At 41.6% G+C, this 66,676-nt stretch overlaps 2 protein-coding genes across 6 annotated transcripts; both read left to right on the top strand.

The window, feature by feature from the left end:
• Positions 1-408: 408 nt before the first annotated feature.
• POPDC3 (popeye domain cAMP effector 3) lies at positions 409-16,450 on the top strand. Of its 5 annotated transcripts, none has more exons than XM_088052547.1 (4): positions 409-490; positions 11,776-12,517; positions 14,250-14,358; positions 15,171-16,450. In XM_088052547.1, exons 2-4 carry the CDS (start codon positions 12,027-12,029, stop codon positions 15,501-15,503), a joined length of 933 nt encoding a protein of 310 aa, XP_087908673.1. In that variant the 5' UTR covers positions 409-490; positions 11,776-12,026; the 3' UTR covers positions 15,504-16,450. The 5 variants fall into 5 exon arrangements, with proteins under 5 accessions (XP_087908673.1, XP_087908672.1, XP_014119023.2 ...); XM_088052546.1 differs by lacking the exon at positions 409-490 and adding an exon at positions 2,852-2,933; XM_014263548.2 differs by lacking the exon at positions 409-490 and adding an exon at positions 3,559-3,703.
• A 10,231-nt stretch (positions 16,451-26,681) lies between these two features.
• POPDC1 (popeye domain cAMP effector 1) lies at positions 26,682-53,217 on the top strand. The gene is made up of 8 exons (XM_005518237.3): positions 26,682-26,809; positions 31,380-31,613; positions 33,796-33,920; positions 39,621-39,808; positions 40,756-40,864; positions 42,854-43,021; positions 45,104-45,245; positions 52,922-53,217. Exons 2-8 carry the CDS (start codon positions 31,391-31,393, stop codon positions 53,044-53,046), a joined length of 1,080 nt encoding a protein of 359 aa, XP_005518294.1. The 5' UTR covers positions 26,682-26,809; positions 31,380-31,390; the 3' UTR covers positions 53,047-53,217.
• The last annotated feature ends 13,459 nt before the right edge of the window (positions 53,218-66,676 follow it).

A 66,676-nucleotide genomic window follows, 5' to 3' on the forward strand; every position in this document is an offset into this window, starting at 1 on the left:
TTAAAAACTTAAATGTACTATTTAGCATTTTATTTTACAGATGTGTAAAAAAAAAAAAAAGTAAAAAAAAAAAGTGCCTTTTCCCTAAATTTAAACTATAAATTAAAACTTTTTTATCTTTACCTGGCAGGGAATGATGTTTTAAAAAAGGTTTCTAGATTTAATTTTGCTCAGTTCTGCAGGTTGGATATGGCCTGAATATGTTATGACACAACTTGATGATGACTTGCTTGCAAGTATTAGCAACAAAAATCAGTTCACTACAGAAATGCAAACCTGATTCTATTTACTTCATTATTCACTTCAATAAAGGGAGGAGGAGTTTCATTAGAACTCAACTATACATAAGTCTGCTAAAATCTTTTCCAAGTACACAGAGAGTTTAATTCTCTTTCCAAAATGACTAAGAGCTCCTACAGAAGAGCCCTCTTACAACTACCTGGGAAGAACATTAAATCCATAGTGGAAAAGAACATCGTTTCTTAAAGAGGTAATTCATCATGCCATGTGCTACCATGTCCCCATGCTTCATAACTTATTTTTATTGACCAAGGACAATGCAGGGAAAGAAAAATGCAGTAGAGATGTATTAAACATTTAAAAAGTCTAAGAAAATAGGAAAAATCTTCCCATTAAAGAGTTATTGATAACTTCTCCTCTTAGAGGACAGCATGATGTAGGGAACACCATTACTCTACTTCAGAGATAATACAGAAGGCAGCCATCTGATGCTGTAAGTCAGTCCCTCCTTAAGCACTTGCTGAGGAAATAGAAGGGCCTGATTTCTAGACAGTGAAATCATAGACTGAACTTCCTTTTTCCTCTCTCTGGGGGAAGTTGCCAGCACACCCAAGAAAAGGTCTGGCACCAGCTCTAAGGGGGAACTTCTGGATGCCTGCTTGGGTAATCCTGCCTTGGCTGCAGCAAGGGTACAAGAGGCATCTGGAGACAGGGCGGTGGAGAAGCCAACAGCAAAGCTTTCTGCATGTTTTAAAGAGCTGCCAGGCTTCTCATAGGATGAATCATGTTCAGGTAGAGGTGTGTCTAAGGTCCAAAAATCCAATAGCAGGTGTAAGAAGAGGGAGCTATTTACAAACAGTCAGAAACTCATGATGCCCAGTTTCATGGCCAAGCAGTGGGACTGGCCCAAAGATGCCTGTTCAAGTGTTCAGGTTCCTGTCAAGCCCAACTGGAACTAATCTTGCCCTTTCTGCTATGTGTTCCCAGCTGGCCCTTGAGGCCCCTTGGCTAGCTGCCTTCCCACCCTCTGTGCAGAGCATTTGCCACAGCTGAGCCTCTCTCTTGATCCAGGGCCACAACATCTCCTACAGCTTCTCGAGTCTGATACTGGATTTCTGATTCTTACCACAGGCTCCCTCATAAGTCTACCTTTAAGTATGACCTTTATATCTTGCCATACTGCTGCAAAGAATAATACTGATTATAATTTGGCTTTATATTTGCTAGATTATCTGACCTTTTAGAAACAGATTTTTTATGTAAGTACAACCAGCAGTTTAAAAAGTATCAGCATTGTCTGGTGACTCAAGTGGTTGGTTCAAAGTACACTGGGCAGAGCTAGTCTCTTTGTACCACATGGCAGCTTTGTCATCTTATTGTTGCTTCCCTTGGGTCTCTCATCCAGGCTTGATTTCTAAGGCTAGATTGAGAAGGTCATTTGTAGTCTCAGTCTTACAGTACTAGATAATATTGTGGAGTTGACTGATTTAAAATCAAAAATATTATAGTGGTTCTTGTTCCTTGGTGATCTATATATCTGTGGAGGATTAAGATTTAAATTGCTTCCAACTAAGTATAACTAAAAAACTCTTACAAATAAGCCATCAGTATTTTCTTGCTTCTTTTATGGTGATTAGAGGAAACATATTTTAATTGATGTAACAGTGGTTTATTGGAATAATGTAATCTCAGTAGACACATAGATCAAATAAAACACTTTAGGATCCTTCTTTTATTATGTATTTCCTCATCCCTTTGTTACCAATCCAGTGAAGAGTAAATATAATGGGCAAATTTATGCCTAATGCATACTTCTAAAATTAAACTAGTTGTGAAACAGCATAAACTAATTGTGAAAAAGAATGTCTTGAAGGTAAGTACTGGAGCTACACTGCAAACCCCTTTAAATGTTTAATTAACTACAAGAACCTTAATACATACTCTAATAGATATATAAAAATATTTTCCCCCTCAAAAATAATAAATATAAGTATTGTAATCAGATAATGAAGATTTTAATATATGTAACTCAGGATAGCTTTAAGTGCACTGGCTCATTGCATTCTCAATTTTAAGAGAATAAATTATTCCAAAAAATGTATGCATCTTTTCCCCTGGCAAACATGGAGCTAAAAAAAAACTTTGAAAATAAAGGACCCCCGCGGGGAAGCAAGCTCCCAGAAGTGTTGATCCCTTTACCATGAGCAGGACAGGATGCTCCGTCCTTTAACTTGTGTAGAAGGTGCCGTCAGTGCCGTGTCCTGTATCGCCCTGTATGCCAGCCTGCCGTGGGACCTCAGAGCTGCCCACCGGCACACACACAGGCTTCTCCACTCTTACTGCTTCAAACGTATTACTGCTTATGCTCCAGTTACTGACAAATGGCTTCTGTAGTAACAGGAGTTGCACATTTAATAGGCTGTGGTTTTTTCTATCTTAACAACTTGTAAATCTGCCTCCTCCTCCTCCCCCGTCAATAAACTCTCCCTGCCCGAGACACAAAGTGGTGACCAGAACAAGTGCGCAGCTAGCACACTGAAAGGCTCATGCACTGACACCTCCGTGTTCGTGGGGAGGCATTTGCTTCTTCTGAAACGAAGTAATTGAAAACCGGCTATGAATGGTGTGCCAGCCTTGTGATGAAGGCGACACTGAAGGCGTGCATCTACCTTCTGAAGAAACACCTTGCTGGGGTGAGTAGGTGAAAGAGAAGAGGATTGCAATTTCATTTATTCCAAACCAGCAGCCGCAGACAGTTTAACCCCGGACAGCTGTGCCAGGAGGGGCAGGTTTTTGCGTGCCCGTCCAGCCCGACACCTGGGTTGCAGCGGGTTCTAGCGTGACCGAGTTCAGGGCTCTGCCGTTCCCGAGGGCTCGCCGGCGGCCCGGCCTCCCCCTCCGACGGCTTCGGCGTTCACCTGGGATACGGGAGCCCCGAGGCAGCCCCGAGGAGAGGGGCCGGGCCAGGGCAGCCCCGGGGGAGCTCTGAGACATCCTCGGGGAGCGGGCCCGGGTCGGGACAACACGGCGCCGCCGCAGGAGGGGCTCTGAGGGACGGGAGGCTGCTCCCGCCACTGCGGCTGCCCCGGCCCGGTCCCGCTCCCCCGGGGCTGCCTCAGAGCTCTCCCGGGGCTGCCCCAGCCCGGTCCCGCTCTCCCGGGGCTGCCTCAGAGCTCTCCCGGGGCTGCCCCAGCCCGGGCCCGCTCTCCCGGGGCTGCCTCAGAGCTCCCCCAGGGCTGCCCCGCGCCCGCAGCCCCGGGGCCGGCGGAGGCGCCTGCGCGCTGCGGCCGCTCGGTGCCGGCCCCGCTGGCGCCGCCCGCAGCTCCCGCGGCTCCTCTGCCTATTTTAGTCACAGCCGCGGCTCCGGGACCGCCGCGGGACGCGGGGCCGCCGGCGGCCACGAGCGGTATCCCGAGTCCGTCCCGTCCGGGCGGCCGGGAAACTTTCCCGCGGCGCGGAGCAGGTAAGGGGCGCGGGCAGGGCGGGGGCCGAGCCGTACCGAGCCGGGGCGGGCAGAAGCCCCGGCACTGCCCCCGCCCGCCCCCCGCCGGCGCTGTCCAGCCAGGCAGCGCTGGGAGCGCCGTCTGCTCTGCCCGGGCCGGGGGCGAGCGGAGTCGGGGACACCTCCGGTACCGCCGCGCTTCGGGACAGCCGCGCCGGGGCTGGAGCGGCGGTCCAGGGAGGGCTGCCCGCCCCGAGGATTCGGCGGCGCCCTGAGAGGAGGTTACAAGGGGTCACTGTCCCGGGAGGGAAGCCCTCCCTCCCTGCGTGCCCGGCGGGGGTAACCGGAGCTCCCGAGTCAGCCCTGCCTGGAAGTTGGAGAGCTTTGCCGTGTCCCCTCTAGAGAGGAGCGCGACACGCTGCCCAGCGCTTCTCCTCGCCAGGGCTCTGTCTGAAGTGGAACCCTTGGTTGTGTGTCTCGGGTTAGGATTTGTCCCTTAGGATAGCGGGGTTTCTGGTTCTGCCCGGGTGCTGCCGGATCATTGACAGAAGAGCTGGCTCGAGGAGTATCTATCTCTACTGTGACAAAACCACCTCGGTATCCGGGGATTTGGCTGGGGGTTTGCCTCCTAGGCTGGCATTATTTGATTCTTCTCCCTCTCCATCAACTAACGGTAAGAGACACAAACTCTGAAATTGCATTTGCAGTTGCTCCTTCTCCAAAGATAGAACAAGTGAAACAAAGCACTTCTCCAAACTACAATTTTTCTTATTTTTTTTTTGCCAAACACATTCTTCCAAACTGTAATATTTTATCACATTTTCTTCATCTTTTCTATAAATCTTTGTGTGCATTTAGTCTGTCAATCACTTTATGGGCAAATATTTTATGTAGCAGATCTCTTGTAATACTGAATCACAGACCACCTGATAGTGTTACAGAGATTTCATAGATGAAACCTGTGTTCCAGAACTAGGGCTTCTTGCTGACTGTTGGTTAATGGGAATATGATTGCATACATACAAGTTAACATGTCTTCATTGACCACAGCAAAACAAGAAATAGTTTCCACTTCTGCAGAACTGGTCCTGTTTGGGCTTTCCACAGAGTTCCATGTGGTGCCAAACAATAAAGTACCTTAAAATGTCAAGTTTTAAAGAAATGCCTTGCCTTCAGAATAGTAAGTACACTGCAAGTCCTCTAGTGAAACAGAAGAAAACAGTAATTGTGGTCAGTTGTGGTGGTCTGTGTGGTCTGACACAAACTTTGCCTTCACAGATATCTTAAAGCTTTTATGACAGAAGTTGAAAACAGACAGTTCATTAAGGATTCAAGAAAACCATTGTTAACTGAAGCTATGTTTGATCTTTTTATTCAGTGTGTGGGTTCTTCAGAAAGGAGATTTTGTCATCTTAGTGTGTTCCCCTACTTTGCAAAGAGCTCTGGCCAGTGTCTCCAGATGATGATAGGCAACCTGTTTGTATGTGTTTGGACTCATGGCACATCTCTGTAAGCCAGTTGTACCTGCAGGTATGGTGTGGTGAACCAAGCCTCTTTTTTTGGGAAACAAAGTTCATGTCAGGTGGTTGGTTTCATGGGAATACATTCCCATTGAAAGGCACTACTGCACCATACAAACTCATTTAAGCAGAATTCTGCAGAGTTCAGCTGTAGTTCATTAACCCGCTTTTAAAGCACTTGTGAAATGTGCCTTGTGGCTTCTTTCTCCACTATTAATTTAAAAGTTGAACTGGAGAGAAGCTTGAATTTGTGCTTCCTTTCAAGTTTTATTCTAAAACACAATAAAACAGACCCCCTGAATTTTTTTTTTGGCAATGCCATTCAGTATACAAGAGCCTTGCTCAAATTTACCCAAGTGCTGGTGATCTTTAAAAAAAATGACTGACTGCCATTCCATATTCATGTTTCTAGGAGCAAAAGAACTAAAAAAAAATGTGAGAGAGGATTATACTTCTTAATTTGGTGGGAATACCACATCTACTTATGGTTCATTAATTCTGATTAAAATTGAAAGAAATATGTAATTTTTTTCATTTCAGACACTGTCTAGATGATAAAATAGGCAGCATCTTCAACACTGGCTTTGCAACCACAGGGAGTTTCATTGTATATTTTACAGTGATAAATGAGGTATTGTTGAAGTACTGGAAGTTGAGTATAGTTAGCTAGTCTTTAAATAATTAAAGACTAGATACCAGCTTCACTGCATGCAGTGCTCCTACTGAGCCTTAAACTGTTCTTTCTGTATTATTGTGGGGTTTCTTTTTCTCTCAAGGCCTCCCCCTGCCCAGCTTTTTTCCACTTCCTAAACAGATTAGTAGGAATTTAAGCAAATTGTAGGCAGAATCAGGCTTTCCCCGCTGCACCCAAACAAGCTCAATGAGTGGAAAGTCTCCTGTTGAAGATCTGCGCTTTGGAGACAGCAGCTCTGCATCTGCTGCAACAGGGAGATGGAAGACAGGCCCAGCTTGACGAGGAGGACAAGCAGTCACTGGCCTCGTGCCATTTGGTTGTGGGTTCTTCATGTGGAGACTTTAGTGTAGAGGTGGCATTGGGGTATCTCCAGGGTTGGGCAGCAACTGGCTGAAGGGGCTGCTTGGTTGAGCAAACTTAAGCATGGTAGCCTAAATTGTGCCTGACCAGAGGAGGGCTTTGGCCCTGGAAAGTCCTGCTTGGCTGGTGGTTGTGTCTCAGAGCTGCCCTGAAGGCAGTGAAGCACCACTGGTGGCTGGACATGCCCCAGCTGCCTGTTTTGCAGCTCTGAGCATTTCCAGAAGGATTACTGTCTGGGAAGGTATCACATCACATGGGTGATCTTGGTGTGGCAGGTCCAGTTTGGGAATTGCAGCCCAGGCGCGTACTGGAAGGACTAGGAAGAGTGTGGTCTGACTGCTTTTCTAAGAGCTGAGACACTTTGCCTTCCATGTGCCAGCCCCTGCTCAGAGCACTGATCCAGTGGGTGAGACAGCGATGAGACATGAGTGGGGCATGGGATGCCTGCCTCAACTGAGGGAGGGCTGATCCATCTTCTCTCTTCCCATGAGTGTGCTCCCAGTGACTCATTTGGACTCATGGGGATGGGTCACCTGCTGCCCTTGTTGTTGCAGCTGTGATGTTGTGCAGAAGGGACACAGAGCTGCACTGTAGTCCCTCTTCATTCTGCCATGAGGATGCTCACCCAGGGAGTGGGAACCTGAGGCTTGGTTGCTCAGGTTGCACGATAAAGCATTCACATCCCTTTCTTTGAACACATCCCTTTATCTGAAAATCATTCACAGGAAGGGAGGGATGCTGGCTCCACACAGATGAAGATTTCATGTATAACATCTACAGGAGGAATAAGTTCAGATATACCTGTCTTAAATTTTTTCTGCTGTCTAAAGTAGCTCTTAGTTGGCATCTGAGATAGGCTTCTGGATTTCTCTGGGAAGACCAGCTCTCAAAACTTTCTAGTTATATACAACCTTTTTATATCAAGTAACTTAAGAAAAGTCTGGGAGATGTTCCCATCATCTAGCGTGATTTCCTGTAGCATAAAAAATAGAATTGTAATAAATAATTTTTTTTTAATAATGGTACACCCAGATTTATTTTAGGGACCAGACAGCATCTTAACTTCTTTATTTCCTAGAAAAGGAAATCTTTAAAGCCATCCTACTAATTATTACCCTTTGCTATGTGTGCTTGTGTGTCTTTGAAATCTGAATATATCTACTTTTGTAGTGACTGATGTCTTGATACCATTGTGTTTTAGTTTGGGTAGTCCTTTTCTTCCTCATCTTCATTCCACCTTCCTGCAGGCTGCATTTTGTTGGTGAAACCTTGTGTTTTCCAGTATTGTAAATATCCAGCTTTCTCTAGGATATAGTCTCAAGAAGTTTAGAGGAATGTAGCTTGTGTTGTTAATTACTGTCCTTATTTGCTGCATGCATGTTCTCAGCCAGGAGTGAGTCCAGGGACAGTTTATCACCAAACCCAGCTGGTTTCTGTGCCCTGAGTTAGACACTGCATTACAATTAAGAGTTGGGTTTTCTCGCTGCCTGTGGGTATCTAGCCCCACTGCAGAAGGAAAAAGTATCTTGGGGAAAGTACTCAACAAAAACAGGGGTTGGGAGTGACAGGTGTCACTGTGGTTTTGGCCACAGAGGGGATGCCAGAGATGTCGGGGCAGTGGAAGGAAAGGGTATCTCAATTGACATATGCCTTTACATTGCATGTGAAACTACTCCATGAAATTAAGGAGCAGTTTCTTTTTATAATCTAAATGATGTCAGACAACATTTAATTTGTAAACCTGGAGGGGGTGCTTGGAGCTCATCCCTCTGGAATGGGGGGTGTTTAGGCCAGGAGGACCACCCTGGCTGGAGGGGCTGCCTTGCCCCTGGTGGAGTTGCTGGGGTGTCAAGCCAGGCTATGATTCCTAGCTCATGTATAAACATACACACTGTAGTGTGCTAAATCCATCATAATCTCTTTTTGTGCAAAGAAGTGTTTATGCTGTAAAGGAAAATCTTTCCTTTTGCTTCCAAACCTGTAGCAAACAATTCACCCAGGCTGATTACATGATTAGCACGAGCAGCTCTATAGCCTGTCAACATGTACAGTGTGAAAGTGCTGAGGGCTTTCTTTCACAGTACTTGGGATAAGGCAACTGAAGAATGGACTATTCAAACTCTTAACAGCTTTACTTTTGATTTAATTAAAAAATACCAAAGAGAGAACTTCTGGTGTCCTCAAGGCTTTTAGGGTTTCTTTTTTGCAGGAACCATTGTGATCCAGACACAGTAACTAACACTCAGAGCTTCTCAGAGTTGAATTAAATCATCAGTGACAAAAATGGGGTAAAGTGCATGGTTCTTGAGCAAATTAAAAATGTACATAATAGGTAATTCTTCGTGAACACGGAAATGTAGGGGGGAAACACCCATTTGAGGAGGGGGAAGATTGTAATGTGCACTTGTACAATACAAATTCTTTCTGTTTTGACTGGTTTAGTGTACTGTTTGTATGAGAAGCAGAAGGCCAAAGCACCTCAGTGACAGGATGGTGTCCCCTCCAGGTGCTTACAAATGGTAATGTTGTACTGCTGTGGAGGATGACTCTGTTGGTATCACAGCTGTTTGGTTTCTTGGTTTGGGAGATTTTTTTCTCCCCCACAACCTCACTTGCAGTAGATGAATGGCCTAATTAGAGTGACTCTTCCAAAGCCCTCAAGAGTTTAAATTTTGGCCTTGTAGGAACTATCAAGAAAAACATGAAAGGCCTTTTCTAGCACTAAATACCTCTCAAAATTGGAACTTTTCCTATACTTAGGCCCATACCTGTTATTATCTCTGCTCTATTTACAATTGCCAACAATTTTAAGCTTTCAAATATTAGAATAATTTCTTATTTGAGAAGAGCTGCATCCTCTCTTTCGGCCTGCAGTTCCCTGGCAGCAAGCATGCCTACTCTTCACCATACTCTGAGAAGTCAGTCCCGTTCAGGCATAGGTTTTGTCATTATTTCTAGGTTTGGTTTTGCCTGCATATCTTGTGTAGCTCAGGAGATTGCTGTGTTAGTAAGGCAGTGCTCTGGGCTAGCACTGGCCTCCCTCCTTTGCCCTTCCTCTTGCCTGGAAGGAGAGAGGCCCTCTCCAGTCTGGGAGATGCTGCAGCACAGTAAAAGTTCTCATTGTGTAGAACTAATGGAATAAGTGGGAATTTTCCACACAGTGGTTTTGGAAGACAGGTCCTATTCTGAAAAAGGAGTTACAAATGCAGAACAGTTTTCTCAGGACTTTGTTTTTGCGTATGATGACCCTGTATCTGTGTCCTAGTGGTGTGCTGTTCTTTCCAAATTATTTTGGCCCATCTTGTCATGTATAGATGCTTTACAGAAACGTTGTGGGCTGTAGTGAATTAAAAGTTGTACATACATTCTGTGAAATTACTATTATGCCACATCACAAATTATTGCAATGTGTGACATTACATGATGAAAAGATGTTGGTAATGTGAATTACTGATCCACTGTGGTTTTGTTTATGGCATGCATACAGTTTCCAGTGTAACCCCTCAGTCATGGCTCCCTTCAAAACACTGATTTTTATTATGTTCATTTAGAAATTAGGGTCTTTTATTTTTATTATGTTCATTTAGAAATTAGGTAACACTGCTTAGAGCAAAATGTTGGCAGGAGAGTAGAATTATTAACAATAATCCAAAATCACTGTTTTCAGTGATTCTGTTTTAAACAAATAGTCAGTCAAACAAAAAACTTCTGCCACTGATTTCTGACCGTGTAATGGAAATACTGGCTGGATTCAGAACACAAAGTCTGGGAACTGCATGTTCCAGTTTTATTTTATTTTGATTCAAAAATCTTAAACCCCTTGATCACAGAAGTACCATCTAAAACTCCTCATATTACCATACCTAGGTAACTTCCTTATAGCTGATGCAGTTTCCATCTCCTAGTCTCCAAGGGATAAATCCTACATCTGAGGGGAATCCTGTACCAGAGGAGAGTATTTGGATAAAGAAACAAACTGAAAAAGTTATAGTTGTAAACTACCTTATTCTTGTAATGCTGGTACAAGCATTACACTTAGACTCTTACACTGCTGGAGGATTTTGAGCTTTGTAACTTGGAGAGATGCTGTTCTCTTTAGCTGTGGTATTTTTATGGGCCAGTGACTTTTCTATCACCACTCTGAGAGGGAGAGTCTTCTCCTAACTTGTTCTTCTGAGCTCTGCTGCTCAGTTGTTTGGGATTTGATGTCTTTATTTAGCACCAGTGTTATTCAATCATAGAATTAATGTTGAGGTTTGAGTAAACTTTAAAGAAGTAATGCTGTGGTGGTTAGGAAATATGATACAAATTTTCTTTATTAATTTCTTAGACTGTAAAAGAAGCACTGCTGAAAGCCTTGATGAATGATGTTGGATGCTTCACTGCGACAGCAGTGCTTTTAAAGTATTGACTTCTGTGGCTGTTGTGAGGGGAAAAAAAACCAAACTACTTTGATATTCTAGAGAATCTGATCATTTTGATAACAAGATAGTTCTTAGTTTCCTTGCTGTTCCACCAGGAAAAGAACCAGACAGTAAGGCTTTGGAAGGTTTCAATTCTGATTACACCACTAATATATTCTGGCCTTGCAATTTGTACTGTAATAATCTCACATTGAAGTACATATTTTTATTTTAAAGAACAGATATGGAAAACTGGTTTTGATTTTTTTGTTTTCAGATTTATTTTGGGGTCTCTTTCATGTTCTGTGTTTTTCTTTTAAAACTCTTAGGAATACATCACCATATGAGAGTGAATAGCATGTTTCACATTTTAGAGTATTGAATGATAAAGTTATGTGGTCCATGGCATGAAATTCTATGATGTAGAACTTTGAATGTTGTAAAATTGCTTTGTAAATGTCCCTTGAGTCATATTTTTCAGGACTACTTACTTCATGTTCTAATAACATAACCTGTATCAACATGCCTTTAAGCTTTGTAGTCTTCCTTATATATGACAAGGGGTTTTGCCTGTTATCCTTGGAGTAGAAAAGACCATCCCCTGTGACACTTGGGTTTCCCTTGTTGTGGTGTTTTGGATGGAGTGTGTGGTCTCCAGGAACAGAGAGCAGCTTTTCTCAACCCATTAATGAGAATGATTTGACCAAAATCCAGAGAGAGATGGAGGAGGTGAACAAGGAATAAGAGCTCATTATCTCTTCTTGTTGAAGAGCTGGGTAGGACATTTAAAAAGGCTCTCAGGGAGCAAGGTCTGGAACAACAAATCAAATTACCTTCTCAGCAGTGATGCTGTGCAAAGGCTTGTCATAGGGTGTTGTGAATGCAACACACAGCTTTACATGGATTCAGTGGCAGTTCAGTGGTTGCTACAGGGATCACTGATACAGAAAACATGATCTTCAGCTGGATGAATATTGAAGTTTGATCCTGGAATCACAGAGCTACAAGGGTAATTGGATCATAATGCAGTCTGTGGTTTTAGGCAATAAAACTTTGATAAAATGTAATTGATTAAAATAATTTTATTAGTAATTCATCTTTTCTTCACTTGTCCAGATCAGATGAAGCTACAGATGACATGACCAAAGTCAAAACAATGCATGAACTGATGAGAAACAGCACTGAGAACATTAGCTGCTTAGTTGCTGGAAATCCTAAGTGCAACTTCACTACCAAAAGGGACCCTGATGTTATGTGGTCATTGAGCAGAGTTTGCAAGAATGGAAAACCAAAGGAAAACCAAAACTAGCTGCATCTCCTAAATAAAAATTTTCAAGACTCAGCTAAATCAAGAAACTATTCCAGCCATGGGAGAAAATGCAAGTTTTTGGGAAAGTTTGATATATGCACATCCTACATGTACCACCTGGAAGCAAGAGGCAGAGGGATCTATCTACCACCTAGCCAGTATTTTCTTTGTTGTGGGCTTCATGGGTGGAAGTGGATTCTTTGGCCTCCTCTACGTCTTCAGCTTGCTTGGACTGGGTTTTCTCTGCTCTTCTGTTTGGGCTTGGCTGGATGTGTGTGCTGCTGATATATTCTCCTGGAATTTTGTACTGTTCGCTATATGCTTCGTCCAGTTCGTTTATGTTACCTACCAAGTCCGGAGTGTTGCCTTTGACAGAGAATTCCAGGAACTCTACAGTGCTCTCTTCCAGCCTCTGGGAATTTCCTTGACTGTGTACAGGAAGATTGTCTTGTGCTGCGATGCAGAAGTGATTACCCTGGAGAAGGAACATTGTTACGCCATGCAGGGCAAAACACCTATTGACAAACTGTCCTTGCTTGTGTCAGGCAGGTTCGTATTGCTTTGTTCAGGTTTTCTGCAAATATCTTTATTTTCCTCTCCTTTCTGAAAATGAATGAAAAAAAACCAAAAAGCCTGATTTTGTGTATTGTTTATTTTCCAGTACAATAGATTAAATATTAATACAAGTAATATTAATAGGTTAAATACACTTGTCTAGGATAGCACTAGCATAAAAACACTAAGCACAGAATCTGTAATAGCATAAAGAAAAGAATTTGAAGTCATTTTTTTCCAGGCAGCTGTACCATAGCGTTCAGCAGGTTAGGCAGATAAAGGGAATAAATGTGGGTTTTCAGTGTTCAGGTTATGGCTTGCTGTCTTTCTGCTGCCTAGCTGATGAGCACAGCGTTTGTCCTATTTTTCTTTACTAGTGTCATCTGAAATGGGACAAAAAATTAGTTGCAAAACTGAATATACTGAGATAAGCTCTGTTAAACAGAGATCTTGGCTTTGATTGAGATTGTATTCAGTTGCTTTCAAGGGAGTGGAAGAAAAGTATCTAAGAAAGGGCAAAAGACTTAAAAGCCTCCTTTCATTACAAGAGGATGTAGTTGAGCCTTATCAAGACTTGCAGACCTGGGTCTATGGGTACTGTATACTGTGACCCTGTGTTAGACCCTGAGGCAGTAAATCCACCTGCTTGTACTCCCTGCTTCTAGGAGATCCTTCTGGCAGCCTTGCTGATGCTTTCCTGGGTGAAAACACTAGTTTTTGTACTGTATGCAAAGCAGGGTGCAATACCAGACTGCCACAAGAGTAGGTCAGACACCACGAGGTGATCGACATGGACTGTCCTTGACGGGACACTTGGGAGCATTTTGATCTCCTGCTGCATGGATAGATGGAACTTGTAGGCAGCTTGACATTCAGCTGATTCAGGACTACTTGCCATGAGCAATATGGATTGTGGGCAGTTCTCCTTAGTGACACCTTGGTTCAGAGCGTTCTTGGGAGTTCTCCAGGAAGTACTTCATGGAAGTTGCTTTTGGTCTCACCAAAGGAGAGGTATCCATCCTTCTACATGCCCAGACAGTTAGTAATCAACCAGAGCTCCTGCTGCCCTTCACCATGTGGTACAGGGCTGCTTGTGTGCCTTCAAATTTATATGTTATTTAAAAAGAAGCAAGGAAAGAAGGTTTTTCTTTGGCATCTTCAGAAGGCCACAGCACTCACACAGAGATCCCATGCCTCCAGGCTGATCTCCTGGCTCCAGACATAGTCCTGTGACCATGTAATTCCTGTCAGATGTGGAGAAGGCCTACCTAACACATGCCATGGCGCACTCCTGCTTCCCACTCCCAGTTTTTTGCCACTTTGTTCTCTCTAAAATGCGTATTTGCCGAAACTAGAAATAAATCCCATGGTTTTCAGGGGAAGCAAGTAAATGCTGTTATGGGCATTGGTCTTTCACCTCTCCAGTGCATGGTGACCTTTTAATGGCAAAGCTTGTGCATCACTGCACAGACCCACCACAGAGAGAATAATGTGGTTTGAATAAGGCCTAGAAAGATTTCCCTTTCAGTTGCATGATTGTCTTGTATTCTATTTCAACTGGCCTGTGCAAGTTGGGTTCAAAGATATAATTAGGATAATGTTGGCCATTGATTGCTTTTTTGTGCTTTCAAAGCTATGTTTAAATTCCTCAGATAGTAGAAATAGCACAATAGTCATTGCTGGTGTACAGGTAGCGCTAACAAATTAACACATCTTATCTTGGTAGGATCAGAGTGACAGTTGATGGGGAGTTTCTGCATTATATTTTTCCTCTTCAATTTCTGGACTCTCCTGAATGGGATTCACTGAGGCCCACAGAAGAGGGAATTTTTCAGGTAAAAGTTAAGGGGTTTCTTTCTTGATTTAGAAATAAATTTATTCAGTTGTGGGTTTTGTTTGTGATACTATACAAACAAGTAGCATCTCATTAGTTTGGAAAATCCTCGTTATCTGTTGGACTGGTTTTGCTGTTTGTGTATACTACAAGAAAACAGGGTTTTCGTAAAGCTAATCTGGGAGGTAGGCTCTGTTTGCATTCTTGGGCTGCGCTGATATTCAGCCCTGAGAAGCCAGGTTTCCTCGGGGTGGGAAGAAGCTGGTGCTGAGGAGGTTTCCCACTGGGAGGTGAGCCAGGGGAAGCCGTGCCTGTGACACAGCTTGGCACGGGTTACAGCGTGGGACACGGTGTCAGCTGGGGCTGCCCCTGCGCTCTGTGAGCCCCCCCCCCCACCACTGCTGTCACTTGACTGACACGCTGGCTCCTGTCCGTGTTGGATCTGAGGTCTGCTGTCACGAGGACAAATGGCATTTGTTGAGAGCTTTCTTTAGGCCTGCCTTTTCAGCTGAGGCTGCCAAGAGTGGAGCAGGGAGTACCTGTGGCACTGAACCAGACATGCCATATGGGCACAGGCATATTGTCATTGAGGCTGACTAGATGTGATCGCTTAGTCCATATCCAGTCACCTTTCTCATTTGTCTTTTGCATACAGCAACCTCCCAGAGTTCCCTGGCTCGGTTAACAGGCTCTAATTGCAGTAGACAGGTTCTGCTGGGAGAGGGATTTGCCTTCTGAGCAAGGGCAGCAGCAGCAGCAGCAGCAGCAGCAGCAGCACCTTGTCACCTGGCTGTTCAATTCTCTCTTCTCTAGGTAACACTTACAGCAGAGACAGATTGTCGGTACGTGGCCTGGAGGAGAAAGAAGCTCTACCTGCTGTTCGCTAAACACCGCTTCATCTCCCGCCTCTTCTCAATTTTAATTGGGAGCGACATTGCTGAAAAACTGTATGCCCTGAACGACAGGGTGCACGTGGGGCAAGGCTTTAGGTACGACATCCGCCTGCCCAACTTCTACCACGTGGCACTGCCAGAGACCCCTCCCGTGCAGCCCTCCCACCGCTCCCACCATCTCCAGCGAGGGTCCCCCCTGCGCAAGCCCACGGTGGGCCTTACAAACTGCGGCTCCTTCCTTGCACCCTCCTAGGAAGGAAAGTTCTGCTGCAGCCATTCCTCGAAGTGATGAAGGGAAATGGAAGGTGGCAAAGCAGAAGAGCAGTGAGACAAAAGCAGATGAAGCCAAATTTGACTGACAAGTGCCATTTATGCTAATTGGAGTAGGCTGAATTCTCTATCTCAGAGCCAGCGGGTTAGCTTCTGCATTTTGACCGTCCGCACAATATGTTTACTTATCATTGATACTCCTGTTGATCTTCATCTCTTTTGTTTTGGAGGAGAACAAATCCTAACGGTCTGAGGTCTTGCAATTGTGGTGGCCTCTGTGGTGATCTGTTGTTTTATTGTTTGTTTGGTTTTCTTAAAGCAAGCCCATGGTATTTGTAGTTATATTTTCCCCCAACAATTTTGTCACAGTGAAGCATAGTCAGAATAGTCAATGAAAACAAGTAAGTTGTATTCAAAACATAGCAACTGGCTTATAATGTTCTTTTTTATGCCATGTGAACATTCTCTCAATTTACATGAATAATGTTGCAGAAAAAAAGACTAAGGAACGATCGCATTTGGCTTGTTTCTTAAAGAAATGAAAGATTTTGAAATGCACAGCAAGATTGTTAAAAACCCAAACAAAACAAAACAACAAATTCTGTCCCATGAGTAATTGGTTTCTCTCTGACTGTCCTTAAGTGGTATTACGTGAAAATGTAAGTGTTATTGCTGGCATTAGAAAAATAAAAGAGCTGTAACTGCTGCAAATACAGCTTAGGAAAATGGTTGTGTAGCATTTCTGATAGAATGTGATGCTATAGCACCTGGGCTTCTGCACTGTCAGTTCCCTTCATGACATGTACAATAAATAATGTTAGTCAAGCTACTGCCAAACCATTGGAGTTTGTTGTATAATATTCTTCTTAGCTATGTTTGTTGGGAAGAGGCTAAAACAGCTGCAGCAATAAATACAATTTTTAACTGACACATTCTTGTTTAGCTTCCAGAGTCACTTTTCTGTGCCTATGAAATTCTTGATTGAAGATATTCTCTCCCTAGTTCTGTGGTGTTTTAATGACTGAAGGGAGCCTCAGATCACACTTGAATAGTAGAGAGTTGGTTTCAACCCTCGGGGTCACTGTGCCTTTGAATGTCTTTGCTAACTCACCTTCCTGCTGCTCTGCTTGATGCCTGCCAGTAATCAAAAAGTAAGAAGCATTACTATTTTATGAGAATGGATTGTTGCTTGATATGTCTGGAAGTAGATAATATTTTTAATATTTTAAAATTGCTGGCTTGTTTGGTAGGATGACCCTTGTGTGCTTCTCTATGTGTGGGTATACCTGTAAGTTTAGATCATTTGAGTTGTTTCTGGAGGACTGAAAATGATGATACAATCTTACACTTGAAGAATAATAATGCAGTATGTATAAAAAAGCTATTAGGAGTGATGTGAAACACTGCCTGTTTGGAGGAAATTTCGAGTAAAGTAGATAAGATTGTACAGGTTTTGCTTTTAGCTTTATGTTGCTTCCTCAGAGAGGAAAACCAGCCAAACATAAATACCCCAGCATACAATGTGATAATCCCCAAATCATTCTCATAACCCTTCCATGCAATGTGTTCTGTATGTGCTGCTTAATGCATGAAGTCCCTGAGTCAAAAGAGTCAAAAGAGAACTGGAAAAAAATGCAAGAAGTTCACTGATGACTTTTAAAGATCTGTTCAGATGGTAACTATGGCACGAAGTGCCAGAGGCTGGCAGCATGTAGTAAGGGGGTACATTCTGTGTAACAGTCTATAAACATAAAAATATTTCAAATGCATAAAAGAGATCTTATTCTAGACTTAGGTGTAATATAAATAATTGATTATTGTTCTCCATGGTTTTCTTGAATATTTGGGTTTGGCCTATTTATTCAAGAAAACTTGTCTTTACTACATTCTGACCCTACTAAAGTTAATTAGATTGTTCATCTTCACCTTAAAATAAGACCAAGGAGTCTTACTCACCCAATTTCTGTATCAAGCTTATATATGCTATTTAAGCAGTAGCATACCACTTAGAAAGATACTGGGGAATGATGGGTGCTTTGATAATTTTTTCTTCTATGTGACCGTTTTCAAACCAGCCTTGGTTTCTGTCACACACTTTCCAAACACAAGCCTCTCTGATGCTTTTCTCTGCTGGAATTGGTTACTGTCAGAAATCTCTACCAGGACATGTCTGAGTCAATATCTGAACATACTCTTAGCTAATCTTGTTTAGGTGTTGCTACTGTGCTTTCTGGGCTTTGAGTCATTTTTTAAAAATTGTTTCTAGTTTTCCAGCATCTGTTTGAGACATGACTAGCAGAACATTTCAGCTGTAAAATTCAGCTGAATACAATAATACAAGTACACACAAAAGGCCCAGAAGCAAGAGAGAAGTTCTCTCTGCCTCTGTTTTTATTTTAATCTGGACAGTACTTCTAAAACATACAGTGAAATACCCTCTGGTATGGGATTCATAAACCAGTGTTTTGGGAGGGCTGTATAATCTAACTAAGTGAAGTCATACTCGGAATAATGTCAGAGAAATTAGGCAAGTTTTGTGTGCTCATAAACACCCAGTCATTAGAGAGTTTGGGTTGCTCAGCCTAGAGAAGATAAGGCTCCAGGGGACATTAAATTGCAGCCTTTCAATACCTAAAGGGGCCTGCAAGAAAGATGAGGACAGACTTTTTCTAGCAGGGCCTCTTGTGATAGGACAAAGGGTAATAACTTTAAATTCAAGGATATATTTAGATATAAGGAGGAATTTTGTTATTATGAGTGTGATGAAACACTGAAACAGGCTGTCCAGAGAGATGGCAGATGCCTGGTCCTTGGGAACATTCAAATTGGATGGAGCTCTGGACAACTTGGTCTGTTTGAAGATATTCCCACTTATTCAAGGGGCTTGGGCTAGATGTCCTTTAAACGTCCTTTCCAACCCAACCATTTTATTTTACAAATGATTATTTGTAGGTTAATGAACATTTGGAGCTAGATGAAGTTCTGACTTGAGCTTTTTCCAATTTATGCCTGTGTTACTACTCAGAAATAGCTGTTAGTGAGGGAACAGATTCCTTCATAACTGGTTTAAACTAGAGGATACTTGAGTCCATGCAGCTATCAATGAGTCCTTTTCTTGATCCTGCAGTGGTCCCCCTTTACTCACATTTTACATTTTTACCAGTTCTATAACCTTCTGTGGAGTTATGTCTACATTTATATGGTGCTGTAGGTAAGAGTGGCAGAATCTGTGCACGTGATGATGTGGTCGTTCATCAGCTGATTTTCCTAAGTTTTTATAGTTATATGGACATCATATTGGAATTGCCCTTACAGCCTGCAGAAGGGTTCAAATTTGCAGCACAACGTAAGAAACTGTATGGCCTAGGACAGTCCAAAACAGAGGGGGAGGAAGAGTAGAGGAAGAGAGAACTAAATTTCATACAATTTTTATCCAAGACACATTTATTTCAAATTTGATTTCTGGCAAATGAATTGCTTAAGTGCAGCAATATGTAGTTAGAGCTTCAAAACAAGTCTTGCCTACTTAGGGCCATGGGACTGACCTTGCAATTCTTTCATTATGTGGTATTTTCTTAGCTACTAATAGTGTAAGTAGAGGTAACAGGTTCTATCATGCAACTGCACTCAAAACTACAGAAACTGTGGGACAACCAAAGAGGATGCATCCCAATGAGCTGTTGTAGCTAATACACCATGCAAGGCAAATTTTAAGTGCTTAAAGGAAAAGGTTATTTTATTAGTTACCTGTGATAACAGAGGCTGGGCTTTGTGGCTGAGGAGGGCCATCCAGGATCTATGTTTTCAAGAATTATTTTCCTTGCAACAAAGCAAATTACACATACAGAGATATGACCTCCCCTAGGATTAAACTAGGGAAGCTGAATACATGCTTGGATGATATTGCACAGATTTGCCATACCACAAAAAAGACATATGCTTGTAGTAATTAAATAATATGTTGATGCTACATTTTCAGAAAAAAAAAGTGCTCTACAGATTTGCTTCTTGCGAATGATAAATATAAGGCATATTTGGTCTCAATGTACATGAAAAATTAAAACACAATATTGTGTTAAATGTTAACACATGCAAGCCATGTGTTAAAAGTGAAACAAATCTACAGCTCTTTTATATAAAAGAAAACTATTTAAATAGGAAAGGAAAGAATTAATATCTATTTGTTGAATTCAGACATGACCAGATTAATATTTCTCTTTCTATTCCTGTAATAATTGAATGCATATTTTTCCTCCCTAGCTGTTACTGCATAACAGATTTTTTTACTATACAACAAAATAAATGCCATATTAAACTGATTTGTTTATCCCTCTTGAAAATGCTTACTTTATTTACATCAATATGCATTAACATGTAATAGGTTCAGGGTTTCTAAGGAACAACATCTTTTCTTTCTGTTTGTCTAATTCATATTAACTTTCCTTTCTTTTAGATTTTTATCCCGTCAGTTTCTACTTGCTGTAATTCTGCTTCTGTGGGAATCAAAAGATATGTTGAACTTGACATGTAAATGAAGCCACCTCATGCTGATGAATCAAACCATGTAGGTGGAGCTTCATCAGCAGGAGTGTGTAGGAGAAAGGCAGCACAAGCATGTCATCACTTAGCTCTAGATTTGGGGTCGTGTCCCAAACCATGGCTAGCAATGCCCTCCTAGAGAGTCACTAGAGAGTTCTGCCAGCAGAGGGTTTGGACCCAAACCATCTTTCTTCAAGCTACAAATGTTGTTAAATCTTGCTCTGGAGTGGAAAAAAAATAAGGTGGGACTTTCCCAAAACCTTGTGAGAGCAGAAGGATTTTATAGCAATTATTCTTCTGATGTGGATTCACAGGCAGTATTTTTTAAGTTGTCAGTTGAACTGCAACTCCTAATTTGAGGGATTGGTGGTGTATTGTAGGGAAAGGACTGTTTCGCTACCTGAGCAGGAAATGGTGATAAAAGATGGATACCAAGAACTAAGACATCAAAGTCATATAAATAAACAGCTGCAATAAAATAATGGTGATAAATAACTATTTCAGCAGCAAATCCTATAGTTATCATTGTATCCACTAGTAACTCTCCACCTAAACTTGTCTAAATCTGGGAGATATAATGCTTTTCTGTGAGTAAAAAGGACATTAGGCCAAGAAAGACTCTGAGGCAAAAATCCTGTTTAATGGATAAATTATGTACCTAACCGTGTAATTATATAGAAGTGGGCAGCACCATCCCTTTCTATAGAAACTGCACATCATAGGCAAGCATCAAAGCATCTCAGATCTGTGAAAGGAGGAGAGCAGGTTCCTGTCCCCAGGCAGCAATTCTGTGGGATGATCCCAAGCAGCCTGCAGGAGTCTGGGCTCAGTGGGGATGAAGCATACATATCTCTTTAATATTTCCCATGTATGGGTTTTAGGAAGAGTACAGGACAAGCTAGATACCTAACGCTGGGCTTAGACTTCCTATGCCCAACTGTAGGACATGGCTACAAGGGTGAGATACTGGCAGGTAAAATTTGGGATGAGTTTAAAATACATTAGGTATGACCCTGTATCTTCCCACATGCGTTCTCTTACACTGGGTAAATGATAAACAAATTAATCCATAACAGAAGTGAGGCAAGCCAGTTCACATCTGCCAGGATACCCAAGGATGGGTATCAGCAGTTCCTATAAAACAGCTGTTGTGCTGGAATTCCTTGCTGTGCTTTGGTCATCTAACTATCTCACACTGAAATCTTTAAAGCTTTCATGGAATCCAGCTAAGAGATAAAATATTTTGAATACTTACTTTGAATATGAAGTAAAACTGTCCTGTTTTCATTTACAGAAATGTTGAGTATCAAATGATACTTTCAAGCAGATCTCACTAGTGAGGGGAATGAAGTGCTTCTTAAAAACAGTCAGATATCCAGCACTCTGCTCTATTTATCACTGGGTCTCTATTTTATTGTTTGATTACATCTTTTCAAAAATACAGTGTTCTTACAGGAAATATGTTCATTATTTGAAGAGTTAATGAGTAAGTATTCATAGAAAAAAATACAAGAAATACTGATACATGAAACATTTTTACATTGGTTTTGATTTTACAAACTATTAGTATCTTTTTGTTAACTATATTGGTTGCTATTTTAGTTCTGAAAGTGCTTTTTATAGTGATCCATGTACTTCAACTACATACAAAAGCAATAATTACATATATATGTATGTTTATTGCAGTCTGTATCCCTGCTTTTAATCTTATATAATAGGGTTTTATTGTTTTTTTCTTTACAGAACAAAGAAGTATAATAAAAATCATTCAGAAGACTGGTCTTACTTATTCATTGAAATTAGAAGAAAATATATATTGTTTTTTAGTTCTGTGTTTGCCTTTGCTCTTAAAGATCAGGGTAGCAAGGAAGAGTTGTGGCATGCTCTAACACAGCACACATGTTGACAGTCCTTTACAATATGCACAGTTTATTAAATTAAAAAAAGCTATCTCTTTCCATTTCAAAACTCTTCTGAGCTAATATATTTACCTTTTCTTTCCCCTCACTGTGGAGTATTTTCACCATCAAATTATGTGTGCCTTCTCTGTCACTTGTTAAAGTAATTCCTTAGACTCATGTTCAGCCTCCCCCTACTTCTGTTTTGTCCTCGTTCCTCAAGTTTTTAAGTTAGGTTTTTTTATTTTATTTTTCCTGCCCTGTCTGTCTGGAGATGTTAAACACTTGTAACCTAGTTCCTTTTCGTATCTTTACATAAAATTCTAAATTCTTAACAATAATTTTTAAAATTCCTAGAAAATGGTTGATAACGATGCAAATATGCAACATCCTGAAGGTTCAACCCTAGCCTTTGCTTATCAAAAATAGCCACAGTAAATATTAAAATGTGCAGCTAAAAGAGGATTAATACTGTAGCAAAACATTGATTGTCAGTGTACCAACACCCAAAAGCAAGCATACATTTGTACTCTGACTATATCTGTGATTCCTTTGGTCTATATAGACAGTCACACAGACTCACACAAATTCCTAAGGATCTCTGCAGAGGGAAGGTTGAGAGCTGCAGCATTTCCTTCAGGATTAGTGCAGACATCTCTCCATGATTGTTTTGAACTTTATTTGTGCCTGGAAGTTGTCCAAAAAGGGAACAGAAAAATCACAGCCAGTTCACCCAGTGCTGCCAAATCTTCTGTAGTGGAGACCCCTAAAAAGGGCTGTCACCCAGGGAGGGGACCTGCTCCACATTATCAGAGAGCAATGTGTCCATAACTATTTGAGTTCCAGGCAAGCAATGTGGTTAGACTCCATATCTGGTATTCTTCTATTTGCAGAAAGAAGCAAACCCCTGGGACAGGATCCCATTATTCCCCAATGCTGTTAGCAAGCTGCCCTGGCAGGGCAGTGACAAGCGTGCCATGGCTCTGCTTTAGGAAATCCGACCTGTTTTATATCAGCTCTCCTGTTTTTTTGGGGGAATCATGTGATTTAGGTAGAGCTAGAGCAAGCATAGCAGGCCCTTCTATCAAGTCCCAGAAAAATCACTTGCAAGCAGTTCATAGAAATTGTTCACTGAGCAATTTCAAATAATGAATGTACAAAATAAAGTGTCAGCAGGAAACTGCTCATGCATAATTTGGGAACAGGGATAATTGTTTGGTGTGATTGAATAAATTGTTTACTGCACACAGTTTAGATAACGTTAATGGCAAGCAATTTTACTCTGTCCTTATACCTCAGGATCATGTACCCTTTAGATAAACATCTACATCAACTATCTGTTAAACTTTGAATACTTTGACTGATCATTTTAGAAAAAAATTGTCTCCTGGCTCTAAGCTGCCAACAATCAGTTACTATACTATTAGTCAGACACCTGGAAGCCCTGGGATGTGGTGTTTTAGATCTTGGATTCAAACAAAAAGATAGCCCTTCCTGCAGGTTTTGCATTGGAAGAATTGCCTGACTATACATCAGAAGGTGTTTATCAGAGGGCCTGAGGTTTACATGTACTGGAATGCACATATTCCTGTTACACAAATCTCCAGCATCCTAAAGAGCCGAGAGAGTATTTGTCGTTCACAATCTCTTCCATACAAACTTCCTTCCAGTAAAACATAATTCTTGACAATGCTTTCAGGCAAAACCCATATAAATAAATTTTCTGTGGAAAATGTGTGTAGTTTTTCAGTTATAGGGCACAAAATTTCAGCCAGTGGGATGGGATTTGTTAGTGTATTTTGTCGCATTCCAGACAGTTGTCAAATACACACAGGATGAATTACTCTCTAAAGGAGCCCACTTACAGAGCCTATGGAGGGAATTTTAAAAAGATTAGTTTAGAGTAGATCTGAGTACACTTTTTGAAACTATAAATGGAAACATTTCATAGATCTTGCCATTGTCTGAAAATAGCAGTCAGCCTGGCACATCTGGGATCCTGAATACAAAGCATTTGTTCTCTTCAGTGAAAACTTTGCCTAAAAAAGGCTGTGACATTGGGCTCTCATTTGAAAGAGGCGGAGTGCCTGCAATTTCACAAAAAGTTTCTTCCTCATCTGCTTAATAAAGTTTTCCAGTGCCTGGCTAGGCTAAACTGAGAGACAGGAGATGGATATTCAGGTCTCAGCTGTGTCTCTGAACTCCTGCCTGTCCTTCTGAGGTCCAACACCTTCCTGCATTATCAGCAGGATGATATTTTCCCTGGAATCCAGAAGAACAGGCAGGCACCAAGAGGTTAGGTACACTGTTGAGGATCACAAACCTGGTTGCTGGAGATAAGGAGCAAGACTGAGCAATATGCAACATCCATGTGTCATTTTCTACTGTGTACTATTACTGTGAAAAATAACTATATAATTGGAGAAAGTACTTAAGCTATCAAGAATATAACAGTAGAAGAAAGAGAAGAAGCCTGCATCAATGAACAGCTGTAAAACCATTAGACCTGACTCTGCTAATGAAATGTATCAGTTCAACACAAATCTCAAAAAACTGATCTGTCTGTCCAAAGCCAATTCCTCATTCTGTGTAAATGCAAACAGTTTTTATTTCTTGCCTCTGTCAGATTAATTTACATTAGTAGACTTCAAAGAACCTGCAGCTTGTTGACAAAGATAGGTTAAAGCAGTCTTTATGGTGATTTAACAATAAGACATTAATTTAATTAAACCAATTCGTTCTCCTATAGTACATGAGACCTTATTTTAAGGTGATAAATTCTATTTAGTACTTTTTACTTAGAGAATGTTTGTTATCTGTATAAATATAGGTAATGTTGTCTAGTATTATCTGTAAAACTAAAGGCCAATAATCTGTCATATAAAATGAATGTCAGAGAAAGTTTTTCTTCTGTGCCCAGGTGCACACCACAGCACAAGACTAGAGTCTGTCAGAGCCATGTCTATGTGCTCCCCCTGCTTATGGTCCTCCTGGAGGGACAGGATATAGGGGCATCTCTCAGATCGTCTCCCGTTTCCCTCTTCCTGCTGACTGGTAGATACCACCACCTACCTCCATGTAGTCTTGGTTTTTACTGCCCTGCTGCAGAGGGGAAATGGCATTTAATCACAAATATACTGAAATACGAATATCCCAAGAGACTAGCTGCAATCAGGACAAAGCTGTACACTGTCCCATGGCTGCAAATATTATTAGTTTGTTGCCACGCTTTCCTAACAAACTTTTTTTTTTTTTCTGCATTAGGGCTAAGCACACCCTGTTTACCACCACAGCTTCCCCCAAAATTAGAGAAGACCTAGAGGGTACTAAGAGAGGTACAAAGACTTTATAAAGACACAACCAGTAGAACAAACTGCAGTTACTGAACGCATAATGTTCAGTAACATGCTAGAAAATGCTTACCCGTCAGTTTGGATTGGGATGGGAACTCTCTGATGAGCTGCTTTGTGCAGCTTTTGGAAGCTGCTTGGCTTAGCTCCAGCAAGCGTGGCTGAATGCTGTCAACCTCAAACACATGGTAGATGCTATCGCTCGTGACCATTCCTGTAGCCATGCTATCCCCACTCAATCTTCCTACCCTTTTTCCAGCTCACTTATTCTGCATATCTCAGGAAAGAGAAGGTGTATCCATAAAAATGGCTGGCCAGTCGGAGGAAACAGTGCCAAATCGAGTCCTTCATAATTATTTCATAATATATTTGTGAAAATCAGATCTTATATGAGGCAGTGGGATTCATAAAACCGCTGTTCACTTGGCACACATTCCTGAAGAGATCCTGATCTCTTGTCCAAGGTGCAAAACCAAGAATATCTGTGGCAAAGGCAGGGCTTTCTCAGGCACATGTTGATGTGTACATGTATAAACTGTTACTTGAAAAACAAGTTGGGATTCTGTATGCTCCCCAAAAATATTTAAAAATAATGCTGACCATATGCTCTTGGCTGCTGAAAGCCCCACTTTGTAGCTAGCTCATCAGAATGTATTGAAAGGGTTTTTCTGCCTTGGCAGTCCTCATTTATCATTGCTAGTCACGTTTTGAGATGGGCTGGAATGCCTTTCCTCACTGAATGCTACTCGTCAGCCTCCTGGGGATGAAGGCACGCTCGGTGACTGCTCTGCGTGTCCTGCAAGACGGGTAGTGCCGGCGGGGGCTGGCCGGGACACGGGCAGAGCCGATGCCGGGATGCGGGGACAGAAACGTCCCGCTTTGGAAGCACGAAGTTTCTGGGAGCTGTCACACTGCCACACGAGCAAACTTGGTGGCATTTCTTAAACATCACGCTCGTGACCAAGCAACCGCAGCAGGTGCCGGCTTGAGAAGAGCAGTTTTATGAAGGCTGTTGAGGCTCCTCGACACACCATGTAGGGGCAATACCACTTGTCACAGGTTTAGGGGAGAATTCAGCCCTTCTAATTTTAACCACCCGACAGCTGGGCGGGCTGCCCGGGCGCGGGGCTCTGGCTGCGGGGCTCTGGCTGCGGGGCACGGCCGCACCTCAGCGCCGTGGCTCTCCCCAGCTGTTTGAGGCGCCTCTCTCGAGCGCTGCCGGGCAGCGGCCGGTCCCGGCCCGGGCGGGCTGTCCGTGCCGATGCCGGCAGGGGGTGCGGGGCCGCTCCCGCCCCTCCCGCAGCCCCGGGGCCGGCGGAGGCGCCTGCGCGCTGCGGCCGCTCGGTGCCGGCCCCGCTGGCGCCGCCCGCCGCCCCCGCGGCTCCCCTGCCTATTTTAGTCACAGCCGCGGCTCCGGGGCCGCCGGCGGCCACGCGCGGCAGCCCCGGGCCATCGCCGTCCCGCCGGGGCGGCGGGGAAACTTTTCCGCGGGCGCGGGGCAGGTGAGGGGCGCTCCTCCCGCGGGTGGGGGGCGGCGGCAGGAGCCGGCGGGGCCGGGGTGCCGCTCCACCGGCGGCGGCAGGAGGGCCGGGAGCCAGGCTCCGCTGTGGGGCTGCCCGGCCAGAAGAACGCGCGGTGCCGTCCCTGGTCTCCCGTTCCCTTGGGACGCTCCCCGGGACCGGGGTTTCCGCCTGCGCCCTGCCCTCGGGGCGCAGGGACAGGCTGCAGCTTTCGAAGTGGCTCTTTTGAGGGAAAAGGGACCGGTTGCTCGATTCTTTTCAATGTTTAAAAAATGATTTTGACGATAATTTTGTATAAAGGGTGGGTTTGGCGTCGGCGCGTTGCGGGCTGAAAGGAAGCAGCGGCGCGGGGCTGCGGGCTGGCAGCTGCGGTCCTGCCCTGGCTCGGGAGCGCTGGAAGCGCAGGGGAGAGCCAGCCCCAAGGCGCTCACACCCTCGGCTCCGCTCCACCCGGGGAAAGGTGTTCTCACGGGGAGGATACTCTGTTGGCCGTGAAGAATGAAAATGTTGTTAAATTTTCGCCTGATTAAAGTGACTGAAGAGAGTAACAAATTTCTGTAGTTACTGACGCGTTTAATTGAATGGGGCTTGCCGCAAGGAGCGTATTGAAATACGTGTTTTCTTAAACCACTTTCCTATTCGTTCCTACTGCATTGTAAAAGAGGAAATTGGTAACTTAAACTGTCATTAACTCAGTTATAAACTACTCCAGTAGTTTGTCTTCAGCTCACAAAAGAATTATTGCCTAAAATCTCTATGCAGCTTCTGTGTTGTATGACCATAGAAAAGTAGTTTAAAGTTCTGCAGGTATAATTAATTTATTTTTTTTTAAATTGCATTGACTGCAAAGTTATAGAAACACACATCAAGTAAAGATTTAAGCTCATTTGAATAAAGTTGATCAGTAAAGCTGTGGGATATGAATAATCTCAACAAAGTGGGTAAGGACACAAGTGGGACACTCAGCACTGTCCTGTATCAGCTTGGCTGACTGCTTCTTGTAGTAGAACCAAATGCTTTACAACTTTCTGCTATGTCTGTCTTCTGTGAATGTTGTTTAGGTATCCATAAAATTCACACTTTTTTCAAAGTCATCTTGGTGTCTGAATATTTGTGGACTAAATCTTTTGGGAATGCTTTTCAGAAGTTTGGTCTCCTGTATAAAGCTGTCATTGAGTATAGCAGAATCCTAAAATAAGCTCATCTTGTTTAGAGTCTGAGAATTTGTATTTTTCTGACCTAAGACCACCATGTTTTACTTTAATTTTCTATTAAGTTCATGTACAAAAAGTATTTTAATAGGCTTTTTTTGAAAACGACACTAATTTCAGTTAGGTTCAATATTAAAGAGTCAGTGTATTTTTCTTTTTATATATATCCTCTTTTTTCCCTCCTGTTTGAACAACAAATTGTCTTGAGTTGTCAATCATCTGAATTTTCAATTTCTTGGTTTGGTAAATCTAAATCCTTATGATGGATATACACTGGATATTAAAAAAATGTTCTTTTAATGATTTGTCTTGTGCCCCAAAACACTTTCATTTCAGTAGATGCTATTTTATCCCAACTTTTCAAAATTATTTGACTATGTTGGTTGTTTTTTTTTAAGTCCTGATAGTAATGCATGTCTTTGCATTGAAGACTTAAACATATGACTAAGTAGTCTTGTGCTATATTGATCCTTAGGAGACATAATTAAAGTTTTAGGGGCATAAATCTGTACTTTCAAAATTAATTTTTAGCTTTCTGAGGTCACAGAAAATAAAAAATGATAATTGCTTGGTCTTTTGTGGAACTGCAGACTTTCCCCTCCTTCTTCAGTATTATTTGTCCGCAGTAGATTCTAGGACTAAATAATTCATCTAAAAAAATTACAGTGTTGTTGTTTTTTGACATTTTGGATATCTCTCTTTCAGGTGTTACCTGTAGACAAACACTTTATGTCACAGCTTGTAGCTCTGCCTGTCTGCCTTTTCTCCTGATCCTCAAAGCAGTTTCCTTAGTTGAAATTCAGAGCCCGTGTCTTAGTCTGTCCTTGTGTCATTTTGCAGATAGCATCAATCTATTTCTGTCAGCTATTAAATACCACCGTGATGGAGAAGTTCCTCATTTCTGCTGTTTCCAGTATATTAGGGAAGCTGTAATTATTGTTTGTAAGTAGTAAGTGAAGTTCAAAGGTATTCCTATAAAGACTTTGCGATAGTAAAGCTGATAAAAACTGGGGGTGAGCAGATTTAAGTTCCTGGGTTCTAATTTAGGCAATCTAGTAGGTAAGCCTGACCTTCGAAAGCACTGAACAACCTCTTACAACTGCAGAAGCTTTAAATTGCTTGATCAACACTTGGAGAAACCCCTTCCCATTATTTCAGTTTATGGCTGGTGATTTGTTGTGTCAGTGTCTGGGAAGAGCAAGGGGAGCAGTGTTTTGGCTGGGCTGTGAGGAGAACGAGATTGTCAGGTGCTGTATATTTAATTCATTGGTTCACTGGGTTTCTTGTCTTCTAATGTATGATGCTTTAGAGCTGAGTCGAAATGGGAAGGCAGCCTCTATTCCCACAGTGGAGCAGTACAAAATTTTGCTAATAAAAAATATCAAGCATCTGGAAGGCTGCTTTGACCTGTGATCTGATGCAGCTGAAACTACTTCTTGCAGCCTCTTTTGATGTTGAGTTGAAGGACTTAATGGCTGGTTCTGTATCTGTGTGTGAGTTTGGTTGTCTTTACTTGTTTTTTTGGCATTTTAAGTGGTGCCTTTACTGGCAGGTGACTGGGCAGTGAAAGGCTGAATATAGGTAGAAACTCAGGCGATTGTTTTTTTAAAAAGATCTAGAGATCCTGCTGTTCCAGTGTAAGGAGTTTATATTGTTTGCAAACAACAGGAGCACCAGATGAGCTGTGTGTAAGATGAGCACAGACATAGTTATCCAGTTAGCAATTCCCTCCTGTTTATGAGCACGTTAAAATGCCAGTCCTGCAGCCTCACACGGGCTCAGGCTCTGGCTCACTGTGTGAGTGCCTTTGTCAGGACAGTGAAACTGCTCTAATGGCTCTCAATGAACTCATGTCAAAGAGCTGAAAGAAAGCAGGAGTGTGTTTGGATAGGCCCGATGTTTGCTGACAGTTAAGTGTGGAGTTTATGACAAACCTCCCCATTTCAGTTAATCTTTGTGAATAACTAATGTAGGAATGAAAAGAGGAAAGTGATAGCTTAAGAAATAAGAAAATTGTGTATTTTGGATTAGATTAGATATTTAGGATTAGATAATTTTTTTTCCTTGAAAATCATTTCAATCCAGATGTAGATATACTCCATCTGTGCTAGTGTTTGATCCTGCAGGATGCCTCTGCACATTCTGTAGCGTACCTTAGCTGTGACAGGCTCTGGGCATAGGAGATGAACTCTAAGAGAGGGCTGAGGATTTCTTTCTTCCCACTGCTTTCAGGGTTGAGGATTTCTTTCATCCCACTGCTTTCAGAAGGGGTCTAAAACACTGATTAATTTTGAAAACTGTCCAGTTTGCTTACAGTCTATACACAGGTTAATCATGAGAAAATAATAAAAGGGAGGGATGAAGCAACTCAAATTTATTTCACAGGCCAAGAAACACTAAATTAACAGGGATGCTTCAGAGTATATATATCGAGTCTGCAGGAAATAGAGTGTATTAACTGTGACCCAAAATCATCTACTGAGCAGATGAATTACATGGCAGTTAGTGATGACACACATCAGGGACGTTCACTGTCTCTACAGAATTTAATTGAATGCAAATCCCGCTTCACTGTATGTTATGGAGCTTGTTTGCTCAATGATGAACTGCATATAGCTCATTAATGAGACTCAAGCCCACGTCCATATAATTTCTACTGCTGTGGCAGACCATACATGCTGGAATCAGGGCTCTCCTGTGTTTGATAGCAGACATGTCTAGGAGCAGTCGTGTTCCTTCAGCTGAGACCTGATCTGGGTTGAGGATCCTTTGTAGAGCTTTTAACACTGACTGCAGTTACCTGGAGAGACCAGCTTTTAATATTCTAAAGATAGTGTCTTGAAATCTTCCAGTTTCTCCCTGTAGCTTGTTTTTAATAGTAATTTTTTGTTTCGTGTTGGGATTTGCCCACAGATTTTTTTTTTCCATTTAATCAAGGCAAAAGGTATATGTGCTATATTTATTACTGCAACAACAAAAACATCCTATGTGTATTTAGATTAGAAATAGTCTTTAGCTGTCTCATTTTCTCCAGGAGTTCCACACACAGTCTTGCAAGATTGTTCAAACTGTGTAGACCAAGTGATTTCCCTAAATGCCTGGCTGCAGACTTAGCAGTCTCTGTTTTGGTAGCTATGATTTCAGTGAAAGAGATAGCAAAGCACTACTGAACAATAGACCTAGCTTACCCTTTTAAAGCATTTATATATATATATATATATTTCCATTCATGATAATGGAAAATATATCAGGAGAAGAGAGAAAATAATCCTAAAATGCATATGTATTTCTACTGTGTTTCAGTTTATTGCATAGTGAATTTTTTTCTCCTCTTCTTGCAGGAGTCTCCAAGATGAATACTACAGCAATGAGCCCACTCACCGTTACCCCACTAGGTTTTGTTCCAGACTTCAAAAATTCCACTCTTGATCCTCTCAATGAGACTGCATGTGAAAACTGGAAAGAGATTCATCATCTTGTTTTTCACGTGGCAAACATTTGCTTTGCAGTTGGACTGGTCATTCCAACTACTTTGAATCTTCATATGATTCTTCTGCGAGGCCTGCTCACTGTAGGTAGGAGAATTGTTCTGGAGACAGAAATGTGACAGAAATGGCTGGGTTTGACCATTATGAAGCTGCTCCCTGCAGCTTGTGGTGAAATTACTGCCTTTATTAATGGCTGTTGTGCCCTTATGGCAGTGGTTTTGGTTTAAGACAGGATCTGTTTCGACCTTTTCTAGAAAGATTATATAACCCTTGGCTATTAAAACCTCCTGGAACTGTAATTTGTAATTTCAAACCTATGAAGATGTCTGCTTGAAAACAAGTGGACATCATTTACATAAGATGTAACTGGATGTTTAAAATCCACTTATTTCCAATCAGTTATGTCTGATCATTAAGACCTTTATTTTAGATTTCAAGTAAGTACTGGGACTGTGTACTTGCACAGGTGCACTGGCTTAGTGTGTCTGAGGTAGGTGAGGTTTTCCTTGAGAAGCTTGCTGTGAGCCCATGTGTTCTTTTAGTGTGGGTTCAAACATGTGGCACTTGTGGGTCACCAGCATTATTTTCATTGCTGATTTAGAAGTTCAGCTTTTCAATGGGGAGTGTATTATTCTGTGTTCTGATATCAGTCGTGTTTCTTCTACCACTGTAGGAATCTTGTGACACCAGAGTCTGACTTGAGAGGAAAACCTAAATTTGGCATGCTTGAGACTGAGCAAATGTGGTTTGATTTGTAACATTGCAGTCCCACAGCTACTTCAAAGCCTCTGTACCTTGTGTGGGACAAGATCCTTGTGATCAAAGGAGGAATAATGACTCATTGCAGTGTAAGAAGGATAAATCCAGCCCAACAAGTGCATGCTTAAGTATTTTTAAATGAGTGCTTATTGGCATTATAGTATGGGTCAATTTTATGATAGAACTGTTTGAATTTACAATGGTCTTGCATTTTCTATTTTATAGTTATTATAGGGTAACTTCTTAAAACAGACTGCACTGGTGACCAAGGGTCTGAGCATTGCAAGACCTTTTATCTTGGCTTTAAAAGCAAAAGGAGGTTTGCACTTGCCAAGCCTGCCATTTTGATCTGTAGTATTTTGAGCAGATAGGGAACCAGAGTTTTGCAGGCTGGAGTGGCAGCAGGAAGATGATTTACTCAGTGGGCAGAGCGAGTAGTGAGGCCAAGGGAAATGTTCCCTTTGCTTTGGCCCTGCCCCACCTCTGTGCTGCTCTGCAATATTGCTGCTCTTTGATACATCCAGACATCTTATCCTGCTGTGCCTTGCAGCCAAGCTAATAAGCTGATCCAGACTCGCTATAGTTTGATTTTTCTAATCCATATTTAAGTGCTGCCTCATCAGTTAAGAACCCAGACTGACCAGATAGTACCAAGTTCATTAAGTTGATGTCATCTTCAGGGAGAAAGGGGGTAAGAAGACTCATTTAGCACTGTCTCCTTTTTGTCTTTGCAGCAAACTTAAGGGGAGCTACATCTGTGACCTCTCCAGCCATCTCTGTTGGATGGTAGGCTCACAGTTATCTGGGAGAGACTCACTAATACGTAATCCATCATTTGATAAATACTGTCTTTGTAGGCTGGAAATGGAATCCCTAATCATACATGATGCCTTATCTTTTAAAGCAAGTGTCATTATTCAAAGTAAGACAACTAAATAAAAAGAGTAAGCATTGATAAATTTTGTCTTTGATGTTACACAGGAGACTTCAGGTTCCCAATGTGACCTTGTCACATCAGCAATAATAGTTTCTTTTAATTTTCAAAAGTATCTGCGTATGACTTTAGGAAGTTTTTATTCAACTCTTCCTTGCTAATTAGATGTGAACATTCATATCTAGGCCTTTTTTTTGTCTAATTAATGCAACGCAAATTTTTGTGAGCTGCCTAATTTCCCCCATCTCTTTTCTACTTCGTTTCAGTAAAGAATCCTCATGGACTGCACCTTTCTGCTTGCCCCCATCCTGATGTGAATTATTGTCATTTCAGTATTGCAGTCCCGTGTAATAGGGCTGCAGTCTGTCAACCTGCCCTCAGTGCCTGTTTGCAGCATTGCAGTGATAAGCTATTGTTGCATACCTTCATCCAGAGAGCTTAACTGTATTAAAGTTTGTAGAATATATTGCTTTTCAGTGTAATTATACTCAGTGGACACATTCTTGGTAGTTTTCTATGAGTGTTTATTATTTGGTGAAATTTAACTTCCTCCTCTTTTTTTTTTTTTTTTAACAGGATGTGCATTATTCATCATTTGGGCTACACTCTATCGTTGTGCCTTGGACATAATGATCTGGAATTCTGTGTTTTTGGTTGTCAACCTTTTGCATTTCATATACCTAGTGTATAAAAGAAGACCGGTATGTATAACAGCTAAATCTCAAAAGCAACCTAGTTAAATGCAAGAAAATGAAGTTTTGCCCCTGTTTTGTGAGAAAAATCAATGGGTTAGTACACATTTTGACTAGAATACTTTTGGGTTTGGCCCAAAATCACAGTGGAAGTGTGCAAACAACTTGTACAAAAAAAAACCCAGAGAAAACAAAGCCTAACTGGAAATAAGCTCTTCACCAATTCAACACCACCTGTGCAAGAAAGCAGCTAAGAAATCAGCTGGCAAGGCAGCATAAAACTTGACTTCTGTCTTGCCTAGGAAGTAGCTTATAACTAATTAGACTGTTACTAGAAAATTGTAGATGTGTAGTAAATATTTCTAGTTCAAACTGCTCTTGAAGAATCACCTTACTACTTAAAGGGCAACTTCCTCTTTAGTCAGTATAGTCAGTATTACTAATGCTGTTTTTTCAGCCTGTTCAATCCGTTCTTGTCACCACTGAGATGCAGCACATGATGAAACTGCATTGTATTTCCGCTGGGTAGCCATGGCCATGCTGTCCAGCACACACACAAATAGCAGTTGTGATAACAGAGAGCTAGTGAGGCCTGACTCTACCTACTCTGGAGGTGTCCACAGTTAAATATCCCATGCAGGTACTCTGGTTTCTAATATGGGATCAACTCATCTGCAGTTTTTTCAGTCCAACCAAATTAGCATGTTCTGTTTCCCTTCAAATCACCCCCTTCCACCACTACCAATTAAATTATTACCTTTAATAAATCATTACTTATTTTTTACCTTAAATTATTACCTTTTTAATAAATCTTGAGGCTTCTAATCTTCTGTCAGATGGCACAGGAAATGGTCACCAAAGTCAGAAATTATTGCAAAAGGCAGGAGCGCTCAGCTGATAGAAACCCATTTCCCTGGGAAACCAAGCCTTTAAATTTACCTGTATTTTAAAAGTGAATAAACATAGGTAATGGTCCTTGAGTTTGTACCCATCCAACCCTCTCCAAAAATCTAAACAGAATTGGTGAGTGAAAACTGTAAATTAATACTGAATGAAGAAAGAAAATTTTGTAATTACAGTTGTCTGCTAAAATCTCTGTTGGCATAGATTGGGGTACTTTGTACATTATAGATTTTATCCTTTTGAAGAGGCAGCAATTTTCACTAAATCCTCTAGTAAATTTGTTAGCAGAATTATTTGTAGGAGTTAGGTTAAGTGGTAGAAGTGATTGAAGTACTCTGTAGGTGGATACAAAAAGAAGGAATTGTGTAAGGATATGAAACTTGACTGATAAACTCAGTCACCAAAGTTGGTAAAAAATTCCATCTAAGAGAGGGAGGCCTGGAGCACCTGCCTTTGACTTTGGATTCTCTTTCTGTAGCCCTTGCCCACTGTCAGTGTAACCAGCAGAGAGCCGAGGAGCTTGGCACTCCCATAAACTCTGCACTGCTCACACTCTGGCTGGCAGCTACAGCCTTATAAAAGGCTAAAGGTTAAACTGCATCTGTCTACAACAAGTTGATAAATTGAGTACATGTGTTAAAAAAGGAAGAGGCTCTACCTACAGCAGTGTTCCTCAAACAGGGAACACCGATTCACCCAAAGATTACCATCAACTGTGCTATGTGACCTGTGCAGCTTAAAAGCTTAGCCAAAAATTAGATCTGTTAGGCTAGCCAGGTAGCGCTGTTTCTTTGCACATTAAGGCTTAATTTCAATAGTCTTCTCTCCACTGAGAAAGTACAGTATTTATGAACATTGCACGGAAAATGTTATTTAATTGCTGTAATACATAATATTTTCAGTAATCATTAAAAAAAATACGAATCTTTGTTACAAACCATGATCAATGAGCATCCTTGAAGTGATGCCTGATAGTCTCTTAGATAGATGTCTTTTGAGCTGTCTAACATGTTTTTTATGAACCCCAAGGCTGTTTTAAGTGTTTTTCCTACAGGAGGACAAAGAATAGGGAAAAAATTTAAGACTCTTAGGAGCTAATTTTTGAATGAAATTTTCTTTCTGCAGCTATTGTATTGCCCATCTCAATCAGTTTTGGTAATTCTCACAAAAGATCTTTCCTAGGAAAGAAAGGAATGGCAGAATAATTACAAGTTAGTCATATTGCAAAATGAATAATTGATATGTTCAGTTGTTAAATATTTATTTTATTAAATGAAGCGTGCAAAATCACAGTGAGTTTCTTTTCTTACCAGAAGATTATTTCAGTGGTTTTGATTCCTTGGAGCTTTACAAATTTGGCTTTTTTCAGTCAGAGTGGAAGCTGAGTCTAATCAGTCTGACTCGGAGTTCTGGCAGCATCCCAGAATATTTCAACCCCTGCTGAGCAAAACATTACACCTACCCATATGGCTTGTTTGGAATATGACCCACAAGCATGACTGGAGGAGCAGTCAGCTGTGCTTGGGAAGGGGGAAAGGTCTGTTATAAAGGAGCCCATCTAAAGCACAGCTAGAGCCTGCAATCTGATCAGTCTTTAAGAAAGTGGCTACACCTGCCTTCCCCTCAAAGTATTGCACACTAGAGGAAGATCATGAGATGTGAACCATGTGCTAGTTGAGTGGCTGGATTAACACTCCAGGGCCAAAATATGCCCTCATGTCTGTGTGCCTGGGTTTGGGTTTCAGGAGTCTTGGGAGCTACGTAAGTTCTTTTTTTTTCAGATGAAAACATATTTCTTTAAGTTGCAGTGGTCATGTATAGGAAGAGGTGCAAATTAAATTGGTACAGCTGTTAAAAATGAAAGAGTTCCTAGAGAACATGATTGGTAAAACAGTCATCTAGCTTTGTGGGCATATGGAATGTATTTTTAAATCAAACATCTCGGGACAATCCATAACATAATTCAAGAGAAATTGTATGTTTGTTTTTAATCCTTGTTTTGTCTGTGTAGATGCCCTCTGAGGGATTAAAGATTGTGGCATAAGGAGCATACAGGAAATTCAAAACCTGGATTTCATGAGTGCAGTTGCTTGTGGAATATTTAACTAGTAATTGGTTCAGTGTGAAACCAGTGTAACTTTAGGTCAGGTGATGCACTAGACATAGTAAGTCCACAAGTCCTGATGTCACACAGCCTCAAGAGCTGATGTCACTGCAAGGGCAGTCCTGATAGTCTTGGAATAAGGGGTGATGATAGAGAGAAATGTTTGAGGAGCAGATGACGCAAATGCCACTCCTTTCTTCAGAAAGGAGAACCCAGGGACCTGCAGCCTGGTCAGCCTCATCTTGATGTCTGAAAAGAAGGAATAGATAGTCCTGGAAAACATTTCTATGCGTGTGAAGCACAAGATGGTAATGAAGAGTGGTCAGCAAGGATTTACCAAGGGGAAGTCATGCTTAACCAACCTGATAATAGATGGATAAGAAACGGATTGAATGGTCACCTCCAGAGGGTAATGGCCAAAGGTTCAGAGTCCTGGTGGACATCAGTGACAAGTGATGTCCTTTTTGGGTCTGTATTGGGACTGATGCTATTTACTGTCTTCACTAATGACACAGACAAAGGGATTGAGTATGCCCTCAACAAGTTTACAGATGACACCAAGCTGAGTTGTCTGACACTCCTGAAGGACGGGATTCCATCCAGAGGGACTCGGACAAGCTTGAGAAGTGGGCCAATGGAAATCTCATTAAATATAACATGACCCAAGTGCAGGGTGCTGCACCTGGGCTGGGGCAACCCTCACTATCAACACAGGCTGAGGGATGGACAGATTGAGAGCAGCCCTACAGAGAAGGACTTGGGTGTGGATGAGAGGCTGGACATGACCTGGCAATGTGCACTCACAGCCACAGAAATCCAGTTCTATCCTGAGCTGCATCAAAAGCAGTGTGGCCAACAGGGTGAGGGAAGTGACTGTTCTGATGAGATCCCACCTGGAGTGCTCTGGGGTCTTGAGAACAGAGATAGAAAAGTTGATCTATGAGGAAAGACTGGGAGAATTTGGGTTGTTCAGCCTGGAAAAGAGAAGGCTTTGGGGTGGCCAGATTACAGGCTTCCAGTACTGGAAGGAAAAGTACAAGAATGGAGAGGGACATTTTACAAGGGCATGTAGTGACAGGATAAAGGGGGCATGGTTTCAAACTGAGAGTAGGTTTAGGTTAGATATTAGGAAGAAATTCTTTACTGTGAAGGGGGTGAAGCACTGTAATAGGTTTCCCAGAGAAGCTGCACACTCACAATCCCTAGAAGTGTTCATGGCTGAAGCTCTGACACTACCTGGTCTCATAGAAGATGTCCCTGTCCATGGCAGAGAGGGTGGAATTGGGTGATCTTTAAGGTCCCTTTCAACCCAAGCCATTCTATGATAACCTTCCATGATGAAATGATTGGCCAGATAGCTGAGAATGGTGAATATCCTCAACCTTAATTTCTGTAGGGTTTTTAACACTGTCTTGTATAAAATCCTGATAGAGGATCTGTTGAAGTGTGGCCTGGATGAGGACACCATGGATTGAAATCTGGCTGAATGGCAGGGCTCTGAGTGTGGTAATCAGAGGTAAGAAGTCCAGCTGGAGCTGTGCACTACATATTCGCTAGTGTGTGGTGTGTAACCTTGGGGCCAGTGCTAGTCCAGTGCTGTTTGACATCTTCATTCATGATCTGAGTGGTGGGGCACATGTGAACCCTGATGACACAAAATTGTGAGGAGTGACTGATAGGCCAGGAGGTTGGGAAGCCATCTGGAGGGGCCTCAGCAGGCTGGAGAAATGGACCAACAGGAGCCTCATGGAATTCAACAGGAAGTGTTGTGGAGTACTGCACCAGGGGAGGAATAACCCCATGCATCAGCACATGCCACCTACTGACCAGCTGGAAGGCAGCTTTGTAGAAAAGGACCTGCAGGTCCTGGAGGAAGAGTTGAACAGAAACTTGCCTCTTTGTGTTCTTTTCTGCCATTCTTTCTTGGTTGTTTTTCCTTATTCTCTCTTCTATGTATATTTTTTTAATTTTTTTTATTATCTGATGCTTATTGTTCTAATTTGTCTTCCTCATGGCAAATATGCAGGCTTTATTCAGGCTGCCTTTGCTTTCAGGAAGGCTGTAATATAGTCTTATCCCCTGCTTCCTTCATCCAGGGAAGGCTTCCAGGCTTAGGATTTCAGCCAACATCCTTTCCCTCATTGCTGCTGCCCGAGTTTGGGTGGGCTCTTAGATGTGGGATGTTCAGCTGGCAATGTTTTTTGGTTTTTTTTTTTTCTCCCTCATCACATGTGGTTTCAATATAATTGGTTTGTTTTTCAGGACTTGCTTTTCTACTGCAAGTAAGCCAAGAAGCTCAGGGATGAGAGGGGCTCCCAGGAGAGCCACAGCTAGCCACAGTGATGCGTGCATGCAGTGTGAAAGACAACCTCTTTTTTTTTTTCTTTTCCTATATAAATCTTGCCCAAGTACTATTCACTGTTTCATCAACAGACATCTCAGAAGACTCTTGTGTGAGATGTAATGTGCCACTTGGATGTATCAGCATTCTAAAGCACCAGTGTGCCATCCTGGCTAATTTTAGATAAGGTTTTGGTCATGCTGTCATAGGCAGTGTTTGTGGATAGACATCACACATTTACCACTTCTTTCCTTGCTTAAGTATCATGAAGCCAAAGATGTCCCTCTGGAATGTGTGCAGTCTTACCTGTTTTTAACTAATGCATCTGTGGTTGTTGATGTCTCTTGTTTTTCCAATCTAGATCAAGATAGAGAAGGAGCTTAGCAGCCTCTACAAGAGAATGTTTGAACCTCTCCATGTGCCTCCAGAGCTCTTCCAAAGACTAACTGGACAATTCTGCAACATTCAGACTTTGAAGACAGGTCAAGCCTATGCAGCAGAAGATAAAACATCAGTTGATGATAGGCTAAGCATCCTGCTGAAGGGGAAGTAGGTTCTATAAAAACTTGGGGACAGTCGTATGCTTTGTGTCATGGTTGAATAAATTACAAAATGGTTGAGGTTGCAATTGTTTGTAGTATGTTATGGTCTGTAGTCAAATAGTCTATTCTTAAAGACTGTTTTGTGACACCATTTTCAGGTGACAGTGATATCTCTTACTGGGAGCAGATTGTGTATCCTCTTACATGTGCAGCTGCATGGATTTTAGTGGGAATTCTGTTTGTGTAATACCAAAGGCAGTGTCTTGCAAAATAAGCAAGATATTTGTTTGAGTCTTAGATACCCTAGTTGTCTCCTCAGTCCATTCTCAGGTTTAAAGGTTAAAAAATATGGTTCATGAGGGAAGAAGTGTCTCTCCAGTCAGCTTTAAAACAGCAGGCCTTTGGAACTGATTCATTGCACTTGTACCTACAAGTAGAGAGGGGCAGATGCACTGCCCAGAGGCAGACAGAATCCAGGTGAGAAAGGGTAAAATATATGCCCACAGCCAAGCTGTAATCTTAAAACTCATGCTGAACTCTGGTCAATATTTTAACCAGTTTCTGTTGACAGCAACAGAGATGTCAGGCTTCACTGTTTTTCTTACTCATTACCACAAAGCTACTTATCTAAGGGAATGCTGATTCTGGTCTGGCTGTGTAACACGACCTTTCTCCTACTGAATAACAGTGTTTGGTGGATACATGCCATGTTCATCAATTCTCTATTTGTCTCTATTTGTCTGGCAGCCTGTTCTGCTTGGAATCAGTTAGGCAGAAAACAGGGTGGCTCTGGGAGTTATGCTCCAGAAGATGCACATATTTATTCCTGTTATCTTCTGCTTTACCACTGACAATTCTTCTGCTTTACCATTGACAATAGTCCTACCTAAATTTTGATTGAATTAATCAGCCTCCACGATTTTAAAATGTTGTTTCATACATTTTTATTTCCAGAATGAAGGTGTCTTATCGAGGCCATTTTCTGCATAATATTTACCCCTGTGCCTTTATAGATTCTCCTGAATTTCGATCGACACAGATGAACCGGGGTGAGAAATTCCAGGTACACTTTGTTTTAAATGCCATTGGATATGAGCTGGTGAGACCATTATAAAAATAGAGTACAAATTTGATCAACGGTGAACTATTTGACTCGCATAATTTTGTTATCCTTCTAGTATCAGTGTTTGAAGATGGACCATATCAAGAGTAACTTTTAAATGCTGAAAAACAGTATTAGAATGGTGTGTATTGGGCAGTCTGGCTGTTGCTATTCTGTTCTCTTTCACTGTTTCCAAGTTTCTTTTGTGTTAAGACTTCGTTCAGGACAAATAATTTAAGAGGCAGTTTTGATGGAAAAAGATGATTTGAACAGGTCTCATCACTGGTTCAAAAAGAGAAAAGGGAAAAAGAACTACTGTAATAATGCAAGTCTAGAAGTTCAGGCACCAGTAATTAGAAATTGGTATTTATGAAAGTGTATTAATACTTCTGTCATTTTGCAATTTTGTTAAAGCAAGATGAGCTGAAAATTATCTCGGTATTTTGAATAAAAATATTCATATAGGGAACAATAAGGGTATATTTCTCTAGCAGTGTAATTATGCTGGTATGCTAAATATATTTTATTATTGTTATGGAGTGGGTGGTATACTTTTAGAGAAGGGTGTTTTTCCGCATAGAAATGGCTATTTTGCTACTCTTACTTGATGTTCTTTAGCTAGGTATGTGTAATAATGACTGGACTGTGACTGATACATCCACACTGATACTGTGGCAGAAGGGGAGGGAGGCAGAGCAGTGCAGACTCTAAAATCAGTGATTGATGTCATATGTTCCAGTCAAACATTGGGCTTAGAGCCAGGGGGAGAGACTTGTCCAGATGCATTCACTTTGCAGCAGTGAGGCCTCCCACAGCCTGGCTGCCCTCTTGGCACAGCCCCTTTCCACTGGAAGCAACTGGATAGGAATCAGTCCCTCTCAAAGGAAAAGGGTCATGCCTCAGCTTCTGCCTGCCTTAGAAGTTATTTAATCTGGAGCTGTGTACATCCTTTATTCGTGTGTTCTGCTTGTTACTGCCATGTGAATGCCGGCAGCCTCCCTGTTTCAACAGTGCAGGGATTCAGTCTTAAGGACCCCATCTGCTGGCAATGCTGGCGAATTCTTCCTCAGCCTCTCTGGGCTTATGTTACAGTCTGTGGAGTTAAAAATCCATGGATATATGACATTTTTCCATAGTTTCTACGACTTAATGGATTTTTAATTTTTTATTTTTTTTTTCCAGGATGTAATGTTATCTTGTAAAAGCAGAGAGCACCTGATTTTGATTTATTCATAGATGCCTGACTCCCCCTTGAAAAACCTGCCCCTGGGTGACCAGTGTGGGTTTTGGTGTGGCATTGCCCTCTGCTGGAACAGGGGACATGAACCTGGCAAGTCCATCCTCTCCCATGAGAGGGGGCAAGTCCCCTGCAACTACCCGAAACTGGATTATCAATAACTGAGCAAACAATCTTGGCTCAACTCAACACAAGGTTGTACTTGTGGGATCAGCAGGGCTGACAGTTAAGAGGAAGATGGAAATTTTTTTTTTTTTTTTTTATATCACTAAAAACTCTTTGATGTAGACCTTTGGGTGATACCAATTTTTCCTATTTGGTGACAGTGATGTAAAATAAAACCAAGCTATATATAGGCCTACTGCAAGTACTTGCCATCACCTTAGGACTGACTTCGCATATAAATTTCTTCTTACATGAGTTCTTGGGAACTCATGAGGGACTTTCCCCTGTTTATTGTCCCCCGGTTTTTCTGTAAAACAAACTGGCTACACATATCAGTTAAAAATATAATGATAATAAATAGCTGAGAACTTTTACATTTGTAAACATCACATTCATAACAAAGGGATATCAAAAAGCTTTATGGCTTTAAGAGTTATTTTAACTGGAGTCACAAATAAAATGATATCACTTCTTTTAAAGCTTATTTAAGTGTGCTCATCTTAAAACATTTTTAAATGTGCTAATTCTGAGCATGTATTTTTTTTCAGGTCACCATTATTGCAGATGATAATTGCAAGTTCCTGTGCTGGTCCAGGGAAAGGCTGACTTACTTTCTGGAGTCTGAGCCATTTCTTTATGAGATCTTTAAGTACCTTATTGGCAAAGATATTACAAATAAACTTTATTCATTGAATGACCCAACCTTAAATGACAAGGTAAAAAACTTTAAGTTTTGTTTGGGAGTTTTCCTCCAACATACAAATAAATGTGTTTTTACTTTAATTTTAAATGCTCTTAAAGTACCATATTTTAACCTGCTGGCCATCAGCTGCTGAATGCACATTTGTGGCCTTTTAGTGTCAAGGTGTGAGTCAGTGCAAGATTTCTGTCACCAGCAATATTTATTAAAGTTAGCACAGTAATGCACCAGAAAGATGAGTAACTAAGATTCAGAACTAATCAGCTTGTGGAAATATTTCTAGCTAACTGTTAGACATGCTGGCCAGTGGTTAAAAAGATGTTTCTCACTGGATATCCTTTCTCACTAACAAATGAATGCCTTTATAAAAAGAAGCTTCACAGTTTTTTTCTTAAAAAAAATTCTTACAGGGGGCAAACAGTTATGTAATACTGATTGCTGGGAAGAATAGTATCAATATGTCTTTGAGGGTTGCAAATGCAAGAAAAAAGCAAACACTATGTTGATATGAGGCAGTTAGTGTAATGAATCCACTGAATGCATATGAAATACATATAAAACATAAATAAATATAATTACATATTAAACATTAAGTGGTCTGAATACAACTCATTTATTGCCTGTAGATGGAGTTTTAGTTGTCCTGGTAAGTGGTCTGGGTGTACTCATGGGTATATGAACTACCTTGGTTTAGTTTTATTTTCTCTTTATTTATTCCTTATCACAATTTCAAAGAATTAAAAAATCCAACAGATTTTGCCCCTCCTTTGACTTAACATCTGCACACTTTAACTTCAGTTTGTACCAAGTCTTTGTTTTAGTTGCAGTAGTCACATAAATTTAAGATTATTGTAGCTGGTTTTTATAGTATGTTTTGAAACTGTATGTTGTAAAAATTGAGTGAGCATTTGGGAAATTTGTAGTATCTTTTTATTATTCCTAAAATAAAAATCCTGTTACATGAGCTCTTCCTGCATAACTTGGCATGAGACCTGTCAAATAAATTCTTGATTTTCCCATTGCCAGTACTCTATGTGCATATCACCTCTCACAAGCTTCACTTTCAAATATAAATATTATTGGTGTCTTTGATGACTTTTAATGGGTGTCAATGTCATCAGAAAATGTTGTGGTTGACTTCTGTACATAGAGGACTACAAAAATTAATTGAGTACTGATTATTCATATTCAAGATGGTAGTAAGAAGATAAAACTAACAATTTTTTGTTGGAAAGCAGAAAAGTAATAATTTATTTTGTAAGAAAACTTGTGATTTTCTCCTACCTAAGTGGGCTTTCACTAGTGTTGGGAAAATAGTCATTCCTTTCTGCATGAAATAGGGTACTAGTTCCTGCCTTTTAAAATTCAGTGAAGTGGAGTTATCCATTATAGTCCTGTCATGGATTGCTACCTTTCACATATACCTAAAATAGCATTTTGACTTGCAGTAATGCCTAACAAGGTGCAATGTTTGCCTTCATATAAATGTTATAGTATAAAGGCTTCTCTGGAAGGCTACTCAAAGCAAAGTGAAAGTTCCTCAGACCATTTGACAGGGGGAAGATAATGTTCACCTGATGCATTTACTCTGCAGTAAAACCAAAACCCAATGGGCAGGAATGACATTCACCACCTTTCTAACAGGATGGAATGAAAAGCCAGGAAAATGAACATGTTTCTGTTAAGGTATAAATTGCCTCTATATATAGCATGTTGTTTTGTTTAGCAAGGAGGACCAGCTTCATCATAAAGACTACATTTAATTGCAGAGCATCATGTTTAAATAATGAATTACCGCATAATAAACCCCAAGCTTTCTGTAAGAAAATACATGAAAATTTCAGTACAAAAGCGATTTGAAATTGAATAATTAATATGCAGTTTCATACTTGTCAATGTTCCAATTCCAGTATATTACTGGCATTTTCTATTGTCATTTAAATTGATTTACACCGCATAGAATCTTCTTCTATAACAATTTTCTTGTGTAATCATGGCTGAGACCAGAGCGTCTATTACAAGGGAAGTAGTAATTTTCCATTTTTATTTTAATTTGCTTGATACCTTTTTTTAAAGTAATTTTTTTTTTCTTTTTTAGGCTTCAAAGAAGATTGATCGACAGCCCAGCCTTTGCTCTCAGCTCTCCGTGATGCAGATGAGGAACAGCATGGCCAGTACCAGTGACAGCGAGGATGGCTTGCAGATGTTTCTTCGTGGGACTTCCTCTGCATCCTCTCTTCGTGAGTGCTCAGAGTGGTTTGTGCCAGTTTTGAACACGGCTCTGGCTGACCATTAGAGACTACTGCAGAACTCCTGTTGCCCTCTGTGGGAGCAGATTATAGCTTTTTGGGTGCTGCTGTGTCAGCTAAATTAAGGGACCTAACTATAGGGCAATCATTAGATGCATGAGGCTTTGTGTTCTAAATGAAGATACTTCATGCACATACTGGAAAAAAAAAAAACCAGCACTTGTAGAAGTAATCTTTGGCATGATGTTTATGTTTAGATATAATGTGGAACATTTATAGTAATGGGGCAAAACTGAAGGTACAGTAGTATATCCTTTGGTCTGTCACTGGTGCTTGTAGAAATTAAAAACCCAAACAAAACATTTTCCCTCAGCAACTTGTTCTATTTTTCCTCCTGAGATAGTTTGTATTGGCAGGGTCTGGAGGAATGTGGTATACAACCAATATTTTGATGTCACCTGGAAAATCTCCAAGTATCCTGTCAGGCTCTCTGCTGTGCTTTGTATGACAGGAGTAGTAGAGAACGGATGAAGTGAGAGAATAAACCATGTCTGACCTTTTTGCTTCTATTCTTTTAATTTATTCCTTTATGAAAACATTCTAAACTATTCTTTCTAGGCTTTTGCTGTTGTTTGTTTTTAGTTCATCTGAATCTAAACATCAACATTAGCCTGAATTCTGAAAGCAGTGTTTGAATAAAAAAGCCCCAGAGGATGCTCTGTTTTTGCATTTGGCATAAGCTGTTAGTTTAACAGCATTTAAAAGGATCATATAGGATTATTTATTTCAGTTTTGGAAATACTATTTTTAGTAATTAGGATTCAAATATATGAGGAAAAAACACTGCCAATTATTTGTTATGGTTAAAGTCTCTGCTAAGAAGAGGAAATGTTTTCAAATATTTGCTTCTTTCTGTTTAATTATCTGTTTTCCATTGTGTTCCTCACAGTTTTCATCCAGTAACACCTTCAGACCTGGAGAGCTTATCTGGTTTTACTCCTTAAAATTGCTAGTCTGCATGCCCAGATATATGGAAGCAAAAGCCCTGCTGGTGCTTCATCCTACTAGAACATCAAGGGTGACACCTGGGATATTGTTTGATGAAAATTCCAGTATTGTTTTCTTCTTCTCCTCCATTCCCTGCAAGGACATTCAGAGTCACAGTACCATTGAGGTAGTAAGAGACCTCTAGACACCATCAGGTCCGGCCTCATGTCCAAAGCAAGATCAGCTAGAGCAGGGCCATGTCCAGTCAAGCTCTGAACATTTCCAAGCTGGAAGATTTTCCAGCCTCCCTGGGCAACCTGCTCCAGGGACTTACCACCCTCACAGTGAAAAAAATTTCCCTTATTGCAACTCATGCTTGTTTTCCTTCTTTCTTTAGCACATGCCTCCGAGAAGAGTCTGGCTCTCTCTTCTGTGTTGCCTTCCATTAGGTAGCCAAAGACAAGAGTCAGATGCCCTGGGGGCCTTCTGTTCCTAGGGCTGAACACACCCAGCTCCTGCAGCCTCTCCATCACCGCTCCAGCATCCTCTGGCCATCTGGGCTGCACTCCACTGCTCTCACTCCATGTCTTTAAAACTGGACACAGCACTCCAGATCCTGTCTCACAATTGCCAGAGAGAGGGGATTAATCTCTTTCATTGACCTGCTGGCTATGCTCTTGCTTATGTGGCTCAATACATGCTGCTAATGTGGCCCAATATATGGATGGCACACTTCACTGCGGGAGCACTCTGCTGACTCACGTTCTATTTTGTGTCCACCAGGACACCCAGGTTTGTTTTTGCAAAGCTGCTTTCCAACCAGCTGGGGCCTAGGCTGTAATGCTGTGTAGGTGTGTCATGTCCCAGGTTCAGCGATTTGCCTTTCATGAGCTTGTAGTTTTTTGTCAGTTCTTCTCTCTTTTTCCAATGGCCTGTCCAGACTCGCTGCCCTACTCTTTGGCCTGTCAGCAGTTTCCCTCACTACCTGGCTCTTGTCTGTGAACTTGGAAGGAGGGCATTCCATCCTATCAACCAGGTCATTCATATCTTGAATATTATAGGCCTTGGCATTGGCCCTCAAGAACACTGCTGGTAACTAACTACTGACAACTGGATTTTGTACTGCTGTTCACCACCCTGTGAACTTGGCAGTACAGCAGATTTTCCACTGAAGCTGTAGTCTGTCTGTTCAGTCTGTTTCTTACCCATTTGTCTGGAAGGACTCAGTGGCAGACTGTGGAGGGCTGTGCTGCCACCCATGTAAGCAACATCCACTGTACTCCATTCATACACAGAGCCCATAATCTCACCACCAAAGGTGGTCAGAGTGGTTGGATGCAATCAGCATCTATAATGGCTTTCCCAGTCACCTTCCCATCCCTTATGTGCTTGGACATGGCTTTCAGGAAGACAAGCTCCATAATCTTCCTGGGATATGAATTTAGACTGCTAGACTTGTAGCTCCCTGGGTGTTCCAGCCTCCCCTTCATTAAAATGAGTGTGATGTTGGCATTTTCATTTGTCTCCCCTGACTGCAATCATCTTTCCAAGATGATAGAGGGGGCCTTGCAATTGTATCAGCCAGTGCTTGGCACCGTTGGATGCAGCCCATGGGATTCCACAGTTCCATGGGGTTCTTGTGTTCACCCTGTCAACTTAAGTTGTTCCTAGCTTAGTCCAGGGTTCCTGTCAGTCAAGCATCACTCTGTCTCTACCACTGGATGTAGAGCCCTAGCAGGCCTCAGACAAACCTCTAAAGTAAAAAAAAAACAAAACAAAAAGGTTATTCAATATCTCAGACTTTTTCATGTTCCTGTGTCCTGTGCATCATTGAACTCTGGCCTCGCAGTTACCCTGGTCTTTCTTTTGTTGCTGGTTTATTTCTAGATGCCTTTCTTGCTGCTCTTCGCTAGATCCAGGTCTTGCTAAGGTTTGGCTTCCCTCATTTCATCGCTGCATGCTTGGGCCATTGTTCTGTATTCCCTCCAAGGAGCACACCCCCACTTACACTTTGTGTGTGCCTGCTTGAGATCTGTCAGAACTTTCTTGTTCATCTATGCCAGACTTCTACCGTACTTGCTCAGCTTTCTGTGCACTGGAATGGATTGTCCTTGTGTTTTGAAGAAGATATTCTCGAAGATCAACCATCTTGGGTCCCTTTGCAGGCTATGTCCCATTAGTTCCTGCCAAGTAAAACCCTGAGCAAGCCGCAGCCCCCTTTCCTGTAAGGCTGTAATTCTACTATTTGTCTTGCACATGACTCAGTATCTTAAACTCCACCCATTCCTGGACACTGCAGCCAAGATTACCAGCAGCTTTCAGCTCCCTGATGAGTTCTTCCTTGTTCATCAGTGACAGGTCCAGCAGAGCGCCTTCCCTAGTTGACTCGTCCATCACTTGCGCGAAGAAATTGCCTGCTGCGTTCCAGAAATCTCCTGGACTGCTTGCTCCCAGCCCTGTTGCCTTTCCACCAGACACAGGGGTGGTTAAAATTCCCCACAACAACCAAGGCCTGTGATCCACTTGCTGAAGAACTGCTGCCTTCTACTTGCTCTTGTTGATCAGGCAGCCTGTAGCAGATTCCTGCCACAAAGTCTCCTGTGTTGGTCTGTTCTCTGATCTTTACCTTTGAACCCTCGAGTGGCTTTTCACCTGTTCTACACACAGCAGAGTTCCATGAAATTGAAGCCACTCTTTTGCATAGAGAGCCTTTGGGTGAATTTGCACACTCAGAAAAAAATTTTAAAAATTGTAAAACTATGTTTGTGCGATTAGTTAGAATTCAAATGTCTCTTTCAGGCTTAGCAGCAAAACTCTTACACCAGTATTTCAGCTTTGGGCGAAAGTAATTGAAATGCATGACAAAGTTCAGCTGTAATTATATAAATCCCCATTTGTGCTTAGCACATACTTGATAAATACACTTTTCTCTGTTGTACTTTTCCTTGGTTGTGTACCTTTTTTTTGGTATACAGGGTGTGCTTTCCCCAAGACAGAAGGGTTTATGTGGTTTATGTGTCTTTTATGTTCTGAAATTCCTCAGCCCAGCTGAGGCATCAGCCTCCCAAGTCCAATACTTTCCCTTACTTCTGGGGAGGCAGAGGGATTGCCCCTACACCAGTGCAACACACAACATGGGAAGTATTGTTATTTATTTCTTTGTGTTTTGATTTTGAAATTTCTGACTTCTGAAAAAGGTTTGTTCATTTCCTTGAACTGTAATGCTTCAATCTTTGTTTTTGCCAAGATAGCTTGTTAATTATTCCTGGGTACTGTCATTGCCAATGATGGGGCTGCTGCCACTTAAAGATTTGTATTTAGTGTGAATTGTGGCCATGCATGCACTTTTTTTGAGATCACAGGGAAAACAGAAAAAAATAATCTGCCATTTATGTTGCCACTGCTGTATTTCCAAAAACCTTCTGCTGGGTGCTCTCAGTGCAACAGTCAGGGTATTTTTTTGTCTGTTTTTTCAAAATTTAGTATAAGGTATGTTCTGAGGTTTACAGTTCCAGTGCTGATACCTGGATCTTCCTTCTACAGACACACATTTGTTTATTTAGAATAAACAAACACAATCAAAAATCCCCAAAAGATTTTGTGAGAAACATGGAAATGACAGTTTTATTTTTTTTTTATTAGAATAAAAAAATGAATGAAGGGAACTTAATTCAATGTGTGGGAACTCTACAGGAATACTGTTTTGTCACTGCTAGGTGATTGTTGTGTGGACAAAAGCCTCCTAGTCCAAATATAATTTTTGACTCCCATTAATGCAAATTAGTTTTCTTGTACTGATTTCCATGTTCTTGAAAAAAATGAGCATTTATACTTTTTATAATCCCATCTTCTAAAATTACACTTGTATCAGTGCTATAAATTATACGCTTTGACTCATTTTCTCAAGAAATTAATATTAATCCTTTTTCAAAGTGTTCAGTAATAAAAGGGTTAAAATTACTAACTAGTAGCTCCCAAACTACAGTTGCTAACAAAGGTATGTTTTGAATTTAATTAATTAAGAAACCAAACTAACTGTTTGCTTTTGTATTAAGGAAATAACCAACAAGAGTTCTATAATGCTTACGGAGTGAGTCGTTTGCAGCATGATGTTTTCTGTTGATAACATCACATTAACTCAGCAGGCATCCTCAAAAAGGTATTAAAGTGGGGTTTGTTTATCATGTGACACTTGTGCTTGACATCCATGGTCCATCTGTATGTAATTCATTAGTAAGTGAAATAGAGGTATCTCTTTTTCCAAAATTTGAGTTAAGCAAAAATAGTTCAACCTGATCACAAGCCTAGTTTCACCTGAATTTCAGTCCTTCAAATAATATTTTGTTATTGGTTTCTATTCTGTAATTTTATTGCTTGACAGCCATTCACATATTTATTAGAGATACAATCTCCTTTTCTGTGGTACTTATGTTTTAGGTATCTCAGATTTGCTGGTCTATGCATCTGTATTTGTTAACTTCTAAGCTGAGCAGGAATGTAAAAAGGTTTTGGTTGGGTAATGTTTTTAGTAGTATTATCAAATTATATGCTCCCCACTTGTGGTTAAAAGCAGGACTGGATTTCATAGGAATGTTAGTATGTATTTTGGTTTAGGCCCTCAAGAAAGGGCAACAAAATGTAGGGAAAGGAAAGTCTGACTCAGTCACTTGAACATCTGTCTGACACTGGATAATGGCATCAGTAAAAAAATTTTGTATTTGGAGCAAATAAGAGCATGTCTTTGGAACAAACAGGCTGAGCGAATTAGACCTTATATTGGATCCTGTTGTACAAACTTCTGGTTGCTCACTTCTGTTTTCTGGAGAGAATTAAGTAGTTTTAAACAGAAGAAAACCATTTTAAAAATAACAAACTACACTAAAACAAAGATCTACAAAAAAAAAAAAAAGAAGCTGGAACCATAGCTCAACATTTTCAGGCACCCTTTTACCTTTGTGTGTCTCCCAGAAAAGCAAATTTAATATCCAAATATACCCACAGACTTTGGGTGGGGTACATTAGCCAGTTAATTGATCTAGTTATCCTTCTCTTAGGCCATAAACCACATCTATGTGGACATAAATATTTAACAATTTTGGTATCTAAAAGTGTATTATGGCAGTTTAAGTAGTTTTTGAATCTCAAAAGAAAATGCTAATACATTTTTAACATAAAACATTCTGAAATGCCAATTCCTAACAGTGTCTTTGTGAATGTGGCTTAAAAATGCAGTATTATCGTAACTTGCTGGTGTTGCCTGTGTCTGTATACTGTTCTTTGTGTGTAACACATACAGTGCAAATGAGTCTTTCCTCATAATTTGGCTTCCTTAGCACAGCACTTTATATCTGATGAACTTTTTTAAAAATAAGAGTATTATGGCTATCAGTATTTTCTTCAAGAATATTTAAATTTTTAGCTTGTATGCAAACAGTCGGTTAGTATGACCTTTATTTCTTGCTGTTTTCTTTTCAAATTCAAAGATTTCCATAATATTTTTGTCATCATATACTAGATGTTTGCAACCTCATACTGTTGCAGTGGTCTAACTCTAGAAGAGGGTACTGAGAGAAATACATGTCCACGTGTAGATTTGATTTCTGAGTGAACAATGGAAAGTAGAATTGTTCAGCTGATGTAAAAGGAGTTTTCTGGTTTGACCCTCATACTGAAAATTTAACTGCAATAGAGGTAGTTTGCAGGGGTAACTTGTACAAAAACTCCATTTAATGTCTTGACAGTGATAGCAGTGGTGTGCTCTGCTCTGGCAGACAAGTTGCTGCCTTTCTAAAAGGTAGTTTTATTGCAGTGAAATCACTGTCAGTCAAAAGTTATGTGGCCTTTGCCTGTAAAAATTGTTTTCTCTGTGGTTGTTTATGGGGGTATAAATCTTGTAGAAGTTTCACATTATCGTGCTGCATAAAACTCAGGAAGATGTGTCAGAGGAGGTTTAGGTTGGCTATTAGGATAGCCAATTTAGGTTGGCTATTAGGATAAGGCTCTTCACCCAGGGGTTGGTTGGGTAGGCTCCCCAGGGAAGTGGTCACAGTGCCAAGCTTGGCAGAGTTCAAGAGTGTTGTGTCTCAGTGTCTGGACAGTGCTCTCAGGCACATGGTGTGGCTCTTGGGGTGTCCTGTGCAGGGCCAGGAGCTGGGCTTGATCCTGATGACTCCCTTCCAACTCAGCATGTCTTATGACTTAAATATGATGTTAAAGGCAGCTGTGGCTTTGATGCTGTGCCCATCCAAGGTTTGCCCAGTGCACTGAGGAACCTTTCCCGCAGCCAGGTAGCTGTGCAGATGTCCACACCTTTTGTACTTGGGGCAGCCACTCGTGTTGCTGTAATTGGAGACGAGTCAGAGGGTGAGTGCAATGGTGAGAAAATGATCTCCAGGGAGCAAGCAGTGGGCACCCTGAGCTGTCAGGGTTTGCACTGAACTTGGGGAGAGTGCTGTGTCTGTGGTTAGCAACAGACACTGCTGGTTCAAAGCAGCGTGACTGTTCCATGTCTAGAATTTCCTGGTGCCTCTGGCCAGATAACAAAGAAAACTTGACTTAGAAATCCTCTCATGAAGCAACTAAGGCAGGATCATCAGCCTGTGTCCACGTTGTCACAAATAGGTCTATGTAGCAGGTGTACATTGTTAAATTAACTGGTAATTTCTCTGTACCTGTGACAGGCCCAGGCCGAACATCTCCTTACCTGAGAACTTCAGCCAAGATGAAGCCGATAGAAGAAAGTGTTGAAGATGATGTCTTTGAAGCACCGTCTGCTGACAAGCTTGAACTCCAGCGTCTGCCTTAAACAGCTGTGTCCTCAGAGCTTGCAAAAGGAAGGAGCTGAATTTGGGAGGAATCGGAAAGCTAAGCCCACCTCTCCATGTTTGAATTTACTGCAGCATATGCCAGTGGCTTCTAGATGGAAATGTCATGTTTTATTTTACTTCTAAATAAAATAAATAAAATCTTGTGTGGATTTTTTTGTTGCTTCTTTTTGGTTTCTTTATTTCTACTTTGACTTTTGCCATTATAAACTTAGTATTGTTTTGCTGACTAGCTGGAAATTTCTAGACTTGCTTGGTGGAGAATATTCCCAGTTTGATTTACCTATGTTCCCTTCAAGTCTGATCTTAGTGTTTTAGGTGGGAGATTTTGAAACTCTGTTTCCAAAGCCATGTTGCTGTTACCAACCATCATCCTTGTGACAGTCTCATGTGAAAAACAGTCTTCTGCCTCAATTTTTTTTTTTAAGGTATTTGCCTTTAGTGTTTCCCAGTCTCACTGCTTGACTCCACAATTGTAGTAATGACTTAAATTTTAGTTTTTCTTGGCCAAAGATTTAAATTTAATGCTGCCTTTTCAACCTTAACTTTTTCTTCTGTAGGCAACTGTATTATACTAAGCTTCATGATTTTTCCTTGGCCTTATTCATGGAGAGACTGAGCTGTTCTGAATTAACCTTCCACCAGAGAGACACACAAAAGACACTTGATGTAGGAAATTCTGTTCAAACCCCAAAACTAGGGTAGCTGCAAGTTTAGTAAAGCCCAGTCTCAGAAAGGGAGATATTGGGAAGCTTTTATAAGAGGCATTTGTAGCAGTCCACTTGTGATATGCGGTGACATCTACGTGGTAGCTGTACTACTTAGATCTGACAATTCTTGAAAATCATGGAACAAAGAGTATATTCTAACTAAATATAACAGAAAATAGCTATTCCTCCATTTATTAAGTTGCACAAAACTGAAACACAAAATAATGGAATTTGGTGTCAACTGTCTAGCAACTAGAGGTGTCATAGTCTGGGGTTTTTTTTAAGTCATTCCATATTATTTCTGTAAGTAAGGAAAAGCATCATGTAATCATTCAGATTTAAAGGAAGGCTTGTGTACAGGGATAGAAGATGTGCTGTAAACACATGGTTCACTCATTTTGAGGTAATGCTAGTTTCAATTAGCAAATCAAATATAAAACAACATCTATTTTTAAATCAGAACATCATGTTCTGTTAGTCATAACTGTAACTAAGTAGAAGATATGAACTATAGTAGCAGATTGTTGGCTTTGCTGACCTGAATGCCTGTGGGGGAAAAAATGAAAGGTACTTCACCAAATTTTTGGTTTGTTTTTTTGTTTGTTTGTTTGTTTTTGGGGGGATTTGTTATTGTTGGGTATTTTTTGAGAATTTTGTGATTTCAATGAGTTTGTATATATAAGAATGCAATGCTTGAGTACCATGTGTGTCAGGGAGACTGAACTGAAAGATATCAATTCGCTCTTTCAAGGATTGTCTTAGAGATACACTCAAGGCCAGAGCCTCCTATTCTCATAACAAAGCAGTTTGTTTTGAATTTTGTGGAATGAACTTCACGTGGAGCTGATGGAGCTGTAACTTTCAGGCACATGGAGCCTGTGTGCTTCTCCCCCCAGGAGGTAAATCTGCTTTGGAGAAACTGGCCAGAGCTGGAAAAAATTAATTTGAGCATTCAGAGAGGATTCAGACAATCAGCTGTAGCCCAGCACTTGGGAAGTCAGGTGTGTAGTGGCAGAGCTGGTGAACAGTTAGACCTCAATTAACGTGAAGAAACATGAGAGCCATGATTCATGTGATGTTTCTACAGGCTGAAAAACAGCTCTCTGGTTCTAGTCCATGAAGGACATTTCAGTAAATGGCAAGTGTAGAAAAGGTTAATTCAACAACCAAAACTCTGTTAATAATATGAATGTATTTTAGATAACTCGTGTTCTGAAACAGTCATTTTACAAACAAGACAAATGTATTTAAATTCAAAAAATATAATCTGTTGAACTGGTATGCAAATACTAAATGTCTTCTTTTTTTCCTATACTATTTCCCTTCAAGAAATGAGGACAATAGGATTATAATCTCCTTATGGAAAACAGGCTACTTTACTTGATATATGCCTTAGTAAGCAAAACAAAGATCTAACAAAAGAAGTGATTTAGTTTAAAAATATAGCAATACTGGTACAATTAAAAGGCAAGGGCTTGGTTCTTCAGTAAATTTTTGTCTTCTAGGTAGAGCCTAATTGCAAAAGTACAGACTTGGGAAGTATCTTTGTAAGTGGAAGGCAGCAATTTTTCAAGCTACATTGTGCATGACTGGCTATCCCATACACATTAACAAGTCGTTTGGATGGAGTTTTGGGAAGTCGAATTGTAAAGACACATTTTAACCTTATTACAGGAATTACAGCAACAGTTACTTTAATTATTCTCCCAGAAATGCTGTAGCAAGTGCTTCTGAGTAAAATGCTGGCTTTGCATCTCTGATGCCACGTTGGTCACAGCTGCTCCTGCTCAAAGGGGAATGCATTTTTCAGTACTTAGGGGATTAATAAGGGAAGACAAACCATCCTAGTTAATTAGTCCTGACATGTAAACTTCCTGAGAGCATGCTGATGATAATATGAAAGTCATTAGAGGGTGCAGAGATGCAATACAAAGCAAAAGTTGTGGGATCACTTGATATTGATTGCAGTATGGTCTCTGTACTGGTTTTTTCAGTAGGAGAGCAATATCAAGTGGCTCAGCAATACTGCAAAAGTTGATGGGCTCTTTTTTGGACCATTTAACAGAACAAAATGCTTTTCAGTTGATAAAGTTATTATGACTACAGGTAAAACAAAGAATTTTCAGTGAGCTTAAATATTAGCTGGATTTCAGTTCAGAAGAATATTTACTTAGCATTTAATGCACAAAAAATAAGTTACAAATCTAAGTTACAGCAGTGCCATGTCATGCCTGTGTGTTTGCTAAATACCTCTGGAAGCCTTGAGAGCTTTTTTTTCCCTAGAGAACTCTTTAAGACCCCTAAGTCAGAGATAAGGTAGATATTAGGGCTTTGCACAGGGATGAGTGCAAGTAATACTACAACCTCCAGTATTACACCTACTGTAGCTGAATACTGTTCAGTCACTGCAATTTACCGTGCTTGAATTACTCCTTAGCTTTCTCCTGGGAGATTAATATCTGTTACAGCCACATCCTGATTTCCTGTGCAAAGTGCTTTGGGATAACAACTCCCTGTCATCCTTCACAGCAGAGAACAGATCAAAGGCAGTGCCTCTTGACATGCATCCACTTGTATGCTATTCCTTCAACACTCCTGTGTTCGCTGTCACTCAGTGATCCATCCTGTTCCAAAAACTAAGGAATTTAATAATAGTATAGACATTGTCTGCCAAAATGTGAAGAAATATGAATCTTCAAAGCTTTTAAATGCCTGTTTCCCTGCAGTTTTTTGGGGGTTTTTTCAAAATAATTTCCCTGATCACAGCACCCTCCAGAGTTTTACTTTGTACGTTTTTTATCTTTCAGTGTACTTGGGCTTCTCTCCAAATCTTTATGAAAAGCTTTTTCTATAAAAACTTTCTGTGGCCAGAAATTTCTAGGGTTTCATAACTCATGTCTGCAAGCACTTTGTTAAGCTTTCAGGGACACTTTATGAGGACTACAACTTAGAAAACCAAACGGGCATCTTATGTTTTTCTCTGCATTTCCTTATTGTTTTATTTTTCAAAAGCTGCCATAGGTCCACGAAGAGACAAGAGAGGAAGGAAACCTTTTCAAAAGGCTGAAAATTTCATCTTCCAGTCAAGTCCACAAGCTAGTTCCTTAGGCTACTTCTCTATGCAGGTGTGCTCAGGAAAGCTGGTGGTGACACTGTTCTTTGGCTGGGTTGCTGGCTTAATTCTTAGAAAGGGCAGGTAACATACCTGCTCCCGGCTAAACTGGGCTTGTCCTGATCTCTGAGGGCTTTGGGATGAATCTGGAGCATGGGGCATGCAGTCACTTTCAGGGGAGAGAGACAGAAATCTGCCCAGAGGCAGGACTTCACAGACATCTTTTTAAATATAAGTAAATGTTAAGATCACAGCATTACTGCCTTTTGGACATTTTCCCATCACACCTCCACCATTTCCCTTTCCTGGGAAACATTTTCCCATCACACCTCCACCATTTCCCTTTCCTGGAGCACATCATTGGCTTGTGCAAAGCTCAGGACTGAGCTCTGAGGTGGACTGGGGAAACAGGATTCTGTCTCAGCACTGGGACTGTGATCTGGTGGCAACGGGGAAACCCAGGTGGAGATGGCTGCTTCATCTGGCTGGGTGTGAGAAAAGAGGAGTGAGAGTCAGCAGGATAAAAACAGCATACAGGTGTGTGAGAGACAATCTCTGTTTTCTTGGAGTTGAGATGGTTCTCTGTGGTTGGGAAAATCCACTGAAATGCATTTCTGGGATGTGCTTAAGCTGCTGCAGGTGGTTGTCATCTGCCAGCTGAGGAGAGGTAAGTGGTCTTGAGTGTAGGGCAAAGAGTCTGTATGCTCCCTGCACCTTGTACCTCCACAGGGGTTTGTTCTTCTGAGAATTAAAGCAGTTTTAGTCTTGTGTTCCAGCTGCTATTTCATCTTTGTAAGCATATAGAAAAATTAGACAATTTTGTACAAAATACAAAGGTGCTTGTGGTGAGGATGCAAAATTGGAATTGCTCTTCTGGAAATCTTGTAGAGAAATGAAGCTCACACAAGCATTGTGGGGATTATTTGGCTTCCTCTGTCTTTCCTGATGCCTTCCTTATTTCCTTCTTTGAACACATCTAGAAATAGAGACAGTTATCAAAGGAAACTTCATTATGTTCATTTGTAGCTTTTATGTGCTCACCACTAAACTCTACAATTAGCAACAGGAAAAAAAATACTTGTACTGACATAAATTATCATTGTATTTGGAAGACTAAGTGCCTGACAGATTACTGCTTCTTTGAGTGTATTGAATAGAAAATAGTTTTTTATGTGCACAGGGTATGCTGTAAAACATCCTACAGAATGTGAAAGTTTAAATACAAATCCTTACTTAAATGTCAAAGGGGAAATCAATAGAAAAAGAAAACACAGGTAGAGTTTGTTAAAAAGTTCTGGGTCTGTTTTGGGCGAAAAAAGATTCCTCTCCTGGTGTGTCTTGGACATCCTTTGGTTGCTTTAATCTAGTACTATGAGCTGTAGTACTATTTGAAGAGAGTGGGACAAATAAAAGGCCAAGAAAAAAACACTTTTAATGTGTGATACCTGGAGAAATTTGGATTCTTAACAGTGCAGCAAATGTTTGCTCCCTCTGCTGCCTTTTCCTAGAAAAGAAGATCTGAAGTTTTGCAGGTGGAAAAACAACAGACAAATAAAGACCCCTAAAATTACCTTTGATAGCAAATCTGTAACAAAATGAGTGGGGGGTGTTTTCATGTTTTGTTTTAATGGGCTGGGAACTGTAGTTTTCTTTGCAGAACAAACAACGTTTTGGGTTCAGCATGTTTGGTTTGTATCCTAAATGGCACATGAACACACAGGTGGTTTCTATCCATGGTATCCATGGTTATTACCACAGAATTTTTCTGTGACATTCATTTAAATCGGGCAGTTGGAGCTAATTACAGTTTGTCCACAAGCTGTTTTCATTGCATTCAGCTCAAACCAGCTTCTTTTTTACATTGACTATCTTAATGGACAGAGCCCGCTTTTAAATTGTATCTGCACTCATCACAAACCTCTCAGAAAACTAATTGCTTTCTGAATGTTGCCTTAAAAATGGAAGCAGCAAAGAGAACTGAATTGGTACCTTTTCTCCGCTGCAGTTACCTTGTCAGGGTCAGGGAAGGTGAAGTTGGGAGGCTGTGTTGTGGCCATGCCTGTCCCTGAACTGCTTCTAGAGAGCACTCAGCCAGCTCAAGTGTTTCTTCCAGCACAGCCCGATGGCATGAACACAGATGAGCTCTGACTGACTGCCGGCCACTGAAACAGGAATTAGCTGCGTGAGAGAGCACCCTGGAATTTGTGCTGTTTTGCTTATCAGAGGAGAAATCTTTAAAATTGCTCATGTTGGAAGACAAGAACGCAGACAAACAGCAGCCTCTGCTGGGGAGAAACTTCCCGTGCTGTTTGCAAATGCTGTCAATATCAGTGGGGAAGCCAAAAGCAAAAAAAAAAACCAAAAAACAAACCACTTAATTGGAAAGACATGGTTTTGGCAGAGACTGTGCTAGTGTATGCAAGCTTCAGGCTTGGGGATGAGCCAGATGAGATTAGAGTATGTCTTCTGGTGCCAAAGTAAGCAATGCAGGCAACATTGCTCTAGGCTGGGGTGCTCAAGTATAGCTGTGATCACAGACTTTTGAGGGAAACTACTAAGGTGAACAGAATTGTGCTGATACATGGCAGATCTGTGATCTGCCCCTGCACAGCTTTCCCAGCCAGATGTTCCTATTCTGTTCTTGTCTTCCTCTTCGAGATGCATTCTCTGCCTCTCTGAGATAGGTGCAGTAGAGCCTACTGAGTAAAGACAAGGAGAAAAAAACAGCTGTGCACTAGCATAATCATGTAACGGAGAGAATGATTACCTAGCTGTTTGTGTCTTGAAGCAGCTGATCTGAGCTCTGCTCTTGTCCAGCATCATATTTATCATGCTATACATTGCATTTAGAAGCACTAGAAAGTGCTGACTGATGAAGTTAATGGAAATCCCCAGTACAGGAGTTTTTGAGTGAAAGGGAGATGCTGCATATAAATATTATGGGAAATATTTTAATGGCTCCTGCAGTGAGGAAAAAAATGATTCTTCTGTTCCAAAGGGGGAAATGGTTTGGGAGAATTTCCACTGTCATCTGGCACTTCCAAGAACTTTGGTTTGGAAAATCAAAGCCTCAGCCTCTTATGTGCTTTCCTACCATCCTTTTGTTCTGCTTGCCAGCTCTGTTGACTGAATGATATGTACATCAGCTGTAATGCACTAACATCTGAGCCCAGCTCTGAGCTGTACTGTGAAAAGAAAATTATAACCTCTGCTGAGCTGTTATTAGAAAAAAAGTTGGCATCTGCAGTATGGCTCTGCAGAGTGAGTGTTACCCTCATGGCCAGGTAAATGGGATATTTCTCATCAAAACCTGCCTCATTAGGATTTTGTGCATTGTGCAGTACAGCAGGGAGGCAGCAGATTATTTTTTGCAGCTGCTGCTGTGGCAGTCCTAAGACATTCAAGATTCCAGCTAGCTCCTTCTTCCCTGGCAGCCCTACCCCTTCGGAATGGGACAGGGAAAAATAAAACCCCTTCTCCTGGTCTTGTCTGGCCCAGCCCAGGGTTTCCCTCTTGTTAGGTGAGAGAGGTGGGTATTCAGTGCTCACCTACCCCTGATCTGCTTAAAAGTGTTGTTAAAGGAAACTGGATTTAGTGTTTTGGGTTTTTTTTTCTCTCTCCTTTGGGCTTGGAGAACATCTGTTTGTTAATCCCTTCGAGCCAGCCTTCCCTGTAAAAGGAAACTGCTAAAAGAGAGACATTTTATTCTTTAAGCCCACCCCCCACAGCTGCATTTTTTTGCATTTATTGCTTATACCAGAAGTTGTCACCTTATGGTGTGTGGTACCTTCAGCTAGAGAAGTGGCTCCAGCAAGGTCCTTGGCACTGATGCCAGAACAGAGCAAATTGCCCCAGCTTTTGTTTTATGATGTTTTGATGTGTATCTTTTCAAACAAACAAGTAGTCACAGGGCAATTGCACCTTTTCTCTGAGGCCTGGGAGAAGATCTTACCTGTACGTTTCATGTTAGAGCTAGTACTCGACTTGTACAGAGCTGTCTAACAGTCCCTCTAACAACAGCAGCAAAATTACACATTGAATTAAAAATAAAGATACAAACAAGGCAGCTGAGCAGATCTGAAAATTCACAAGGCAAGTACCTTGCTATGTAATCTGGAGAAATAAAGCAGTGTACTACAAAGAGACTTGGGGTATATTGAAAGTCTTCCTGAGAACCTGAGCAAACCAAGTGACTGACCAGAGAATGAAGTGCAGGAGCAGGGATTTCCAGACCTGTGGTCTCCTCGCCGTGTCACTGCAGGTGTGGTTCACCAAGCCCACTTTTTCAGAAGGGATTGGCACGTTCTGGAAGCTGCTGGAGCTGCACTTATGACATTTCAATCCTTTTCAGGGAAGCAGGGGTTTGTCCTCCGTGCTGACCTGTGACCTGGCTGCCGGGGCCTTGTTGAGAGCCAGTGAATAGCAGACAGGGATGAGATGGAGTAATTACAGTGGGTGAATGGGGAAAATAAAGATGGACCCCTTTCTTCTTTTATCTCAAATAGAGGAGCTAATTTAGAGAACCTTTCTAACAAAAGCCTACAGTGACCCAAATCCTTCCCCCTTTGACTCAGTGGGGACAAAGCCAGGCTCAGAAGCAATAGGTTAGATGGACACTTAAGAGGCACCGGGTGATGAGAGCGGCTGGACCCTGGCAGTGCCGGCACGGGCCTGGGAAGCTCAACTGGGGGCTCTGGGTGACCCCAGGAGCCCTGTGGCTCTTGGGACCTGCCAGAGTCTCTCTGCAGTGATAGGAAACCAATTGAAAGAGACTCTTGACCTTCTTTATTCTTCTACCAGCCCTTTCTTCTTGTATCCTGTCACTTCACTTAGGCTTTGTGCTGGTAGTGTTCCAGGAAATGGATGATTTTGTTTTGATTTTGAGTGAGTATAGCATGTCCCTGTGTGACTCATGAGGGTGACAAGGTTTTTCTGGTAACTGCTTGTAGCTCTTAGCTGCAAGCTAATGAATACCTTGTGCTACTTAGGGGCTCAAGATCTGTGCTGATTGGTGTTTTTTCTTCCATTACCTTCCCTGCTCCTGTTGTGTCTATGTCTCGCTGTAGTGCTTCAAATCCATGTAAAAACAGGCAGGTGGGCTGTTTTCACTGAAAAGATTCACCTGGAAATCGCTCCTAATTCCTGCTGTGGAAAACACTGTCAGTGCTGTTGATTTGAAAAATTTCTTGTTTGTTGAGAAAAATACCTGTTTTAAGCCTCAGAGATAGATCAGTGTATTGTCATTCCCAGTCCCAAAACCTACCAGTTGCCAGAGTGCTCAGAAAATGTTCATCTTGCAGAAAAATTATGAAGAACCCTAGGCATGCCTTTGCCACTTTGTCAAGCCGAAGAGCAGGAAATCATGAGCAGACAAAATAAAGGAGGTTGTACACTGCTGCCTGTAGAGATGATGCTGTCTGGTCAAACAGCTGGAACTTCAGCCCCTCCCTTGCTGTTTCTGGGAAGCTATGTGAGGTTTCTAGAAACAAGTTTTTACCCTCCTCTTTGTGGTTCGTGGCCTTCATCCAGCAGGACTGTGGTGACTCTTAGGCAGAGCGCAGCACCCAGAGGAAGGATGTTCTGCAGAGGTGGCTGTTTCTCTGTAGTACTGGCTCAAGATGAAATACTCTCAGCCTCTCTTGACTTTGTGCAGTGTGGTGTGTTGACCCAGGTAAATACCAGATGCCCACCAAAACTGCTCTATTACTTCCTCTTCAGCTGGACTGGGGAGACAAAATGTAATGAAAGATTCATAGGTGAAGATAAAGACAGGTAGAGATCAATCTCCAGTCACTGCCATGGGCAAAACAGACTGAACTTGGGGAAACTGGCATAATTTATTACCAATCACATCAGAGTAGGGTAATGAGAAATAAAATCTAAAAACAACTTTCCTACCCCACATTCTCTCTGGGCTTAGCTTTATTCCCAAAATCTCTATCTCTTTCCTGTCAGCAGTGCAGGGGAACAGGGAATGGGCATTGTGGATTGTGGTAGGTTCATCACAGGTTGTCTCTGCTCCTCCTCTCTCCTCAGGGAGAGAACTAATACTCTTCCTCTGCTCCAGAGTGGTGTCCCTCTCATGGAAGACAGTCCTTCATAAACTTCTCTGGTGAAGTGGGTCCTTCCCATGGGCTGAAGTTGTTCATGAACTGCTCCAGTGTGGGTCCCTTCCATGGGGTACAGACCTTCAGGAACAGAGTTGTCCAGTGTGGGCCCTCCACAGGGCCACAAGTCCTGCCACCAAACCTGTTCCACCATGGGCTTCTCATGGGGTCACAGGTTCCTCTGTGCTCCCCATGGACTTCCATGGGCTGGAGTGGCACAGCAGCTTCACCATGGTCTTCACCGAGGGCTGCAGGAGAATCTCTGCTCCAGACCTGGAAAACCTCCCCCTCCTTCTACACTGACCCTGGTGTCTGCAGAGCTCTTTTTCTCACATATTCTCAATCCTTTCTCCAACTACAGTTGTGAAGAGTATTTTTCCCATTCCTAAATCTGTTATTCCAGAGGTACCACCACCACTGCTGGGCTCAGCCTTGGCCAGCAGCAGGTCTGCCTTGGAGCTGGCTGGCATTGGCTCTGTCACACATGGGGAAAGCTTACAGCAGCTCCTTACAGAAGACATCCCTGTAACCTCCCCTGCCTCCCAGACCCCTAAACCTTGCCAGAAAACCCAGTATGGGCAAGGGAACAAGGCTGTAGCTTTTAGTATTCAGGTTAATTCAGGGCCATCACTGCTTCATGTGCCATCAGAAGAAACAACCCCAATCCCTGATCCGAAAATGGAGCATTACTGAAACAGATGGAAGGGCACCTGAGCCTATTGCTACTCTTTGAAGCCCCCTGATAGGCTGTCCCCAAACTCCAGGAGCTGCCACTAATCCTATTTTTTGCAGATTCTTTGGTCAGAGGGGCTAGAAAACCTTGCCCTCGTTTTTCCCTTTCTTTTTATTTTTTTTTTTAATCACCTGGTGCTGAAACCATATGTCTGTTCCTGCAGTTCTTTTGCTATAATTCCCTTTGGCTTTTGCTGACAGACAAACAGATCCTGGGGCTCAGGAACTGCTGGTGTGGTGCTTGTGCCTGTCCCCTTCACCCTCCCACACTGCAGCAGCCGAGCAGAGGGTCTCTGTGGGGGCAGCCTCTGCTCCTCTCTGCACAGCTTTGTGCAAGACAGCTGCTTTTCAGAAACTCTCAGGCTTGAAACTCCAGAGAAGTTACGGTTCAGCAGGCTTGACTGTGACTTTTTGTCACAGCTGTCAGTGTAGGTCAAGGAGAGATGAAAGAAACGGGGGCTGAATGGAAAGGAACTTGCTGAGCTTCAAGCCCCCACCCTTGCTGTGCTGCCTTGGGGGAGAAACGACATTGCTGCTTTCTTTCATAGGCAACTCCCAAAATACTTCCAAATTTAACTTATTATACATTATTCTAGTAACTTTCAGCCAGTATTTCCCAAAATGTCTGATTAGTCTGATTGTCTCAAATATTTTGGGTGCTCCAACTGAAGGGGGTATGGTTGTTTGTTGGGTTTTTTTATTATTTTGTTTGATTTGGTTTTGGTGGGGCATTTTTAGCTAATTGCTTTAAAGAACCCAGCACATGATAATCCAGCACATTTTTGAAAGGGAAAGAAGACAAAAGAACCAGTTTTCTAGGACACTGAAGACCAGCACTGGCAGCTCGACAAGGCTGATTTTAAAGCCAGACCTGATATGCTATCCCAGCAGAGAAATTAAAGGATTTTGAATGAGGCAAGTAGCAGGTTTCTTAAAATCGTGATAAAGGAGGAGGCAAATCTACATAAAAACAACCAAAAAGAAACCCAAAAAAACAAAAACCAAACAACCAAAAACGGGTCTTGTCTATCATTTTAAAAACTAAAAAAAAGAGGGTTGAATTTTCTTACTGGTGCACATAGGACTTTTTACTATAGTGGACAAAGAGCTGGAAGTTGAAGCCAGTGGAACTGGAAATGATGCACTGCTTGTTAGCAGCAGGTGATTAAAAAAAGCTGTCGTGGAACAGAGCATCTCTTTTTTTTTCTTTTCTCAAAAGCATTCAGGCCTGATCTGAAGCCCAATTGGAAAACATGCTTAAAGCACCCAAGCAAACATGGTTCCAGTTAAAGCTAAAATTCAATGCAGCAGTAACTGCCTTGAATTTAATAGCCTGTGTGGTCCAGCAGGTCAAACTAGATAAGCAAGTGCTACTTCCTGGCCTGGAATCCTGGATTATTTGGAAGGAAATGGGTTGTAAGCACCTAAACCTGGATGGATACCCAAGCTCAGTGCTTGTCATTCTTTCTGCCCAGTTGGCCTTCTCCTGGCTGGCCCAGCATTAGAACCAGCAGCAGCCCCATCACTGCTGGTTTATGAACTGTTTGGCTGCTCCAGCCCTGGGTATCTAGGCTAAGAGCTGCGCAGCAAGGAACGCCCGGGGCCAAATATTGAACAGGCAGCAAACAGAAATTGACCAGCTGCATGTTAACTGAGCATCAGCAGCCTGAAAAGGTGCCCGGGGCTCCATAGCAGCTACTCTGCAATCATGCAGTGGCCAGTGACTGCAAAAAATAATAATAACTGGTGCAGAGTAACATGCTCTTGAGGGGACTGCTCATCCTAGAGGTCAAGAGCATTGCAGGCAGCAGACAACACTGGAAACAGCAGAGCGCTTTGCCAAAATGGTGTTGACATTAATTAATTGGGACACCAACTAAATTATACTAATATCAGGAGGGAAACATCCACAGAATGAATTCCCTCCTGTCTACCACAAACTGTCTTCCTGTGCAAGTATAGAGGAAGAATACTAATTATGTAAACAATTTGAAAGTACTTGAAATTACCTGCACCTGGGCTATTTCTGTTATTGGGAAAAAGGTGGCTGTTGTTGAGGGAAGGGGATAGCTATGCTGAGTCTATCATAAATTATGAGTAGCTTTGAAATGAATGGCTTGTGTAAAAAGCTCCCAACAGATTGCAAGAAAAATGCGATTCTTTCAAAAATGGCTACATTTGTTTTGGCACTTAGGGTTATAGAAAGGCTGGAGATAGCTTGGAAGCATGTGTCCCAGGACCCACAGAACAGGGAAGAAAATAAACATGCTACTTTTATTGTTATTTCAAAAGGCTTCTGTGATTTGGATGTTACACTATTGACTAATTTAGAAGTTTCAATCCAAAGATTTCTTCTTGTTGGCACAGAGCAATGTTGTTGTTATGTTGTTAATGTTGCATGGCAGTGACCACTTCGCTGCAAGGTTAGGAAGGGGCACCTTGACTTGCAGCTGTGGATTTAGGGACTGCTGATGATCTGCCTCTGCTTAATGCACAAGACAAAGCTTCCTGTTTATAACATGAAGACATTAGTTTTAAACTGTCCTGGGGAAATTGCTGAAAGGATAAAAATGCTGAATTTTAGTGGCTCTGGGAAGGAGGGCTGCTCATTTGGGAGCTGAGGTGGGAAGAATTAGGTGCTGCTGCTCTTCCAGGTGCTCTGGTTTCTGTCAACATTAACCACTGCTGGAGAGGAGGTTTCTCCATTTCACTTGTTCCAAGGGCTTCCTACATCTGTGCATGGCCAGAGCTGCTCAGTGCTCCTCGAGGTGGCTTCCTCCTGCCTGTGTCACCTTGCAGGGTGTTCCAGGAGGTAGGTGGTGCCAGCATGCCCAAGGTGTCCCCTCCCATTCCCTGAAGCACTGGGGTAAGGCTGGCCAGGAGCTCATGTAAGCACCTGGTGTGAACTGCCATCTTCACAGAGCACACAACAGATGTTTCAAAGAGAGCC

Source organism: Pseudopodoces humilis, chromosome 3, assembly GCF_049639895.1.
Source record: "Pseudopodoces humilis isolate 2021_Gansu_Grassland_sample_001 chromosome 3, ASM4963989v1, whole genome shotgun sequence".
In the NCBI taxonomy this organism is placed as follows: domain Eukaryota; kingdom Metazoa; phylum Chordata; class Aves; order Passeriformes; family Paridae; genus Pseudopodoces; species Pseudopodoces humilis.

Coding starts and splice junctions, on each gene's coding strand:
- POPDC1 (XM_005518237.3), top strand. CDS start 31,391: ATGAATACTACAGCAATGAGCCCACTCACCGTTACCCCACTAGGTTTT. Junction 40,865..42,853: donor ACCGGGGTGAGAAATTCCAG/GTACACTTTGTT, acceptor ATTTTTTTTCAG/GTCACCATTATTGCAGATGA. Junction 45,246..52,921: donor TTCCTCTGCATCCTCTCTTC/GTGAGTGCTCAG, acceptor TACCTGTGACAG/GCCCAGGCCGAACATCTCCT.
- POPDC3 (XM_088052547.1), top strand. CDS start 12,027: ATGGGAGAAAATGCAAGTTTTTGGGAAAGTTTGATATATGCACATCCT. Junction 12,518..14,249: donor TCCTTGCTTGTGTCAGGCAG/GTTCGTATTGCT, acceptor TTATCTTGGTAG/GATCAGAGTGACAGTTGATG. Junction 14,359..15,170: donor CAGAAGAGGGAATTTTTCAG/GTAAAAGTTAAG, acceptor TCTCTTCTCTAG/GTAACACTTACAGCAGAGAC.